We start from the raw sequence: 60,948 nt of genomic DNA, 5'->3' as shown, positions 1-60,948 counted from the left end.
TTCCAAACCCAATTTCCCACACTTAAATCATAAGCACTCTCACTAGTCTAAGCTAACTAAGGATTCAAATTAAGGATATTATTGTTTTTCGCTTAGAGTTAATGATGTGCTAAAGTAAAGAACAAAGGGATAAAATAGGCTCAAATTGGTTTACAAAGGATAATGAAAGGTAAGGCCATATGGGTATGTAAGCTCAGTGAAACAAAGGCCTCAATCATGTAAGTGCATGCATACATCAAACCATGGAAATATAGAATTAAGCAAGACAAAGATCACAATTTTAGAGAAAAAATACACACTAAAAATAAAATATTGGTTGATAAAATGCAACCAATTCAAATAGGCTCAAAATCTCACAGGTTTTGTGTGTTCAAGCTCTAAACCATGTTCCAGTATAATATTTCTTCAAACAAGTGTAACATTTTATTTAAATTAGTGAAATGCTCTAAAATGTTTCTTGAAAAAAAAAATATTACTTCAACCAAGTGGTAAAATATGCAAAAAAATCAAATAAATATGCAATTAAATATGCAAATGCAGCAATTAACAAAGAAAATATTGGTGTTGAATTAGGAAATAACTAACCCATGGAGATCGGTATCGACCTCCCCACACTTAAATATTGCACCGTCCTCGGTGCATGCTAAGATATACAAGTGGATGGGTTGCTTCAACTGGGGCTCTCTTTGTTCCTTTCCTTGCCGGTGATTTGGGAGTGGCTTTCTCTTTACCCTTCTTGGTGGCCATCCTCAAAAGGGAAAAAGAAAGTGACTGTTAAAGCTAAGGGTTACAGCAAGGAAGAGAGCGTGAAAGGTGGTAATCAATGCACAATAAAGAAGAATGACGTTAACACACGCTCATGAGTACATGTGAAAAGTCATCAATGGAAAATAGCTAGTGCATATGATAACAAGTGAATGCAAGGTATTTATTGGCTTGCTGGCAAAGGCATGAGTAGCATAGATCAAGCATTCAATGTCCAAGTTAGATTACCAAGTCTTTCAAACTAACAACATGTTCCAAATAAATTTCTAACACCAATGAAAATAATGCAATGAATGAAAGTATGCAAATAAATTAAAATAAAAAAAAAAAGAAAAAATAAGAAGAATGAGAAAAGAAAGAAGGGAAGAAGAAGTAAATAAGAAAGGAGGGAGGAAAAATTAGGATTGGGGAAAAAAAGATAAGATTTTTGGCTGATATGGATAAGCTGTGCGGCGCAAGCGACGCGGACGCGTGGGGCACGCGGTCACGTGACTTGCGCTTTAAGTTAATCGACATGGTCGCGTCGGTCACGCGGTCGCGTGACACGTTTTATGCTACTGGCGCAAGGGCAGCCTCACACTCGCACAACTTTCTGTTCAAAATATTATTTTGCCAAATATTAGGTGACGCGATCGCGTGGGTGACGCGATCGCGTGGGTGACGCGATCGCGTGGGTGACGCGATCGTGTGGATGGCCATTTTTGGAAAACGACGCAGCCGCATGGGGCACGCGTTCGCATTGGAAGGCTTGGGCTTCCAGCACGAGTCCAGCCCAATTCCAGCTCAACTTTCGGCCATACACCTTTGTTACGTCGATTTTCATGGCACGCGGCCGCGTGGGGCACGCGGTCGCGTAGGAGGCCAAAGTTCCCACATGACGCGGTCGCGTGAGCGACGCAGTCGCGTGGGGTCAAATTATGCTAAAGGCGCGCCTCCAGCCATGCTTTCGCGTGACTCTCTGTTCAATTCTTTTCTCCCCAACGCACTAGTGACGCAGACGCGTCAGCGACGCTGCCGCGTCGCGTGCGTGTTTTTTCTCTCTTTTTTTTTATGTAAGATGCAGAATGCGATGCTTAATGTGAATGCTATGCATGATTCCAGGTTCAATAAAATAAAATAAAATTCAAAAACAAACAAAACCAGATAAAATAAAATTAAAAAAAAGAACGATCATACCATGGTGGGTTGTCTCCCACCTAGCACTTTTAGTTAAAGTCCTTAAGTTGGACATTTGGTGAGCTCCCTATTATGGTGGTTTATGCTTGTACTGATCCAGGAATTCCCACCAATGTTTGTACTTCCAATATCCTCCGGGGTCCCAAACTAGGCACAGAAAGCCTTCAAGTAAGTTAAAACAAGTGACAAGACCCCAAGAGTGTTGATTTTTGGGATGAATTCTGGGGTCCCAAATCTTGCTTTTGCACCCGTCTTCTTGTTGATTATCATGATTCCATCCGGGTAGCAAGCAATCTGAATTCTCACTAAAGCGGCCAAACAACTTCCTAGACCCATTCAGTTGAGCTTTACACCAACCTTTGCATTTAAACTTTAAGCTTCCAACTATAATGAACCTTGCAGGACAATTCTTACCACTGACCATCTTCCTCTTACTCTTAATGCCACAAAGAGCTCTAAGTTGACCATCCGTCTCCAGTAGCCCATATTCAAGTGGAATTAGAAAGCTAAGGGATATGAATTTTACCCACTTGAATGTTGTGAAGGATGATGGCAACTTAGGAGAAGGTATTTTTAATGAAATTGCAAGCTCCTCTCCCTTGTGGTCTTCTCTGATAATTACCACGTCTTTGCACACTTCTTTAATACCAACCTCTTCCTCTTGGTAGCTTTCTTCCGATTTAATCTCCTCTTCATTGCTTTCCAAGGGCATGGGAGGTTGTGCTTCTTCTTCTTGAATCTCCATCTCTTGATCAACTTCTTTCAAGTCTTCAACTGTGATATGCCTTGGAGGTTGTACACTGATGAGCGGATAATTTATACGCTTTTTGGCATTATTTTTAGTATGTTTTTAGTAGGATCTAGTTACTTTTAGGGATGTTTTCATTAGTTTTTATGTTAAATTCACATTTCTGGACTTTACTATGAGTTTGTGTGTTTTTCTGTGATTTCAGGTATTTTCTGGCTGAAATTGAGGGACTTGAGCAAAAATCAGATTCAGAGGTTGAAGAAGGACTGCTGATGCTGTTGGATTCTGACCTCCCTGCACTCAAAGTGGATTTTCTGGAGCTACAGAACTTGAAATGGCGCGCTTCCAATTGCTTTGGAAAGTAGACATCCAGGGCTTTCCAGCAATATATAATAGTCCATACTTTGGCCAAGAATTGACGACGTAAACTGGCGTTCAACGCCAGCCTTCTGCCCAAATCTGGCGTCCAGCGCCAGAAAAGGATCCAAAACCAGAGTTGAACGCCCAAACTGGCACAGAAACTGGCGTTCAACTCCACAAATGGCCTCTGCACGTGCAACACTTAAAGCCCATCCCAAATACACACCAAGTGGGCCCTGGAAGTGGATTTATGCATCAATTACTTACTCATGTAAACCCTAGTGACTAGTTTATTATAAATAGGACCTCTTACTATTGTATTAGGCGTCTTTTTGACCATCTTTGGATTACCTTATGATCCTTTGATCACGTTTTAGGGGGCTGGCCATCTCGGCCATGGCTGGACCTTCACTTATGTATTTTCAACGGTAGAGTTTCTACACTCCATAGATTAAGGTGTGGAGCTCTGCTGTTCCTCAAAGATTAATGCAAAGTACTACTATTTTCTATTCAATTCTTCTTATTTCGCTTCTAAGATATCCATTCGCACCTAAGAACATGATGAAGGTGATGATTATGTGTGACACTCATCATCCTTCTCCCTTATGAACGCGTGCCTGACAAACACTTCCGTTCTACATGAAATAAGCTAGAATGAATATCTCTTAGATCTCCTAACCGGAATCTTCGTGGCGTAAGCTAGAATGATGGCGGCATTCAAGAGAATCCGGAAAGTCTAAACCTTGTCTGTGGTATTCCGAGTAGGATTCAATGACTGAATGACTGTGACGAGCTTCAAACTCGCGAGTGCTGGGCGTTAGTGACAGACGCAAAAGGAGGGTGAATCCTATTCCAGCATGATCGAGAACCGACAGATGATTGGCCGTGCTGTGACAGAGCATGTGAGCATATCTTTCACTGAGAGGAGGGGATGTAGCCACTGACAACGGTGATGCCCTTGCATAAAGCCAGCCATGGAAAGGAGTAAGACTGATTGGATGAAGATAGCAGGAAAGCAAAGGTTCAGAGGAATGAAAAGCATCTCCATTCGCTTATCTGAAATTCCTACCAATGAATTACATAAGTATCTCTATCCCTATTTTACTATATAATATTCAAAAACACCATTATCACTTTATATCTGCCTGACTGAGATTTACAAGGTGACCATAGCTTGCTTCATACCAACAATCTCCGTGGGATTCGACCCTTACTCACGTAAGGTATTACTTGGACGACCCAGTGCACTTGCTGGTTAGTTGTATCGAAGTTGTGACAATTATGAATTAAGATCAAGAGCACCAAGCTTTGGAGCCATTACCAGGATTTATTCGAGCCTGGAGATCACAATTTCGTGCACCATACACCCTCCTCAGCATCAATATCAAACGTCTTGGAAGGGGGTTCTATGACTGGACTTTCCCATGGAGGTTCTGCATCTCCTAAGTCTTCAACCACTTCTTCTTCTTCAATAATTCCGGCTTCCTCCACTTGTTCCAGTACAAATTCATGCTCTTTACTATCCACTGGAGTTTCTAATGTCTCCTTCATGCTATGTTCTTCATTAGATTGCCCACATGAAGCCATGAGGGTTCCTTGAGTGTCCGAACGTCGGGAAGCTAATTGATTTATCGCTTGTTCCAATTGACGAATGGTTGCCTGAAATCGATCCACTGTTTCCTTGAAATGATCCTTTGTCTCTTGATGCACTCAAATTTCATAAATAGGATCATAGTGCTCTTGGATTGATGGATATAGAGATGGTGAATATTGAAGTGGTGGTTCTTGTGAGTAATTGGGTTGGAATTGGGGTGGTTCTATATGTGGTTCATATGGCCCATAAGGTGGTTGGTATGGTGGTTGAGGGTTAGGGTCATATGGGGTGAATGGCGGAAAGGGACTTGTGAGTATGGTGGTCCAAAGTCATGTTGAAGAGAGGATTCATAGGCATATGGTGGTGGTTGTTGATAGTCTATTGGAGGTGGTTGTTGCCATGAGGGTTGATCAAATCCTTGTGGTTCCTCCCATCTTTGATTCTTCCAACCTTGATGCCTGTTCTCATTATAGTTTCCATTCCTAACAACAACATTGGAATCAAACTTGAAGCGAGAGGGATGAGAACTCATAGTTAGTTAATAAAAATTTAAAAACAAAAATAAAAGCAAATTTTAAATTCAAATTTTTGAATTTGAAAATTAAAATTTGAATTTTGAATTTTTAAAATTGAAATTTGAAGATTAAAATTTGAAATTTTTTTTAAATTTGAATTTTAAATTTTGAAAATTGAAATTTTTTTTAAATTGAAAATTGAAAATTGATTTTTTTTTTATATTTACAATAACCAATAATAAGGCACACGTTTGCAATTCCCCGGCAACGGCGCCATTTTGATGAGAGAACTTTTGCGTGGTCTAGAAATTTGCGGATAAATCCTCGTTGCAAGTATAGTTTCTAAACCTTCAAAAGTCCTTTCATACAAACGTTTTGGTTGTCACAAGTAACAAACCCCTTTGAAATTGATAACCGAGTATCAAACCTCGGGTCGTCTTCTCAAGGAATTGCAGGGAGTATGTTCTTATTATTGGTTATGAGTTTGTAAATTGGGGTTTTGGAAGTAAGGTGGGAATATATTATATGACAAGTAAAATAAAATAATAATAATAATAAAATCTCTTGGCAAGGTATAAGAATTGAAATTCCTATCCTAGTTATCCTTATCAGGTGTGAAGAGAATTGGGTTTTAATCCCACTTGGTCATCCTTTATTAAACAAAGGAAGGTTAAGTGGACTGATCAGCTTGATTCTCAAGTCCTAGTCAACTCCTGTGGAGAGACTAGTGTTAGAGCAATCCTAGCTCAAGCAGAATCTGCCAATTTCAATCACTTGCTAAGTTTGATAACTCAAGTACTACCAATCACTTGACTAAAGCCAAAAGGGAGAAAAATATCTAAATTAAATTAAAAGCATCAATATAAATAAAGCAAAGCAATCTTAAATCTGAAAATACCTCGAATTGCATTAACAAAAAAATTAAATCTGGCATAGATGTTCATAAATTAAATTGAGAAAATAAATAAAAAGAACATTGAACCTGGGATCGAGAGTCACTCCTAAAACTAAGAGAAATCCTAATCCTAATCCTAAGAGAGAGGAGAGAACCTCTCTCTCTAAAAACTACATCTAAATCTTAAAATTGTGAATATTGAAAGCTTGTTCATGTATGGATGCATTCTCCTACTTTATAGCCTTCAATCTGTGTTTTCTGGGCCGAGAACTGGGTTGGAGACAGCCCAGAATTCGCTGGTTACGAATTCAAACTCGCTGAATTTTCGTCACTGCGATGCGGCCGCATGGATCACGCGGTCGCATCGCCTAGCTTCAGAGAAGCTATGGCATATTATATATCAAATCGAAGCTCTGGACGTTAGCTTTCCAACGCAACTAGAACCACATCGTTTGGACCTCTGTAGCTAATGTTATTGCTGTTTGAGTGCGAAGAGGTCAGGCTGGACAGCTTAGCAATTTGTCCAACTTCTTGTATTCCTTCCACTTTTGCATGCTTCCTTTCCATCCTCTGAACCATTCTTGTCCTGTAATCTCTGAAATCACTTAACACACATATCAAGGTATCTAACGGTAATAAGAGAGGATTAATATTAGCAATTATAAGATCAAAGAAGCATGTTTCCAATCATAGCACAAATCTTGGGAAGGAATTGTAAAACATGCAAATAGTATGAATAAGTGGGTAAAGAGTTGATAAAATCCACTCAATTAAGCACAAGATAAACCATAAAATAGTGGTTTATCAATGGTACAAAGAATAATCTTCTGATGACAGTACCGGCTTTTCGTGCTTCCCATTCTCGAAGTTGGCTTTTCAAAACAAATTTTCTTGGAAAATCAGTATAAGTTAATTTGTCTGGCTTTATTTTATTTTCTATTAGCTCTAAACCATGCTATAAACATCGATTCTTTAACAGTTGCCTTTTGAAATGTCTCTGTTAGTGTGTCTCTATCTTCAAATATGACGATCTGTTCATCAAGCAAGTGAAAACTTAATCTTTCAACAGATGGCTTTCTATAGTGTATATCATATGCAAAGATTCTCCATGCAGATTCATAGGGTGAAATGTACTGACAATCATAAAATATTTTGATCTCATCAACAACACAGTTTGTATTCTCAACTTCTGAATTTGAATAAAAAGATACTATAACCCGAGCACTTCCCTTGTTGACATATTTTAAGAGATATTTGATTGATTTGGATTGATTGCACCACTCAACATTTATATGAGCACCATATTTTAACAACGAGAACTTATTGTGGGGAACAACGTATCGATTATCCAAGTGAATTCCAGATATCTCAATAGTGCGACCATCATTTTGCCGTTTGTAAACTGGATACCCATTATGATTAATGGTGGTATGTTTAACAAATTTTTTAGGGAAGTGACAAATGCATTGTCCATTTTCCATGCAAGGTGAGTTTTTTCGTGCAGTTCCGCATGGCCCATGCATAATTATATTCTTAATTACTTCATAGTATTCTACATCTGGCACTGGATCTGGAACACAAATAGAAATTGTATACTAAAATGGCATGACTTCAGTAAAAGAATACACAAAGAGTACACAAACCAACCCAAAGGGCAAAGAGATTCATAAAAGTACATACAAATTTAACCAAATAAGTTACCAAGATGATACAATAACATTAAAAGAATGAACAAAATAAATAATTAGTAACTTGATTTACCCAGCAAGTGGTTCTTGTGAACACCAACCATTGCCTCAATCTTCTTATATGAGATAAACTAAAAAGCATTAAACAGGAAACTGTCACTGAGAAACAAACTGACAGAGGTCTTGGTATAAAAGCTCAGTATATACTTGTGGCTAGTCGTTCACACAAATTTTCCTACCGCTTGAAAAATAAAATTCCTTATAATAATAAAGTTCATGCTCACGAATCAAGATCCTAAAAAATTCAGACTTCAAATTGTACAATGAAATGGCACGACTTTATCATTAACCTAGGTTCTTGTTATTTAAGAGTTGTTATCGTCCAATATCAGCTTAAATGAAACAAAGCAGCTTAAATAATCAAAATCTAAGAAATGATTATTTATATGTTTCCAAAGGTAAGTTACAAAAAAATGTAATCAACTTAATAAACTATCTATTTATAAATTTTATTTACAAAAGATGCATCAAACTATAATTGACATACATATATAGAGTTCTTACAATAAACTTTCAAATAGGTTCTCGTGCAGAAAACAACTAAAGATGACATTAAAGCAAAAAGTATATAAATAAAAGAGCATTTTCAACTAAGCTGGAAATGCCTTCCTCCGATTCCCCATTAATAGAAGTCTATGATTACTAACTACTCAAGCTTCCTTTTCCCAGCACGACCTTTCAATGGCTTGGTTGTAGAGCCCTGAACATCTAGACTATACACCCCACCAATAGTAGCACCTGCATTTGAATCAGCCACAACACCCTTGCTAGGAGTCTCAAGACCGCACTCAAAAATGCTCTCCGAACCTGAATCCTGCATGCGTAGCAACACATCTCAGAAAAGACAGATCTTAAGAGGGAGGGATTGATAAAATTTGCTCACAGCAAATGCTCTATGCATGTTTCATATGATATACAAACCTTAGATAAAGACAAAACTGCACAGAATGTACATCAGACTCAGCCTTATTAGTAAAGGATGCAGGCAATAGATTGGAAATACTTTGGTCAACTCCCTAAGAGGTAGTTATTTAGAAAAACAGTGTGATCACTACAACAACAAAGTAAATACTGAACAACATAACAATTAAAAGATAGAAAACACACCACCATATCTATAGAGCAAGACTGGGACTCATAAAGGGCTATGAGTGTGTCATCATCGCTGATCTTAACTACATTATACACTTGATCAATTGAGGTGAGATTTTTCTTCGTAATGGATAATTTAAACAGAAATTTTTTTGTCGACAATGCTATCCAAAACTTTGGGATAGCATGCCACATTTTCTCCTCTCTAGATATTAGGAAAAAAAGAATCAGTTTCGTTATTTATTGCTCTCTAATGAATTGAGTACATAAATTATTTTCCACACAAATATTGAAAACCTTACACTGAGGTACTAAATCATTTTCAACACAAATATTAAAAAACTTACACTGAGATTTTTTTTACTTCACTTGCAGACTTTCCAACAACCAGTTTGGCCTCTTGGTTCCAAATGATTAGGCCAATACAGCCAGTACCATCAGCGGCAATAACATGAAGATGGTACCTGTTGAAAACGCATTATGAAATACATTAGAAAAGTGAGCAATAACCCAAAACAACTTAAATATATTAAGCCCTTTTAAGTTGGAAGGTCTCTACCTCAGAGGAGTATTGATACCAACTTTACCACAATGCTTGCGCAGATAACAACCTTTATTCTCCTTCACTTTTCTGGGACAACTCTTGCACAAAGCATAATACCAATCACTGCCACCAATTTCAATAGAAACCACAGTGGCTAGTATCCAACATGAAGTTTCCTATACAAAAAAAAAAAAAAATACAATAACGCTAGTAGTAGACCCACATGAACAAAGCACGCCATGGTTGAAAAAACCAACAATAGAGGAGCTTACATTAGTTTTGTCCAAAACCTCCTCAATAGTAGTGATTGGTAAGGAACCGCCATGCAACTCATCACTAATTGAATTTATAGGCTGGCTCTGTATATATAATTAATACACTGAGCCTTTATATCACTTCTCTTTATTAAACTGAAGCACATGAGATAAAATAGGCAAAAAATCTTACGAGGACATTATAGTGAAATTAATGAAATAAGGGAGCCAGTTAAGTGAGGACTACAAACTTTCAACACACCTATTCTTGAATGCAAGAACATCGGGGATCTCAAGGTGAAAAAACAAGCGAGAGGCATAAAGGCTATTTTAAACATTAACCTCATTGAGATAGAAATTAGGCTTAAAGAGTTGTGCCACCAAGATAATAGGATGACCATCATCTTTATCAAATAAGCCAAGGGCTTCGTCCACCAAGTCACCAAAGAGGGTGCACTTCATGATGTTCCCTTAATTTTTTAAGTGGAACAAAATATAAGGACAAACAATGTAAACAAAGCCCACCCAAACGATAAATCAGTGGTAAATCACAAAATCGAAAAAAGAATTAAAATAAATAGGAAACAGACTTTAGATCTTCCAAGTGTAGTTTAATGCATTTACTCTCCTCTCCTCTCCTGATTTTGTAACCAATAGTGTAACGTCCTCTCTTCCTACGACATGACCCATACAGTCTACAAAAGAGTACACAAAGCAACCCAAAGAACAAAGAGATTCATAAAGATACATACAAATTTAACCAAATAAGTAGCCAACATTATAAATAACATTAAAAGAATGAACAAAATAAATAATCAGTAACTTGATTTACCCAACAAATAGTTCTTGTTCACACCAACCATTGCCTTAATCTTCTCATATGAGATAAATTGAAAAGGATTAAACAGAAAACGTCGCTGGGAAGCAAACTGACAAAGGTCTTAGTATAAAAGTTCAGTTTATACTTGTGGCTAGTTGTTCACACAGATTGTCCTACTACTTGAACAATAAAATTTTTCATTGCATAAAGTTCATGCTCATAAATCAAGGTCCTAAATACCGCCATATTTGACTTCGGGATGGAGCAGTGTATACGATCACCCTACACCAGAAAGAAGCAAATAGAATAAACCACAATGGATAAAAAAATCCAAAGTGAATCTAATTAGAAAAGTTTAGAGTTTAGTAATTGACCCTTTCATCTTGAAGTACCAACTCCATGCTATAAATCTCTCTTGGGTTCCACTTGCTAGGAAACTCGTACAGGCGCACAATTCTGACTTTCAGATTCCAAGCCAGCTTCGTTGGGTTGATATCTGCAACAACATCCATTTTTTGATTCAGAACACCAACAGGATTCATGAGAGCCATAGCAAAACACAGGAAGGCATAGCTCTATCAAGTATACAAAAGTCGTTTTTTTGAAAAAGCTATGGAATTTGAATCGGATACATATTCACAAATCCAATTTGAATAGAATATATAGACAATACGAAGAACACTGTTCGGAATCCAAACCCTAAACACCACTCTCTCAAAAAGAAAAAAAAAGAGCGCCCAATTTGAAAGTTAGAGCCAATTTAAAAGATTTAATCATGCTATACCTCGGATTTTCATCTCTGGATCTGTGGCTCACTGTCATCTGCTAATCAGAAGGTAGCATTTTTCTTATCATCCAATCAAAAAGTCACATTACGCTAATACACTTCGTCTTGAGATTGCTAAAGCCTAATACTGTAAAAAAAAATTACGTTACGCTAATGTACCTCGTCAACATCTCGTCTCCTCATTTTCTCCATTCTAACGCTTGGTGCAGTGTTGATCAAAGGGTAAAGAAAAATAACCTAAATCCTTTTATTCTCCAATTTTAGTTTTAAAATTTAAAAAATAGATGTAATAGTGAAGTTAAAAACAAATGTAATAGATGTAATAATAAAAGAGATACTATGATGGCAACTTGCAAGCCAATTAACCGCTTAGAACGTGGTTATTTCTACTAGTGTTCTAGACTTACGCATATCCTCCTGGCTCCTACTTCCTATTATGTGATATAAAATTTGTTTAAAGAATTGCATAAATATAATGTAATATAATATATATACGATTTAGGACTAGGAGTGGCAATGAATAGGGTAGGGTAGGGTTTGGATCCAACCTTAATTCTACTCGTTGGTTGAAATTTTTATATAAACTCAACCCTACCCTATCTGCGAATTGAGAATATCTTAATCCTAACTCTATCCGCTCTTAACCCGCGGATATCCGACCCTACCCGCGGGTTACAAAAAATATACAACATTATTATATAACTTGATGATAATTTAAAATAGAACTGATTTTTATGTAAAAAAAAAATATTAAATTATCAACTAATGATTTTCTTTTAGTGACTAAGAATCTTTTGCATTTAGTGAGAAATCTTTGATTCAACATCCACTTAAAACATATTTTTATATAAGTATATAATATAAATATATATAGAGTGCGGGTTGGTCGGATAGGGTTAAAACTCAACCCACACCCTATCCGATCCGCACAAAAATTCTACCCGCACTCTATCCTACCTGCTGCAGATCAGATTAACAATCCTACTCGAACGGATGGAATCAGATTGAATACCTGCGAGTGGGGTACATATTACCACCCCTATTTAGGACAATACATTTTTTAGCTTTGGCTTATACTCACGGCTCTAGAATAATTTATACGTCACGAAGAAATGGGCATTTGACAACTCTGCGGAATTGATGAAACTATGAAAGAATAATAATATTCTATAAGAGATAAGATTGTGCAGCTTTCAAATTCTTAAACCAAATGGGCATCCACATAGTGTGTGCATTTATCTTTCAATCCTTATCTTATGCAAAATGATAGGATACAATTAATTCTTCCTATTAATGTGTTCCATTTCAGAAAAGCATAGGAATTCGCAGTGCATGCCAGCTCCTAAAGTGAGCAACTACAGGAATTCTCAATTTTTTTATTTCAATTGAAAAGATAAAGTATAATTATTAATTTTTTAATCTTTTTTTTTATTTTTTTAATCTTATTTATAAAATTAACAATAAAAAATTATATTTTATTTTTTAAATAAAAAAATTGAAAAAATTTATTTCTGCAATGATAAATTCAAAAATTTTAAATCGTGAAATAAATATATAACATATAAAAATAATAAAAAAATTGAATAAATATATCAAAATATATAAAATAAATAATATAAAAATATTAAATATTAAATAATTTTTTATTTATTCATTATCAATATTAATATATTAATAAGTAATAATGTCATTGTTATTTCAACTTTTATGAATTAAATACATATAACAATTATTATTATTATTATTATTATTATTATTATTATTATTATTATTATTATTGTAAAACTCGGTTAATTAATGACTAATTAACTCATAAATGAGAATTTATTCTAGAAAGCAAAAAATGTGATTTTTATGGCTAAAAATGATAGAGGAGATTGAAACGAGAATTTCGGTACTAATTTTATAGAAATTGGACCAAGATTGCACCAAACGGACTAAACCGGGCCAACGGGACCCAAAGTGGGCCCTTGGCCCAACATAACTAAACTCTAAAACCCTCATTTCAGCACTCTCTCTCCTCACTTATCACTCAAACATGCTGAAAATGGAGGCCATGGAGGGAAGAACACTCTCTCAAGTTCTTTCTCTCATTTGATCTTCAAACCACCATAACTTTTCATCTAGAGCTCTGATTGCCGCACCATTTGCGGCCACGCATTCACCGTAGAGAGCTCTACAAAAACTATACAATCAATCTTGAGGTAAGCTATATTTTCTTCTTCGAAATTCCAGCCCTTATTTTTGAATTTCATGGGTGAAATGTTGAGATTTTGGGCTCTTTGATGTTATAGGACCCAACTCTCTTGAAGGAGAAGATTAATCTTGTCTCCTTGGACCTTGGATGTGGTAAGATTCTCAACTCTAGTGTAATTTGTTGTTCTATGATGTTTGGGTATTGAGATATTGTGTATGGGTATGATGATTGTGGCTTAGGTTGTGTATATGTGGGTATTGGAACTTGATTGAGACTTTGAAAAGCTTGAAAAGGAATTTTTGGTGGTAAAAATCTGTTCTTGGAGGTGTTGAGACCTTGAGAGCTTTGTGGACAAGTGATTTAGAAGTGCTCCGGTTGAGCTTGGGAAATCGGCTAAGGTATGGTCTCGGTCTCTCGTATCTAAAATGTAACGTGGTAGGAAATACTTAGGCTAGAGGCCCTAAGATAGACATTGAATTGTTGATATTGTTGAATGATTGAGATATATGATGTGGTCATATATGTGATTATGAATATTGATGCCTTGATGGTGTGATCTATGAGGAAATGCATGTTGTGATATATGCTTGATGAATGATTGAGGTTGAATTTTGTGGGTGGAACCATGTTGATGGTGAGTATGATATTAATTATGCATAATGATGGTTGATTGGAAATGGTATTATCAGAAGTTGGGATGAGGAAGGATGTATGACATGTTATTGTGTTTGTCCTTTAGCCATTTGGTTGAGAAGTGTTAAAATGGTTAGATGGTGGTTTTAGAAATTTTGGTAAAGTGTTAATGTGTGAGTTCAAGAGGCTTGAGTTGATTTTTGGCATACTTTCCTTGATTTCAAAAAGGGTTAAAATTGGTATGATTTGGTTGCTTTCAAAAAGGGATGAAATTGGTTTGTTTGAAAACGGCATTTTGTGTTTTGTATGAAAATGTGATTTTTGGACATACTTTGATGGGACGTAACTTGAACTCCGGATCTCCGTTTTGTGCCAAATTTATCTAGAACTGAAATTTGATCCGGGGTGGTTATCCCGTTTGAAGAACGGGCGAAAAACGTTTTAAAACGATGAAGTTATGTCCGTTGGAAGATTGGGGGTTTAATCTATGAATTATGCAGCTTTTAACTTAGAAAAATTTTTAGCAGAATATCCTCCCAGGCGTAGGCGTGCTTGATGCATGGGCGTCGTTTTTTGAAAAATGCCATCCACGCGTGCGTGTGGCCCACGCGTACGCGTCGATGTGCTAAAATGGTTGCCCAGCCAAATTTTTCGAGAGTTGCACGAACACTGCGCGAGTTCTATGCATGGGGTACAAATGCACCCACGCGTATGCGTGGTTGACGCGTAGGCGTCCCTTGACTATTTTCCTTCCACGTGTGCGCGTAGGCGACGCATACGCGTCGATGCAACTTTTTGGCCATCCACGCGTGCGCGTGGCCCTGTTTTCATCCCAAAGTTGATTTTTGAGTTTTAAAAGCCAAATTTCATACTTCTAAACCTTCGATCTCACCACTTATGTCTTAAATCATTATGATATGCCTAGCAATGAGAAGAAGAGTTAGGGGATGTGATAACTTGCGAGTGAAGCAAGGAAAAAATGAATGATCAATGAGGATCAAAGATGACTATATGAGATGCAGAAGATGGCGGTGGAACTGCTGTATGTGCCATGAGGCTAAGGGCTGCAATTGTTATGAATTGGCTGGTTATGGATTTAACTGTGAGCTGGATGGCTAGATTATGGCCGTGTTACGGCGGTGCCATTATTGATTATGACCGTGTATAAATACATATATGCTATTGAATGAAATGTGAATGTTGCACTTTCACTATCTGAGACACGAGTTTCCCTGAAAGAAAGCAGTGGCTAGCCACCACGTGCTCCAGGTGGAGACTCGAGACTCTGTTGACCCTATGTCATAAGGGTGGCCGGGCACTGTGAAAGCTCCGGATGAGCTCACCCCCGTGAATATATACCATTGAGGGTGTTGGATATGGATCATGATTATGATCATGATTATGTTGAGTATAACTCGAGTTGGGGATGCATGACAGAGGGACAGTCCAATGGTTAACTACCAGGACTTGTCGGGTTGGCTATGTAACCGACAGATGATATCATCAGCCATTAGGGACAGGCATTTATCACATTGCATACTACGTGATTTGTTTGAGATTGTCTAATTGACTGCATATTACTTGCTAATTGTCTAAATGCCTTATCTGTTCTTATTTGTATATCTCTTGTCTGATATAACTGTGTTTGCCATACTATACTCCTACTGGTGGTTGGGAGGTTTGAAGGATTTGGAAAGGGAAGTATTAGTTAGACTGAAGAATCTTTAGTCAGTTGCCAATTATGGTTTAGCTTGTTTATAAGCTTTAAATTTATCTGGTGGAAGTTTTAGGATTGCCTTCTGCTTTCCTCTGATATTACATGTTAAATATGTGAAAACTGTTACCATGTTGGGAACCTCCGGTTCTCACCCATGCGGATTTTGTAGCTTTCAGATGCAGGATGCGAGACTTCTCGCTGAGACATGCTGGAGACTTCTGGATTAGCGAAGATCCTTGTTCTTAGGACTCTATTTTGGTTTATATGTTTTGCTTAGATACTTTTATCTCCACTGAATAATACAAAATATGATGACTCCTTCTAGAGGGGATTTTGGAGAATAGGTTTTCTTGTATTCATGTCCCTTTGGGTTTCCTTGGGGTTTCCTACTTTATTTACTTGTATATATTGTTATGCTCGGACCGGTTATCTTCGCAACCGGATTATGAGTTTTGATATTCTTGTTTTAGACACTCCTTTGTATATATATAATCTCGCGTTGGTTTATCCTTGATCGTCACGTTTTCGATCGGAGTGTTGCGTTTTCGAGTTGTGATTTTTGTTTTACCCCTTTTTCTCCAAAGGCTCCTAGTTATAATCTTTATTCACACTACTATATGTACTAAATTTTAACAGTTAGAAATCGTAATATATTGCCATCTCTGAATTATGACTTAAGCATAAGACTCTGTATGGTAGAGTGTTACAATTATTATTATTATTATTATTATTATTATTATTATTATTATTATTATTATTATTATTATTATTATTATTATTATTATAAAGTTGAGTAAAAAAATATTAAGGATATAAATTTTAATTAACTACATTTATTAATTTTTAATGCTACAATAATATTTTATTTTTTATTAAATTAATTTAATATATATTTTATCTTATACTTTTAGATATAAATTAAAATTTAATTTTGATGTACTAACGGTATAAAAGATTTTATACGGTTGTTTAATTACATTTATTTTTTAAATGATCATTCACACGATCAATATAAAAGGTATTTATTTTTTATGACATGACATTACGTAATTGGATACATATGTAAATTTATTTTACACTGACAATATATCAAAATTTAATTCTAAAAATAAAAAATATAAATAAAATAAAAGAATTAGCTAAGTTATATCCTAAAAAATATGTTAAGAATATAATAATAAAAAATTTTAAATTTTTAATATATATAACACGTTGAAAATATAAAAAAAATAAAATTTTAATAATTTTTGTCAAATATTTTTTTTGAATTTCATCTGAACTCTGACCATTATTGGCTCAAAATCATTGAAGGAAGGAGCAAGGCTTCTTTGCGAAACCCATTGACACAATGTAAAATTCGGTCAAACCGAAATTAATTAAATAATAAATTAAATAGGAGCGAACATGGTGAAAAAATTTAGCAATCAGAATTCGATAATTTAAATATGATATTTGGACTTAGTGGATTTTTCTGAGTCGGAAAACATAATTTTCTGCGTAAAAATGCGCACTGGAAATTTGACCGGCAATACCGGCTGAGATCTATCCGGTACTGTAGTTGAATAAATTAATTATAAGTGAATAAGGTTAGAAAATGAGAAATTATAATTTGGGAAGCTAGAAATATTTAAAATACGATTTAAAACTCTAATCTTAAAGGTTTTAGTCCAAAATTGGGCCAACGGACTAAAACAAATGAACCGGGCCCAAGTGGGCCTAAGACTCAACATATATAAATATTAGTTATGAGCATTTCAGCTTATTTACCCTAGGGAATGAGAGAGGGGGCGGATAGAGAGAAGAGAGAAAGAAGAGCTAGCTTTCCAAACTTCAAATCACCATAACTTTCTCTCCGGAACTCCGATTGACGAGTAGTTTGTGGCCACGTGTCACTCTTCTCATCCTCTACAATTCTATCTAAGTTTTATGAGATACTCTAGTATGAGTCATTGATGATATTCATCATAAAAAATAGTGGGTTAAGAGTATTATTGGTTAATTTTGGTGCACAATTAGGAGGTTGGTTTTACTTGTGGACCTTTGGTGAGGTTTGGAGCTAAGGCTTATGGAGACTTCTAAAGAAGAGGCTCAATTGATTTGGCTTTAAGAGGTACGGTTTAAGTTTCATTTAAGTACTGTATGGTGTGATGAGAATTCCTAGGCTAGATGCCCCTAGGATTAGGTTTGGATTGTGTAAATGATTGGTACTAATATGTATAATTGATATGTAATGTAAATTAATAATTGGGTTGAGAATTGTGTGAATTTGTATGTTTGGTGTGTTGAGAATTTGATGAATTGGATAATGAATATTAGTTTGTGGAATATGCATTTAAATTGTGAATTTGGGCCGGAGACCATAAATCTTGGGCCGGAGGCCAGAAAGAAGTAAGAAAGGTAAGTGATGTGTGTATTGTGTGATGTCATATGAGATTGAATGGAATTGTGATTGTTGTTATTTGGTTACAATAGATTGTAAGGATTATGTGGTTATTGGTTTTGAGGGAGTAATTGATGTCTTTGTTGATATTGCATGTGGGTTGTATATGATGATATGGATTTATGTGTTGGGGGTTGATGGAATTGGTATTGTTGGAACTTGAGATGTGGAGTGAAATATATGATATGGTATTTTGTTTGAAATTGAATTATTTGATTGAGATTGGTCAAAATGGTGGATCGGTGGATTGTGAATTTAATGAGAATGTTGAAAATATGAGTTGAGGAGGCTTGGGGTTGATTTTTGGTAAGTTTTGGTTGGTTTTGAAAAGGTTTGAAATTAGTTTGTGTTGAAAATGTAGTTTTTGTTGGTTTTTATGAAAGTTGTGATTTTGGTCTACTTTGACGGAGCATAACTTGATCTCCAAATCCCCGATTTGTATCAAACTTGTTTAGAAATAAAATTGGATTTGAGATGTTTATGCCATTTAAAGAACGGGTGGAAAATTATTTGAAACGAAAAAGTTATGCCTGTCGGAAGTTTTGGGTTTGAAAATGTAATCCTGCAGCTTTTAAACTTCGTAAAATTTTAGGTAAAACGTACTCCAACGCTCACACATGGCCGACCGGCACGCGTCACTCACGATTTTTACTCTCTCACGCGTGTGCTTGGCTGACGCGTATGCGTCTCTGTATTGATGTAGGTGCGTGGTATAAATCCCAGAGAGTTGTGATGGTAGCATGCCAGTTTTGTGCGAGGAGCACAAAATGCATCCACGCGTACGCGTGGCTGACGTGCACGCATCACCCTACCTCTCTACCTTCCACGCGTGCGCATGGGCGACGCTTACACGTCACCCACTTTTCTTCGCTTCCCATGTGTGCGCGTAGGCGACGCGCACGCGTGACCTTGTTTCCAGCAAGAATTGATTTTTGAGTTTTTGGGTGGGTATCTATTCCAGACCATCGGAGCACAGGGCAACACCCACAGCCATACCGCTCTGGCACTCGCGAGATGTAACACTCCGAAATTTTGAAAATTAAATAACGAGTTATTCATGATTTATTATTTTATTTAAAAGAGTAAAGTATCGTTTTTGTCCTCAACGTTTGGGGTAAGTCCCAAAGTTGTCCCTAACATTTCAATCGTCCTATTTAAGTCCCTAATGTTTCAAAATTGACTCAATGTTGTCCTACCATTAGGGATCCGTTAACAGAATTGACAGTGGGACAAAATTGAGACGATTTTGAAACGTTAGTGACTTAAATAGGACGAAAACGTTGGGGATAAAAACGATACATAGAAATAAATTTTAGTTTTATGCTTCAATAATATCAATTTTTTACTGTACATAGTATTCAATTATTTTTTAATCACATCTAAGTAAATTACACTTAATCACATTACTTTCGTTCCAAATATTTTTTTTTTTAATTTTACACTTAAAGTTATAAGTTAATATAAAAATATAAAAAAAATTATTTAGAATGAAAGTAGTGTTATTAAGTGTAATTTACTTAGATGTGATTAAAAGTAATTGAATATTATATACAGTAAAAAATTGATATTATTAAAGGATAAAATTAAAATTTATTTCTATATATCATTTTTGTCCCCAACGTTTTCGTTCTATTTAAGTCCCTAACGTTTCAAAATTGTCTCAATTTTGTTTTGCAGTCAATTCTGTTAACGGATCCCTAACGGCAGGACAATATTGAGTCAATTTTGAAATGTTAGGGACTTAAATAGAACGATTAAAACGTTAGGAACAACTTTGGGACTTACCTCAAACGTTGGAGGAAAAAAATACTTTATTCTATTTAAAAAAATTATTTTTTTAAAAGTAATTAAATCAAATTTTATGATACTTTGAATTTAAAATTTATTAAAATTTTAAATAATTTTTATTATAATAAGATAATTCGAAAAAAAAAATATTATTATTATTATTATTATTATTATTATTATTATTATTATTATTATTATTATTATTTGTGATTATATATATACCTATTGGCCGAAGTCATTAAGGAAGCAACAAAAAAAAAAAGAAAACTTGGCTTATAAGCATATATATAAATATGACCGTGGATCACATGGAACCATGACACCTCAATTATCAAGCCTAATTGGCTAATTCTCCTCCTTTGATCATAATCATTCATTAGGGGTGGCAAAGCGGGCTGGCCCGCCCCAACCCGCCCGCTCCGCCTAGGCCCGCCACATAAATGGGGCGGACCGGCCTGCCCCGCCAACTAAAATGGGTTTAAAATGCTAGTCCGCCCCGTTTTATAGCGGATTGGCGGGTTGGCGGACTAGCCCGCTTGACTCTTTTTTTTTTTTGAAAAATAAAATTCATTAAAATTAATCAAAAAATAATAATTAAGAAATCAAATACAAATAAAAAATAGTCAAATTATAATATAATTTTTTTACTATTTCTTTTTTATTTTTAACTTCAATAAAATTGTTCAAAATAATATTTGTCAATAGAATCATCTTTATTTTAAAAAATAAGTCACATAATTTGAGCATATATACAAAATTGTAAAATAAAATAAATAAAGTTAATAACTCAAAAAAGAATAAAAACAAAAAATGAAAAAAAAAGTGTTTAAAAATTCTATAATTATTAATTTTATAATAGTAATCACTTTTTTATTTAATTAAAAAAAAAGAAAATAAAAACCTTTGGCCCGGCGGACCGGCCCGCCCGCCCCGCCAAAACCCGCCAATTTGGCGGTGTGAGTTTGGCGGATTTTTTTAATTTGATGGGCTCCAATTCCTAACTCGACCCGCCTTTTTTAGCGGGTTTAGCTGATCGGCCCGACGGGCTCGACCCGTTTTGCCACCCCTATCATTCATTAAGGCCGAATCATTAGGAAAGGAAAAGAAAGAAGTGAGTAACGTGGCTAATGGATACATATATATAACGTGACACATATTTACAATTTTTGTTAACCACCATCATCATCTTTCATTCTTCCTAATAAATCACCGAACCAAAAATCAAGGAAATAAGAAAAAGAGAAGTGACCGAATGAGGAGGGAGAGAAGCCGTGACTCCTTTGATTTTTCAGTTTCGATTTCAATAAGAAAATCTAATTCAATAAAGCGTTCGTATTCTTCTTCTTTATACGTTAGCATTACTTTTGTCCGGTAGAAGTTGATGGTGACGTAACTTTTCTTCTCTTTGAATTCGGCCAATTAAAATTTTAGGAGGTACAAATGATTTCTGACGTTTTTCTCTTCAATAGTTCGGTCAAAAAAATTCTCCAAAATTTCTGTTGTTTTAATTTCGTACGGAGATAGGATTTGGTAACTTTATAATAATTAAATGTGAATTTGATAAGTAAATGTTAATTTGGTTGATTATTGTTTGAATTTGAATTAGTTTATGTTGAATTATTGTTGTTGCTTATGATTTGTTAGTTTGGCTATGAGGAACAGCTCAGATGTAGTGGTTTTAATGGTTTTAGAATGGTTGTGATGTGGTATTTTGAGAAAATTAATGAGATTTGGTGGTTGAAAGATTAAATTAAAAGTTGAGAAAAATTGGTAACCGAAATACTCGAAAACGGATTAAAATACAAGTGATATTTTGAAAGGGAATGGCTAAGGGTTTCGGTTTCGGTATAAGAGGAAGATTAATATTTAAACTTTATTTTAGAAGGGTAACATTGTATTTGTATATAAAAATCGAGGTACAATTTGTAATTATATAAGTTTTTGTGTATTTTGGGTAATAAATAAACTATGGAGAATAAAATAAATGGGTATTTTATAAAAGTTCAGGGTTACTTTTATAAATATGAAAATAAGTAAGGGTTTCAAATATAATTTTATAAAATATTAAGGTTAAAAATAGAATATTAAAAAATTCGTGATTAGAAAGTAATTAATAAAAATTTAAAAATAAGATTTTATAAATTAAATTTTAAGAATATATATATATATATATATATATATATTATTTACTATTTAATTTATTCTATTTATATTATTGTTAATATTTTATTACGAATATTAATTAGTAGAGATATTATTAATATTATTATAAGTTAGAAAAGAGAAAACCGAATAATCTTAAAAGTTTTAGAGAACACAGACTTAATTAAAGTACTTTATAATTCTTTTCCATAAGACATTTAGGGAAAGGCGAGGGAATAATGCGGAGATAAATTATATTATGAAATGGCAGGAAAGAAAAGAAGAAGAAAAGAAAGAAAATGAAAGAAAAATATTAAAGAACTTCTGCCACAGGAGAGCAGAGAGCAAGTATTAAAAGAATCTAAAGAACCTCTGCCACAAGAGAGTAGACAGTAGGAATAAAAGAAATGAAAGAAAGAATGAAACAAAAAGAAGATAAGCAGAGATATTGTTTGGCACTAAGAACGAGCTGAGATGATTGCTTTCCTGCTGAAAGTGAGCAGAGATATGGTGGTGAGTCCACTGAGATTTTCTTCTAGAGATACATCGGCCAATCCAGAGGATGGTCACACCTGTAAGACAAAGGTTTCTTACAGAGGTTATCGATACATACATTGGCTAGAGAGAGCTTCACCTGTAAGGCCAATGTTGCTTACAAAAGTTATGTTTGCATACATCGGCTCAAGAGAGTCGCACATGTAAGATAGAGGTTGCTTACAGAGATTATGACACTGGAAGCCAAACTCAGACAAAGGTTGTTGAGTTATGTCGGGAGCGGGTTGAAACCAACAGATGAGCTCATTACTTGCACTAGAGATAAACATGCATCATACTTGTTTATGCATATTTGTTTGTGAGTGTGTTTTCTGTGATTGTTGGTGTGCTAAATGATTGTTTGAATTCTGCATTCTATAATTGTTGAATTGGATTGTCCCTTGTTGATTGTTATTGCTGACCAAGTATATATAAAACAAACTTAACTTCTAACCCCGACCCTACTAAAAACTCCACAGTTCTTACCCCTATTTTCACCCCCTTTCAGCTACATATGAGAAGGTTTAGTGCGGAGTTAAAGGAGCATAGAAGATTATATTCACGACTTGAGTTGTTAGAATTTATTTTTCTCTCGCCTTGTTAGTTAGAGTTTTATTCAGAGGGGTAGGTTCTGTAATTACTTTTGTATGTAATACTACAATGTATTATTAATATTAAGTATGTGAATATGTGTTGTTTATTCTTGTTGAAAAAGTTATAAATTTTAGTAAAACCATCGATAGATTTATGCGTAAAGGCTCAATATTAAATAGATAATAAAAAGAATTAGGTTAGTAATGCCTTACTTTTGGTACAATCATGAGGTTCTAAAAGTTGGGGTGTTACACGAGACGTTTGCTCTGACTTGGCATCTTTGTTGTTGATCGAATAGAACTCCTATCATCTTCATTTGCGCGTCCAACCATGGTTCCAAATAGCACAACAACAATAAAGAAAATGAACACATAGGGAAGAAGAAGAAGAAGTGGTGAGATACTACTACAGTTAGAATTAAAAAGGGGATAAGGGACCAAATTGAATTATACAATTTCAATTGCCACCATTATTAGACACTTCAGGGTGTTAGGTCACTCCCGGCAGAAGCAAGTTGACTGAAAAGTAAGAAAGCAACTAATTAAGTGCATTTTATTCAATTTCAAAGATATAAATAATTCAACTGAGAAATTATAGACTAAATCGATGTATTTGGTGAATCTCATGACCAATCGGGGTTTAACTCATGTTTTGAGATGAGATGAGAAGAGATGAGTAATAGCACAGCCTTTACCGTTCGCTTCGTGTTCACCATTCACAGTCGTAGTTCACGTTCACCATTTACCAATGCAGTTCGCGTTTACCTTCACAGTTCATCATTGCGGTTGGCATTCGCGTTCACCATTCACTGTCCCTCGCATCATCCTTTATCTTCCTCTCTTTTACGAGTGCGAACCCTAATTCCCTGGCTGGCGACTTTTTCTTCTCTTCCAACCCCAATACTAAACACCAGTAGTAAGTATTTAATTGTTCTTCTATATTTTTTCCTGCAATTTCTTTGTTGAGTGTTTGTTGTGTTGAACTTATTACAATTGGTTGTTCTTAGGGTTCTATTTTACTACAATTTGTCATAATGATTGTATTCTCATGTTTATATTTGCTATATTTTTCGTGAATTTCATAGTCTACATCAGATAATGAAAGAGTCTAAAGTGAAAATTCAACCACACATAATTTTATTTTACACCTTATTGTTGATGCATGAAGTATTTGGTTATAGTTTCTTGTGAAGATTAATACATCGAAAAATTCTACTATGCTAAAAGAAGATTCCTTCCTCAGCTGCTGAAGCGTGCGTGTCAAATTGGGAGTGTGTATGCGTGTATTTTGCAATGTAAAAGTGACTTGAACCTTGGTCAGTGACAACTAATAGTTGTAAAAGTTGGACCTACAATGGATATGCTTTGTCTAATAATTAACAATAAAAAAATATAATCATCTAATTAAGACATTTAAAAAAGTTCAGCTATAAAATAATTTTATAATATTGACATGACTTTTTTGTTGTATGTGACCCATAGTTTAGGATACACAATTGTTGATTGTGTAGTTAATTTAGGCTACATACAGTGTAAAAGAAAGTGTAGAATGAGTTAAAAAATAAAATTTTTGGTAAAGTATGTAAAAAGGTCTAGAATAAAAAGATAAATGTTGAAACCAAAAAAAAAAAAAAGAAAAGGTTCTCGGCCAAAAAAAAGAGAGACAAAAGGTTTACATTGATTTAGATCCATTATGGTAGATATCTACAATACAAATAAGGTAAATTCTATCCAATATGCATAGCACCCATTAATTATTTTCAGCGTGCTATAATGTTGGTGAAGTTCACCTGTTTATTTATTAAGATTTTTATTTTGTATTGAAGAGTATACATAAAATATTTGTTATGATGTGATAAATTTAATTTGTTATGACAGTAGAATTAAATTTATAAAACAAACTTAAGTAAAAGATTAAAACTTTATATGACTTAGAATAGTATAAAGTTAAATTTAGATCATATGATAACTTAATATTTTGTTGAATGGTTTAGGATGTCTGTTTTAGTTATCTCGGATAATTTTTTAAGTTTAATTTTATGATAAAGGATGTAATGAGTAGTTATTTGGATTTAGGATTTTGTTTTTATGATTGAGAATTTAAAATTTTGGTAGTTTAATTTAGTTCATGGTTTATGAGTTATTGTGTAGAATTTAAAGTGATAGCATTTATTGTTTTGATAGATATGTAGGATTTAGAGTTTGTAGGGTATATGGTTTATCTTTAGGGTTGATGATTTAGAAATTATAGTTGTGTATTTATAGTTTGTTGTTTTTTAGGATTTAGAGTTTACATGTTTGTTTGTGGGGTTAACATATATACATTCCAAATAAGAAAACTATATATGTGAGAAAATAGTTTAGCAAACTCTGGAGAGGATAAAAGTGTGTTTAAATTTTTTGAACGCATTTTTTTTTGTGTTTGGTAACCTTTCTGCTTAAATGAAGACGTGATTTTTCATCATAAACGTGCATTTATTGAAGTAAGAAGTTGTAGGTTCTACGTTCACTCAACGTGTGTTTACATTTGATTTTTCTGGTCGTTGTTGGTTCCAATAATTTTCTCCATAAGAATTTTCAGATTTGTTTCAAGTTATTTCAAATATTTCAATTTTTTTTATGTTGTTAGTGCTGTATTTCATATTATGATTTTTTATTGAATGTCTTATTATAATTTTGTTATAATATGAATTGTTAATCCTGATAAAAAGACAAAGGAAATAAAAAAGTTATCAAACATAACAATAGAGTTATAAATAATAAAATTTGTAGTTCAAAATAAAATTAAGGAAAAGAATAACTGAGAATACCAAAAAAATCATAGAATATTTTTTGGTTTGACATTGTAAAATTTATTATTGTAAATCTTGTGCATGGTTTACTATTCTAATTTTTTATAATATGTATTATTGTTCGTATTAGAAATGATAAATTAAATAAAAAATTAAGCATAAATAATAATAAAAGCATAACTAGTAAAAAGTTAGAATTCATAAATAAGATTATTGAGAATACTTAAAAAGAGTACTAAAATATGTCATTTTATATGTTATTTTTAATTTAATAAATAAAGATTATTTTATTATAAAAAATACTTAAAAAATTATCAATTTTTATATGTTATTTTAAATTAATCAATAAATATTAATTTTTATTATAATAATAAAAAATTATTGCATGCTAAAATAGAGAGTAATAAAAGAAATACTATATAAAAAACATACTAAACAATTAAATACATTTAAAAAGATAACATTATAATTTAATATTATGATTTTTTAATAATTATCTATCTATAATGATTTTAAGTAATCTTATCCAAACAATATTCATTTTATCAACATCAATTTTAGTATAGAATTGCCAAACATAAATCATGTTGACACGACCTCATTTCTATCGAAAATGAATTTTACAAAATCACTATTTTTTTCGAATTTCAATTTGACAAACACTAATCTAAACACACACCGTTATAATTTTTTTATTAACCCTAATCGCACTTAACCTTTAACACTCACCTTTAATCGATAATCCTAATCAGCCTAAACTTTTAACACTTATCTCCTATAAGCTGAAACCCTTAACCCTTTTTCCATTGGCTTTGAAAACCTAAACTCTTATGGTGTAACTGTTAGCCCATAACCCTTAACCCGTATCTCTAAAGCATTTTCTTTTAAAAGGTAAACTACACTAGTTAACTCCCAAAGCTATTGTTTCAAAATTTATGTATATGTATTTATTGTATATTGTTATGTATAATATTTAGTAATTATTGTGTTGGATGTAATAATTAAGTGTTGTAAATTAGTTGTAGAGAGAATACAATTTTTCTCTATGTATAAGATATGTTAATGACAATTTCTGTTTTCTATTTTTTTTTTAATGTACACTCTTTTACCGAATAATAATTAAATAAGATTATGCTATGTGTACACTAAAATCAGCTACCAAAGTCAGTCACGAGTATAAAATACATGTTGAAATATAAATACACGTTGAAAATAAATTAAACCACACATGTTTATACACAAATACCTTGGTGACTGATTTTAATGACTGATTTTGATATACGAATAATATTTTTGAATTAAATAAGATGCACTTCAGTTTATTCGAATAAAATAGTCTTTAAAAATTATTATTATTATTATTATTATTATTATTATTATTAATTTATAATATTAGTATAAAAAATATATTTATTATTATAATAAATTTAATTATTCTTAATATTTGAAGAATTGAAGTTGTTACAAAAATATGTAATGTAAATTTTTTTATAAATTTCACGATTAATGATTAGATATTAAGAATAATTGAAGCTTAGTACGTTAAAAGTAAATATGTTATTATTATTACTATCACATAATGTAAAATATTTTAACTTTTTACAAAAATATCTAATATAAATTTTTTATATATTTTATGATTAATGAAAAAAGGAAAAAAAACAAATAAAATATATAATAATAATAATAATAATAATAATAATAATAATAATAATAATAATAATAATAATAATAATATTTTATACAACTATCGATACTACTATAACAATATTAATAATAATATAAAGTTTATATTACTATTAATACTACTATAATAATATTAATAAGATTAATAATAATATAAAGTTTATATTGGTTGATGGTGCACGAAATTGTGTTCCACGTTCTTTGTACTTGTGTGTGATTAACAATATATAATTGTATTGAATCCTCATTGTGGCTCTATGTGTGGACACAACTCCGTCAACTAACCAGCAAGTGCACTGGGTCGTCCAAGTAATACCTTACGTGAGTAAGGGTCGAATCCCACGGAGATTGTTGGTATGAAGCAAGCTATGGTCACCTTGTAAATCTCAGTCAGGCAGATATAAAGTGATGAAGATGTTTTCGGAATTAATATTAAAATAGAATAGGGATAGAGATACTCATGTAAATCATTGGTAGGAATTTCAGATAAGCGAATGGAGATGCTTTTCGTTCCTCTGAACCTCTGCTTTCCTGCTATCTTCATCCAATCAGTCTTACTCCTTTCCATGGCTAGCTTTATGTGATACATCACCACTGTCAATGGCTACTTTCGGTCATCTCACGGGAAAATGATCCAATGCCTTGTCACGGCACGGCTAATCGTCTGGAGGCATCACCCTTGTCAATGGCTTCATCTTATCCTCTCAGTGAATAATATGCTCACGCACCCTGTCACGGCATGGCTATTCATCTGTCGGTTCTCGATCATGCCGGAATAGGATTTACTATCCTTTTGCGTCTGTCACTAACGCCCTGCAATCGCGAGTTAGGAGCTCGTCACAGTCATTCAATCATTGAATCCTACTCGGAATACCACAGACAAGGTTTAGACTTTCCGGATTCTCTTGAATGCCGCCATCATTCTAGCTTACGCCACGAAGATTCTGGTTAGGAGATCTAAGAGATACTCATTCTAGCTTAATTCATGTAGAACAGAAGTGTTTGTCAGGCACGCGTTCATGAGGGAGAAGGATGATGAGCGTCACACATAATCATCACCTTCATCACGTTCTTGGGTGCGAATGGATATCTTAGAAGCAAAATAAGAAGAATTGAATAGAAAACAGTAGTACTTTGCATTAATCTTTGAAGAACAGCAGAGCTCCACACCTTAATCTATGGAGTGTAGAAACTCTACCGTTGAAAATACATAAGTGAAGGTCCAGGCATGGCCGAGATGGCCAGCCCCCATGGTCTAAGAACAATGCGTTCAAAGATGATCCTAAGATCCTAAGCTGATCAAAAGATGCCTAATACAATAGTAAAAGGTCCTATTTATAATAAACTAGTCACTAGGGTTTACATGAGTAAGTAATTGATGCATAAATCCACTTCCGGGGCCCACTTGGTGTGTGTTTGGGCTGAGCTTAAGTGTAGCACGTGCAGAGGCCATTTGTGGAGTTGAACGCCACTTTCTGTGCCAGTTTGGGCGTTCAACTCTGGTTTTGGATCTTTTTCTGGCGCTGGACGCCAGATTTGGGCAGAAGGCTGGCGTTGAATGCCAGTTTACGTCGTCAATTCTTGGCCAAAGTATGGACTATTATATATTGCTGGAAAGCCCTGGATGTCTACTTTCCAACTCAATTGAAAGCGCGCCATTTCGAGTTCTGTAGCTCCAGAAAATCCACTTTGAGTGCAGGGAGGTCAGAATCCAACAGCATCAGCAGTCCTTCTTCAACCTCTGAATCTGGTTTTTGCTCAAGTCCCTCAATTTCAGCCAGAAAATACCTGAAATCACAGAAAAACACACAAACTCATAGTAAAGTCCAGAAATGTGAATTTAACATAAAAACTAATGAAAACATCCCTAAAAGTAACTAGATCCTACTAAAAACATACTAAAAACAATGCCAAAAAGCGTATAAATTATCCGCTCATCACAACACCAAACTTAAATTGTTGCTTGTTCCCAAGCAACTGAAAATCAAAATAGGATAAAAAGAAGAGAATATACTATAAATTCCAAACCATCAATGAAACAGAGCTTCAGTCATATGAGCGGGACTTATAGCTTTTTGCCTCTTGAATAGTTTTGGCATCTCACTTTATCCATTGAAGTTCAGAATGATTGGCATCTATAGGAACTTCAGATTTCGAATAGTGTTATTGACTCTCCTAGTTCAGTATGATGATTCTTGAACACAGCTTCTTTATGAGTCTTGGTCGTGGCCCTAAGCACTTTGTTTTCCAGTATTACCACCGGATACATAAATGCCACAGACACATAATTGGGTGAACCTTTTCAGATTGTGACTCAGCTTTGCTAAAGTCCCCAATTAGAGGTGTCCAGGGTTCTTAAGCACACTCTTTTTTTTTTTTTTTGCTTTGGACCTTGACTTTAACCGCTCAGTCTCAAGTTTTCACTTGACACCTACACGCCACAAGCACATGGTTAGGGACAGCTTGGTTTAGCCGCTTAGACCAGGATTTTATTCCTTTAGGCCCTCCTATCCACTGATGCTCAAAGCCTTGGGATCCTTTTTTATTTGCCCTTGCCTTTTGGTTTTAAGGGTTATTGGCTTTTTCTGCTTGCTTTTTCTTTTTTTCTTTCTATTTTTTTTTTCGCCTATTTTTTTCTTCTATTTTTTTATGCAAGCTTTGTTCTTTGCTGCTTTTTCTTGCTTCAAGAATCATTTTTATGATTTTTCAGATTATCAAATAACATGTCTCCTAGTCATCATTCTTTCAAGAGCCAACATATTTAACATTCTTAAACAACAACTTCAAAAGACATATGCACTGTTCAAGCATACATTCAGAAAACAAGAAGCATTGTCACCACATCAATATAATTAAACTAAGTTCAAGGATAAATTCAAAACTCATGTACTTCTTGTTTTTTTGAATTAAAACATTTTTCATTTAAGAGAGGTGATGGATTCATAGGACATTTATAACTTTAAGACATAGTTACTAACTACTAATGATCATGTAATGAAGACACAAACACAGATAAGCACATAACATATAAAACGAAAAAACAGAGAAAGTAAGAACAAGGAATGAGTCCACCTTAGTGATGTCCTTGAGCTCTTCTATGTCTCTTCCTTGTCTTTGCTGCTCCTCCTTCATTGCTTTTAGATCTTCTCTGATTTCATGAAGGATGAAGGAGTGCTCTTGATGTTCCACCCTAAGTTGCTTCCAATAATTGTGTGGAAGAAAATGTATCCCCTGAGGTATCTCAGGGATCTCTTGATTTGCAGTCAAATGTTCTACCAATGAGCTATAGATCCTTGATGGAAGCTTTTGTCTTCCCTTTCCTCTTTCTAGAGGTTTCTCTGGCCTTAGGTGCCATCAATGGTTATGGAAAAAAACAAAAAAGCTATGCTTTTACCACACCAAACTTAGAATGTTGCTCGCCCTCGAGCAAAAGAAGAAAGAATAGAAGAATAAGAAGAAGATATGGAGGAGATGGAGGGAGATGTGTATTCGGCCATATGGGTGGGATTGGGTGGGGAAGAGATGTTGAATTTTGAAGGAAAGTGGGTGTTTGGATGTGAGTGGTAAAGGGTTAATAGGGAAGAGTGTTTATTGGGAATAGAGGATGATTGAGAAGAGAGAAGAGAGTGAGTGGAGGTAGGTGGGGATCCTGTGGGGTCCACAGATCCTGAGGTGATCCTGTGAGGTCCACAGATCTTGAGGTGTCAAGGCATTTACATCCCTGCACCAATTTAGGCATGCAAAATGCCCTTGCACACAACTCTGGGCGTTCAGCGCTAGGTTGGTGCCCATTTTGGGCGTTCAACGCCCATTTGCTGCCATTTCTGGCGTTGAACGCCAGAACTATGCTCTGTTCTGGCGTTTGAACGCCAGACAGATGCTCCTCCAGGGTGTGATTTTTCTTCTGCTGTTTTTGATTCCGTTTTTGAATTTTTTTTTTGTTTATTTTGTGACTCCACATGATCATGAACCTAAGAAAACATGAAAAACAATAAAAATAAGAATTAGATAAACATTGGGTTGCCTCCCAACAAGCGCTTCTTTAATGTCAATAGCTTGACAGTGGGCTCTCATGGAGCCTCACAGATGTGCAGAGCTTTGTTGAGACTCTCCAACACCAAACTTAGAGTTTGGATATGGGAGTTCAACACCAAACTTAGAGTTTGGTTGTGGCCTCCCAACACCAAACTTAGAGTTTGACTGTGGGGGCTCTGGTTGACTCTGCTTGGAGAGAAGCTTTTCCTGCTTCCTCTCCATGGTTGCAGAGGGAGATCCTTGAGTTTTGAATACAAGGGAGTTCTCATTCCATTGAAGGAATATTTCACCTCTGTCAACATCAATCACAGCTCTTGCTGTGGCTAGGAAAGGTCTTCCTAGGATGATGGATTCATCCTCTTCCTTTCCAGTATCCAGGACTATGAAATCAGCAGGGATGTAAAGGCCTTCAACCTTTAGTAACACGTCCTCTATTTGTCCATAAGCCTGTTTTCTAGAGCTGTCTGCCATCTCTAATGAGATTTTAGCAGCTTGCACCTCATAGATTCCCAGTTTCTCCATTACAGAGAGGGGCATGAGGTTTATTCCTGAACCAAGGTCACACAGAGCTTTAAAGATCATGGTGCCTATGGTGCAGGGTATTATGAACTTTCCAGGATCTTGTCTCTTCTGAGGCAATGTCAGTTGATCCAGATCACTTAGTTCATTGATGAACAAGGGAGGTTCAACTTCCCAAGCATCAATGCCAAATAGTTTGGCATTCAGCTTCATGATTGCACCAAGAAACTTGGCAGTTTGCTCTTCAGTAACATCCTCATTCTCTTCAGAAGAGGAATACTCATTAGAGCTCATGAAGGGCATAAGGAGGTTCAATGGAATCTCTATGGTCTCTAGATGAGCCTCAGAGTCCTTTGGTTCCTCAGAGGGAAGCTCCTTATTGATCACTGGACGTCCCAGGAGGTCTTCCTCCTTGGGATTCACGTCCTCTCCTCTCCTCACAGGTTCGGCCATGGCGCTTATGTCAATGGCCTTGCACTCTCCTTTTGGGTTCTCTTCTGTATTGCTTGGGAGAGTACTAGGAGGGATTTCAGTGATCCTTTTACTCAGCTGGCCCACTTGTGCTTCCAGATTTCTAATGGAAGACCTTGTTTCATTCATGAAACTTACAGTGGCCTTAGATAGATCAGAGACTAGATTTGCTAAATTAGAAGCATTTTGTTCAGAGTTCTCTGTCTGTTGCTGAGTGGATGATGGAAAAGGCTTGTTATTGCTAAACCTGTTTCTTCCACCATTATTAAAGCCTTGTTGGGGCTTTTGATCCTTCCATGAGAAATTTGGATGATTTCTCCATGTTGAGTTATAGGTGTTTCCATAAGGTTCACCTAAGTAATTTACCTCTGCTATTGCAGGGTTCTCAGGATCGTAGGCTTCTTCTTCAGAAGATGCCTCTTGAGTACTGTTGGATGCAGCTTGCATTCCATGCAGACTCTGAGAAATCATATTGACTTGCTGAGTCAATATTTTGTTCTGAGCCAATATGGCATTCAGAGTATCAACTTCAAGAACTCCCTTCTTCATAGGCGTCCCATTATTCACAGCATTCCTTTCAGAAGTGTACATGAACTGGTTATTAGCAACCATGTCAATGAGTTCTTGAGCTTCTGCAGGCGTTTTCTTTAGGTGAATGGATCCACCTGCAGAAGTGTCCAGTGACATCTTTGATAGCTCAGATAAACCATCATAGAATATATCCAGGATGGTCCATTCTGAAAGCATGTCAGAAGGACACTTTTTGGTCAACTGTTTGTATCTTTCCCAAGCTTCATAGAGGGATTCACCTTCTTTCTGTCTGAAGGTTTGAACATCAGCTCTCAGCTTGCTCAGCTTTTGAGGAGGAAAGTACTTGGCTAAGAAAGCCGTGACCAGCTTATCCCAAGAGTTCAGGCTGTCTTTAGGTTGAGAATCCAACCATAATCTAGCTCTGTCTCTTATAGCAAAAGGGAAAAGCATGAGCCTGTAGACTTCAGGATCTATTCCATTAGTCTTAACAGTATCACATATCTGCAAGAATTCAGTTAAGAACTGAAAAGGATCTTCAGATGGAAGTCCATAAAACTTGCAGTTCTGCTGCATTAGAGAAACTAATTGAGGTTTCAGCTCAAAGTTGTTTGCTCCAATGGCAGGAATGGAGATGCTTCTTCCATGTAAATTGGAATTAGGTGCAGTAAAGTCACCAAGCATCCTCCTTTCATTATTATTATTTTCGGCTGCCATCTCCTCTGCCTGTTCGAAATTTTCTGAAAGGTTATCTCTGGATTGTTGTATTTTAGCTTCTCTTAATTTTCTCTTCAGAGTCCTTTCAGGTTCTGGATCTGCTTCCACAAGAATGTTCTTATCCTTGCTCCTGCTCATATGACAAGGAAGAATGGCCAGAAAAATGATAATAATAATAGAGATCCTTTATACCACAGTATAGGGATCCCTTTGTGAGTGGAAGAAAAGGGGGGGAGACAAAGAATGTAATATAATGGAAGAAACACAACTGTAAGGATGGAAGAGAGGTGAAATGAGATGTTAGGATATGAATGAATAAATAGAATGAGATGGGGGAGGGATAATTTTCGAAAATTATTTTGAAAAAGAGTTAGTGATTTTTGAAAAATGGTTTTTGAAAAATGTTTAGTATTTATTTATTTTTTTTTTCGAAATATTTTGAAATCAAAAATAAAAATAAAAATAATTAGTTAATTAAAAAGAAATTTTTGAAAAAGGGGGAGATATTTTCGAAAATTAGAGAGAGAGAGTTAGTTAGTTAGTTGAAACAAATTTTGAAAAGATAAGACGTTAGGAAGTTAGAAAAGATATTTTGAAAAGATATTTTTGAAAAAGATAAGATAAGAAGATATTTTTGAAAAGATATGATAGGAATTAGTTTTGAAAAAGATTTGATTTTTAAAATCACAATTAATGACTTGATTCATAAGAAATCATAAGATATGATTCTAGAACTTAAAGTTTGAATCTTTCTTAACAAGCAAGTAACAAACTTCAAATTTTTGAATCAAAACATTAATTGATTATGTTATTTTCGAAAATTTGGTATAAAAATAAGAAAAAGATTTTTGAAAAATATTTTTGGAATTTTCGAAAATAACTAAGAATTTTGAAAAAGATTTGATTTTTGAAAAAGATTTTGAAAAAGATAAGATTTTCAAATTGAAAATTTGATTTGACTCATGAGAAACAATTTGATTTTAAAAATTTTTGAAAAAGTCAATCCAAATTTTCGAATTTGATGAGAGAAAAAGGCAAAGATATTTTTTGATTTTTGAAATTTTTATGAAAAACATGAAAAATATGCAATGCATGAAATTTTTAGATCAAAACAATGAATGCAGGCAAGAATGCTATGAATGTCAAGATGAACACCAAGAACACTTTGAATGTCATGATGAACATCAAGAACATATTTTTGAAAAATTTTTAATGCAAAGAAAACATGCAAGACACCAAACTTAGAATTCTTTAATGCTTACGCACTAAGAATTCAAGAATGCATATGAAAAACAACACACAACACAAAACAAAAAAAATCATCAAGATCAAACAAGAAGACTTACCAAGAACAACTTGAAGATCATGAAGAACACTATGAATGCATGATATTTTCGAAAAATGCAAGATGCATATGCAATTGACACCAAACTTATGATATGACTCAAGACTCAAACAAGAAACACAAAATATTTTTGATTTTTATGATTTTCTAATTTTTTTGGATTTTTATTTTATATTTTTCGAAAATAGTTTTGAAAAAATAAGGATTCCAAAATTTTTAATATGAATTCCAGGAATCTTGCCATGTTAGTTAAAGCTTCAGTCCAGGAATTAGACATGGCTCACTAGCCAGCCAAGCTTTCAAAGAAAGCTCTAGTCCAAAACACTAGACATGGCCAATGGCCAGCCAAGCTGTGATATATGGAATTACATGCATTGAAGTGATTAGTTGAAGCCTCAGTCCAAAAGAATTTAGACATGGCTTTACAGCCAGCCAGGCTTCAACATGCTTCATGAAACACTAGAATTCATTCTTAAAAATTTTGAATAAAATTTTTGAAAACAATTTTTATTATTTTTTTTTTCGAAAACAGATGAGAGATTTTTTAAAATATTTTTGAAAAATTTTTGAAAATAAAATAAAAAGAAAATTACCTAATCTGAGCAACAAGATGAACCGTCAGTTGTCCAAACTCAAACAATCCCCGGCAACGGCGCCAAAAACTTGGTGCACGAAATTGTGTTCCACGTTCTTTGTACTTGTGTGTGATTAACAATATATAATTGTATTGAATCCTCATTGTGGCTCTATGTGTGGACACAACTCCGTCAACTAACCAGCAAGTGCACTGGGTCGTCCAAGTAATACCTTACGTGAGTAAGGGTCGAATCCCACGGAGATTGTTGGTATGAAGCAAGCTATGGTCACCTTGTAAATCTCAGTCAGGCAGATATAAAGTGATGAAGATGTTTTCGGAATTAATATTAAAATAGAATAGGGATAGAGATACTCATGTAAATCATTGGTAGGAATTTCAGATAAGCGAATGGAGATGCTTTTCGTTCCTCTGAACCTCTGCTTTCCTGCTATCTTCATCCAATCAGTCTTACTCCTTTCCATGGCTAGCTTTATGTGATACATCACCACTGTCAATGGCTACTTTCGGTCATCTCACGGGAAAATGATCCAATGCCTTGTCACGGCACGGCTAATCGTCTGGAGGCATCACCCTTGTCAATGGCTTCATCTTATCCTCTCAGTGAATAATATGCTCACGCACCCTGTCACGGCATGGCTATTCATCTGTCGGTTCTCGATCATGCCGGAATAGGATTTACTATCCTTTTGCGTCTGTCACTAACGCCCTGCAATCGCGAGTTAGGAGCTCGTCACAGTCATTCAATCATTGAATCCTACTCGGAATACCACAGACAAGGTTTAGACTTTCCGAATTCTCTTGAATGCCGCCATCATTCTAGCTTACGCCACGAAGATTCTGGTTAGGAGATCTAAGAGATACTCATTCTAGCTTAATTCATGTAGAACAGAAGTGTTTGTCAGGCACGCGTTCATGAGGGAGAAGGATGATGAGCGTCACACATAATCATCACCTTCATCACGTTCTTGGGTGCGAATGGATATCTTAGAAGCAAAATAAGAAGAATTGAATAGAAAACAGTAGTACTTTGCATTAATCTTTGAGGAACAGCAGAGCTCCACACCTTAATCTATGGAGTGTAGAAACTCTACCGTTGAAAATACATAAGTGAAGGTCCAGGCATGGCCGAGATGGCCAGCCCCCATGGTCTAAGAACAATGCGTTCAAAGATGATCCTAAGATCCTAAGCTGATCAAAAGATGCCTAATACAATAGTAAAAGGTCCTATTTATAATAAACTAGTCACTAGGGTTTACATGAGTAAGTAATTGATGCATAAATCCACTTCCGGGGCCCACTTGGTGTGTGTTTGGGCTGAGCTTAAGTGTAGCACGTGCAGAGGCCATTTGTGGAGTTGAACGCCACTTTCTGTGCCAGTTTGGGCGTTCAACTCTGGTTTTGGATCCTTTTCTGGCGCTGGACGCCAGATTTGGGCAGAAGGCTGGCGTTGAACGCCAGTTTACGTCATCAATTCTTGGCTAAAGTATGGACTATTATATATTGCTGGAAAGCCCTGGATGTCTACTTTCCAACGCAATTGAAAGCGCGCCATTTCGAGTTCTGTAGCTCCAGAAAATCCACTTTGAGTGCAGGGAGGTCAGAATCCAACAGCATCAGCAGTCCTTCTTCAACCTCTGAATCTGATTTTTGCTCAAGTCCCTCAATTTCAGCCAGAAAATACCTGAAATCACAGAAAAACACACAAACTCATAGTAAAGTCCAAAAATGTGAATTTAACATAAAAACTAATGAAAACATCCCTAAAAGTAACTAGATCCTACTAAAAACATACTAAAAACAATGCCAAAAAAGTGTATAAATTATCTGCTCATCAGTTGACGACCGCTAAACCCTCTATCGATGAACTCCAATGTCCATTCCTCATACCTATCACAAAGTTGCGGGAACTGAACTTATCATGTAACCTTTCAAGTGACTGTTCAATGGTTTAATGGTCCATTTGAGATCGAATTATGGTTGAACCAATTTAATTAAATATAATACAAAATTCTTAAAAGTGCAATATATAAGTTCAAATATTTAAATTTTATGCTTTCTAGATTAATAAAATTTAAAATTTCACGATTTTCTTTAATAACTTGTCTAAAATTTACAAATAAGATCAAATATAATGATAGACATACTAATTTAGCTCATGAATCATGATGCATATATTCCTTTTATGTTTGCAAAAATTTAAAAAATAATCCTAATCTTCATTGTGCTTGAAAATTCTATTCCTATAACTTCGCATAAAGTTAAATCGAATGTTAATTTTACAAAATAAATAAATCTAAAGATATATATAATATACACGAAGACTTCTTGCTGCGTCAGTTCCATGAATCATGATGAGTATAATTCTAAGCCATTTCTAAGAACAATTTCAAGAAAGGATTTAATTACTCAGAAAACACACTAAACTCAGAAAAATTTACAATAATGAACAACAATTAACTCATAAGTAACAATAACTCAGAACAAAATTAACAGTCAACATTAAACCAAAAAGAGTGTGAGTTTTTCAGGAAGCAGAAATGACAACCGTGAGAGTGTGTTAGCTTGGAGAGAAAGAGTGTGCTTGAAGGGAGAGAGTTTTTCAGGAGAGAACAGACCACTGCTTTGCTGAGAAGAAGACCGCGATGGAGAAACGACGAGTGCCGACGAGAAACTGGACGACGACAACAACGACACAAAACAAATGGCCTCCATCTCTTCTATGGACGTCAGCAAGGCCGAAGGAGAAGTGGCAGCCTTAGTTCAAGCTAGGCCGATGACGATGAAGAAGGTGGGGCATGGGGTTGAGTGGCTGTGAGGGTTTAATCATGTCTCTCTTCTCTGATGTGATGTTGGAGAGGGATGGGAGGCTCATGCATAAAAGTGGGATAGAGACTCAGAGGAAAGGAATTTTTTTTTGGTCAGGGACGAATGTATAACACCTCGTTACCCTAAGCCTTACCTCTAGCCGTAAAGCAAAGGATAATAAAGTACCATGACAGTCCTAAAGCTTATAATATATAATATATATCCAAGAATTTATATAACTAGAAGCCCGATGAAGGAATAAAGCTCAAAGTCGCATAAAGCGGAATTACGAAACGCTAAGCGTTCGCACACGATAACTAAACGCGTAGGCACAGACATAACAAGACATAATATATAACGTTGTAGATAGCTCCAGGATACACAAGGTAATAATTAAATTAACAAGATATATATATATATATATATATATATATATATATATATATATATATATATATATAACATTGGCTATTGCTTCCTTAGAGGTTTCATGAGCAGCTTGATAGGTTGTACCTACCATGGTCATATTGTGAAGCATACTCATGATGTTGCATTCGGTTTTGCCATCTATGTTCCATTCATAGACATTATTAGCATTAAAGCTGACAAAATCTAGTTCCCTTTCTTCGAGAGTTAGATCAGGGGCAGATATGCGATTATAACTATACGTAGAGGGTTTGGTTAAACCTTTCCACTTAGTCATAGAATTGGTCATAATTGGGCTAACTTTGAGAATTAAATATATATATATATATATATATATATATATATATAAGTATGATATATCAAAAAAAGGACTAGTCACAGCCTGCGGAGTTTAGGCCGACTAGTCATATACAGACATACAGAGTTTTGAAGTTTAAAACAACTTATACAACTTATCTCTTAAATCAAGCCTCTAAGGCCATAAAGTCTAAAACAAAAAGAGTGAGAGAAAGTACTACAACAAAATAAACAAAATACCAAAAAAGAGCATAAGATCCTCCGCTCCGTCACCATTTCGCAATTCACCGAGGTGGGTTACGACCTGCATCTGAAAAGTAACAACAACATATGGTATGAGAACTGGAGGTTCTTAGTATGGTAACAGTACCCAATATGTAAAATGTAAAGTTCCGGGGCACCAAAGGCTATCCTAGAACTTTACATCAATACCGATATTCAGGCTTAAAACAAAAGAAATAACTTAAACCATAAACCATAAACATGGTTGTCTAAACTTAGGGGATTTCTAACTAATGCTAATCACGCCGGGCATATAAGCCCGACACACTCATGCAGCAGGGAATCTGCTACGCCAGAGATATAGGCTCTGCACCAAGGTTCTGAAAACCGAACCGGTCATCGAACCGCTCTAGCTACTAGTTCACTGGTTCATAGGTTCAACCGGTTCGACCGTGGTTGAACCGAAAAAATCGTTTTGTAAAAAAATAATAAATAAAATATAAATAAACACACAAAAATATAATTATGGACTACTATAATCTTTTAAATATTATCTAAATTAAAAGTATTACATCAACCACTATTATAATCTTATCCAAATACAAACACAAAAGTCAAATAAAAAAAAATAAATAATCAATCACAAACCAATCAATTATTCACCATCTTCATATTACATGTCAAATTGCTCATCTTCCATTCAATTCTTAATCTCAGGTATTGCATTAGAAACCCAAAAAAGCATTTAATGAAGTAACAAAGGAGCTCTGCCAAGTGAGTGTCCTCTTTTTAATTTATAGCTACCTGTAAATTGATATACCTCAATTCCATTCTCTTTCTAACAACCAGAAGTCAAGAACAATTAATTAAGATCAACATCATGAATAATTTAGCAAATTAAGATCAACAACATGAATAATTTATCAAATCAACATTAATAACATGAACAATTTATCAAATCAAGAACAGCAAACCATAACAAGAACAATTTATAAAATTAACAAATTATCAAAAGGTCAAGAACAACATAACAACTTAACAATCTAAAATTTAAAAGTTAAGAACAGCACTAAAACATTAATTTATCAAATTAACAAGTTAATAAGATCAATTAGAACTGAAAATCAAAATAACAAGAACAACTAAAGCTTTAAAATATAGCAAACTAACAAGAAAACAAGAACTGGAACAACATACTAATCATTAAAAACAAAGCTGGAGCGCGGGGGAACAGAGCTTCTCGTTATGGGTTTTCTTAACATTCCACAAACTTATCTAAGAAAAACATAACATCTAAGGAAGCATATCTAAGATAGCTTCTCGTTCCTTCCTTGTGGACACCTGCATCAAGCTTAGAACTAAGGAATTGATGTGAAGAACATTGAATTACCTTTGTTCGTATTACTAATAGTGTTCAATATTACATTGAATAACCTTTTGTCTAGTTCCTTCCCTGTGCACCTATATCAAAATCAAAAATAACAAACCACAAATACAATTTATCAAATTAATAAGTTATTAAAATGTCAAAACCAGCACAATCTAACAATTACAGTTTACAAAATCAAGAACAGCCCCCTAGAACAACAATTTATGAAAGTAACAAATTAGAAAGATCAAGAGCATAACAAAATAAGTTAATATAGCAATCCAACAACCAAATAAGAACTAAAACTGCAACCTACTAATTAAAAGAACCACTAACTAAAACAAGATTTGTAATGTTCATCCAGTCATTGTTCTGCACAATTATCCCCAATTTAACCAAATGCCCAACTAAGTGATTAAGCATAAAAGAAAACCTAAGCAAGATCTTGATGAATAAACTAAATCATACTAATCTTACCAAGCAAAGGAGGAAAGGGACATCTCTGAATCTGAACAACAAATGAACAAAAAAAAGGCAAGAAACTAACCATTACTTTCAGTATGAGACTCTGAGAAGTGAGCAATGAGCAGAGTATGAAGGAGAAGGAGCAAGAACGCCGGTGATGAGAAGGTGAGGGCGACGGTTGACTAGGCAATGAGCACGACGACCCATGATGTGTGACGGACGACGGGCTACCAGGAGAATATACAGGCGGAGGCACCAATTGTTTAGCGCTGAGTCGAGCCTTGCGGTGGTGGGGGAGACTGTAACCTAGGGTTGAGAGTTGATAGAGGAAGGACTGAGGATTGGGGGAATGGCTTGGGGGAGAGTGGTTGGAGATGACAGTTGCGACTTGCAACGGCGGGGTGGCACGGCAGTGGCTGGACGGAGCAAGTGACAGAGTGATGGAGGAGCTCGAAGGCCAAATGTTGCTGCGGGTAGTGTGTGTGTGAGTGAAGTGAGTGCTCAAGGACGGGAGAAGAGGATTAGGTTTTGGTAGAAAATCTGAAAACCGGCTGGGTCCCGGTTCGGTTCGATTGACCGGTTCCCGGCCGGTTATGTGGTTCGATAACGGTTTTGAAAAAAGACGGTTATGACTTCTATCTGAACCGAAAACCTCACTGGTTCACGGTTCAACCGGTTTGATCGGCCGGTTCGAATCGGTTTTCAGAACCTTGCTCTGCACACTCATACAGCAGAGAAAGAAACAAGAACAACTGTCTCACCATAAATCATTCCAAGGATATAGTGCCTGACACACTCTTGTAGCAAAAAAACTGCCATGCCAGGGATATAGGTCCTGCACACTCTTTCAACAACCAACATGCTCATCATTCCTTTTCAAGATTCAACCTCATCATAAACATTCACTTTCAAGTTCCAATCTAATCATAACCATCTCCAACTTTCCATTTCATCATAATCATTCTTCTTTAGCAAAATCTTTTTAAAGACATACTTCACAACTCAACATATGCTAATTTCATCCGTAACCTTCCAGAACCTAAGTCATCGGCTCTAAACTCATACGGAAATTCACTAAATTAAGTCACTAACTCATCTTTAATAGTATTAAAACCTAATTACTAGATAGTACTCTTAAATAGCATTTAAAGGAAGTTTAGAAAGTTAGAGAACCCTTGAAAATGAAGGAAAATTATTTTTCAGCAAAACAGGGTCTATGCGTACGCATACATAAAATTTTGCCCATTTCGCATACAAATACAAGAGTTCGTGTATGCATAGGTGCCAAATAGAATGGCATGCTTGCGTATGGGTGGTTCGCGTACGCATACATCTCCAGATTTTACCCATCTTACATACGCATACGAAAGTTTGCATAGCATAAGGCCAAACAGAATGGCACGCTCGCGTATGGGTGGTTCGCGTACGCATAACCCCTCCAGAATTGCAAAATTTTGTAAAGTTGTAGAAATCAATTTTAAACACTAAACTTTAAACGTTCATAACTTCCTCTATAGAAATCTATTTTCATCAAACTTTACATCAATTTAAAGATCTTTGAATGAACTTTAATTTAAGATAAATTTCAACTAATCTAAAAAACTGAGGCTCAAGTTATGATTCGTCAAAGTTCACCAAAAACTGGTTTTTACAAAAAATTAACTAGGTTCTCAAACTTCTAAAATTCACAATCAAAACCAAATATCCTACAACCAAACAGTTCCAAAAGACCTGATGATGTTCCTACATCTTTCAATTCATTCCACAACCTATTCATACACATTTTCACCACTTCCACTCAAAATTCCTACTTACACACCTTCACACTTTCAATAAATAACAATTCAATCTTAATTCAAATCCTCAACATTCATCAACATCAACAAGCATCCAAACCCACTACTCAATATTATTATTATTCAACTTCACTCTCAATAATCAACAAATATCACAATTCATTAAAACCATCACAAGCATCAATAGTCATAATCCACAATCAACAATTCAAACCTATCCTATGGTCCACTAGCCTAAGCGTCCAAAAATATTACATATTACATAGAGGAAACCAAAATCATACCTTGGCCGATTCTCACGCAACTCAAACCACCAAGCTTGAACTCAAAGCTCCAAAACCATCAAGCTCACTTCAACAAACACCATACCTCAATCTAACATCATATAACATACAAAAACATCACTAGGGCTAACCCAAAACATCAAACCACAAGATTTTAAAGAGACTTACCTTACCCAACGATATTAGGGACAAAATCCAACAATATTCCAATGCTAGATCACCCTTAAACAAACAAAATCATAAAATCTACTAAAAAACCAAACCCAAAATTGCGGAAATGTTAGGGCAAGAAACTTGAGTGCAAGTTTCGAGTTCTTACCTACAAAACTTAGTTAGAAATCACGGGCTCGACAAGAACTTTGCGTGGTCGCAAACGACTTGTCAATCGGAGCATCGTAGCTCAAGTTATGGCTCCCTGAAGGTGACAATGAATAGTGATATCCCTTTTCTTCTCCCTTCTCTCTCAATCCGTGTCTCTCTCTCTCTCTCTCTCTCTCTCTCTTTCTCTCTCTCTCTCTTTTTGGTGGTGAAAATGAGTTGAAAGCTCATATAATGAGCATATATATATTGAGCCTTGGGCCCGGTCCAACCCGTTAGCGTTTTAGGTCTGTTTAGCCCACTTTGGGCCAAAACCTTTAAAATTAGCGCCGGTTTTTAATTCTAAATTATTTTTGTCCTTTCAAAATAATAAATTTAATTTTTAAAATATTATTTTCCAAAATACGCACTACTGGACAGACTAGAGTCACTGCCAGCTTAAGTGCCGATACGCATTTTTACAAAAACTTTTCATAAAAGATACATTTTCCCACTTAGAAAATTTTATTGAATTCAAACTTTACCATTATATTTTAAAAATAACACTTCTATATTTTCAAAACTATTTCGTACAATTAAATTATTATTTTATTAAAGCGTTTATTCCGGTACTTACAGAATGCCTCTTCTTCCTTCACGCCATTCACATCATATGGGCTATTGTGAAAAGTTTATTTTCATTCTATCAATGCAAAATATTTTGGTCACTTCATACGTACCATACCCACTTATATAATTACTTCAACATAAGGTTAAGTCCACACAATAAAAAAATCCACAAATACTCTAAACATATTAAATAGTATTTATGATTATAACGTTTTAACATCAAGATTATATTTTTTCTACTGTTAATTATTAGAAAAAGTCTATCCATTGTGGGTCCAACTTTTGCAACCATTGGTTATCACTGACCAAAGTTGAAGTCACTTTTACACTGCAAAATACACTTGTACACACTCCCAATTTGGCACGCATGCTTCAGCAGCTGAGGAAGCAATCTTACATCAATAAGGTTATGTTTGTTTGAAAGAAAAACGGAAGGAAAAAAATCGAAGAAAGAAAATGGGAAGGAAAATGATTATTTTCTATTGTTTGGTTGAAGAGAGAAATTAGAGAGAAAAAAAGGGATGAAAAAAACTGATGGAACCCACCAATTTTTTTCTCTCCAATGTTGGAAAGAAAAGGGAGAGAAAACTTATTTTCTCTCTATACTTCCAATATTTTCCTTTCACTTTTTTCAATATATTTTATAATATAAGGGTAAGATTATCTTTTTATAACATTTATTTCCCTCTTATTTTCCTTCCATCCAAATACATTTAAGGAAATAAAAATCCAATCAATTTCTTTTCTTTCATTTCTATTTCCTTTTTCTCTATTTATTTTTTTCCCACCAAACATAGCCTAAATTCTGACAACAGGGAAGCTATGGTCTTGTTTATTTACTGAGCCTCTAAAAATGCACATATGTTGAGACAAAGGTATGAATACATATTCTTCTGTTTGTTTTAAATGGATATTGTATTTTTGTATTTTTGTGTTATTTCTTTCAACTCTTCATCAGGGGAAAATATTGAGTAAACATTTGTGTGTATAGTTGGTTTTGATGACCTAAACTTAGGCTACATAGCTACAATATAGATCAAATTTGTCTAAATTTAGAATCCTCTGTATTATGATTCCTATTGCTCTTTCTTACAGGTTACAAATGGAAAGAATAGATACATCAAACATGAGAAACAGTCAAGAATTGTTCCTCTGTATCAATTCAAGTGCTATTCAGATAGTTCCATCTATTCAGATTGGCATAAAACTCAGTTTGAACATTACAGTAAAACTATAAAGTTTCACTAAAATGTTAGCCATATAGCATACATTTTCAACATGTTTAGCAAATTTTTCACTTAGTGTTTCTTAAGAAATCAAATTCTCAGAGACTTTTCTTATTAATTTTACATTATCATCCCCAGAGCAGAACTCATCATGTAACTATGTCTCTGCCATGTCTTTCAATTGTATATTTATATATGTCTCCGGTGTTTGGCTATGGAAGATTGCCAAAGCCCTTGTTCTTTCACATGACTCTAGCTATCACCAACTTATTAGTCATTAGTATGTTCCTACTAACATCACTTTGTTATGTTGATTATTAATTAGTCTTTGTGGAATTGTGGCTAATGTTATTTACAATTAACTAACTGTTATTATCTCTTTTCTTTTCTTTTCTTTTTTTAGGTTAAGAACTCACTGTGTGATTGAGCCTTATATCGATTGTCACACCCTCATTGTTTAATCTTCTTTTCATTGATGCAAATTTTAGATGAGAGTTTGCACTTCTCTTCCTTTTTTTTCTTTTGACTTTATGTTTTTATGTTTTTTCAAGATGAAGACAGACTTAAATGGATTGAAGGGTAAATAAATTACTCTTTTTACTCTTAAATCAGTTTGGATTTGTATAAAGCCACGGGTACTATTTCTTTCTTTGTTTTTCTTTCGGACAATATATCATTATAGTTAGCATAGCAATTTAGCAAGCTTTGTCTTGCAAAAGCTAAGTGCCAAGATCAAAGATCTTTTGACGATTCGGATTATTATTATTGTTGTTGTTGTTGTTGTTGTTGTTGTTGTTGTTGTTGTTGTTATTATTGTTGTTGTTGTTATTGAATGCTACAAAACTATGGAGAAGAACAGGGTTGAAAATGAAGAACTTTGATTCTAGTGCCAATATTGGTATTATCTCTTTTATGTATTGAATAAAAATGAACACTTAAAAGCTGTGATATAGGATTTAAAAGTATAGTTCCTTTTTATGTTGCTATGATATTATGATTTTTAATACTTAGTCTTCTCATTGATACATCCATTCCGTATGCTTTACTAGTCCTCACATTTATTTATGCATTTAACTGTCTTTTCATGTGATTCTCTAATACACAAATTAAATTGTCTAATTTGCTGTGAGATACTCTATCTCATGTCTTATTGTGCTTCTCATATGCCTGATCTCTCTAAAGTTTTTACATATTTTTGTTTGTTTCTTTTATTCTTGTAAATTGTAAGTATAAAAGTGCTTTTCACCACTCAGTTATAGTTGCATAAAACATTCGCCGGAGATAATTGGTAAAAAGCCACTCAAATTTTTCTACATGTGTTATTTGTTATATCATTATCGGATCTGATGAAGTATGTTGTTTTAATCTTTTGGATACCCGTGGTTCTCTCTCTTTTTTTTGGCTTTTGAGATGGAGCATTTGCGAGAGGAATACCATCAGGAGGTTGGAACTCTTGAGAGAAAGGTAACCAGGTCATAATTTGTATGTCTATGAGTAATCAAAGGTGTATGCTCTCACGAAGAAAAGGCATACCCTTTGACGGGAGTAGAATAAAAGAAGTGACGTTGCTGCTCTCTGGAAGGAAAAAGATGAAATAATTATTCAAGTTATGGCAGAAAGTGGGGCAGTTGGACATTTTCAACTTGAATTTAATATGTGGAATTCTTCCCTGCTTTGAGTTCATTTTTGAAATAAGTAGCACTCCCTTGTTTGATGGCGTTGTAAGTTCTTGATACTTTCATTCATCAAGATCAAATTAAGTCCAATTAGAGAAAAGGACAAATAGGTCTCTGACCTTTTGTCTCGCGGATATTTTCGTCTCTGACCATTTGAAAATACTTTTAAGTCCTTCACCTCTTTAAAAGTTGAATGGATTACTCCCTCCATGCAAATGGCTCCTCCGTCAGACCCAACGAAAAAATCTGACGTTGCTCCCATTCTGATGACCTGGCTTTACGGGTGCACACTTGGCATATAAGTGGAATGGTAGTTTTAAAAATTGGACAAATAAGTCCTTCCCCCTCAAAACTACATGGTTTCGTTTGGTGTGGCAGCCCTTTACATAAATGTTCATCCCTTCTTACTAGCTGATATATGAAACGTTATTACTCTCTTCCTTTCCCTTTCTGCCAATACCCTCCATCCTTTGGTGTGGATTGCCAGTTAAATGGTGATTGATTTCTAATGCTACTATGGCTACTAGTTATGTTTGACAGTTGAGTCCATTCAAATGTGAATGCTTGTCAAACATATTTATTCATATTTCTAGTTTTTAATTGGATTGAGGAGTTGAACTATTTTTAGTTCTCTTCCATCAACTTGATATTCTTTATTTGAATAAGCTCCATAATCATACTCTAGTTTTGAATAGTGAACAATCTTGATGCTTTTCTGAGACAATTTGATTGAGTTCCTCTGTCCCTTGGTTGTTATGTATGTAGGATTAAGGAACAATTTTAAGCAGTCTTAATTAAATCTTGATTATGTTGAAAGCTCTCGTTCAATCATGGTGGAGTTATTTAAACACAATGCTACAAGTATTGAATTCGTAGGCCATCATCTTGTTTGATTGTTATCTCTAAGATCAAACATAAAAAAAATTGAACCATTCTATCTTGTATTTAGGGAAAAATAAATGCGGATTATAGTATTTAGCTCTTTTTTTAATGATAATGTTTAGAGAAGTTATTAATCAAATGAATGAGTGAGCCTATGATGAACTGTGTGTTGACCTATCACTCCTAAAGGAAAAGTTGGGAGGGGTGTGTGTTGATGTGTTGGCAACTAACAAAGTGGCACATGATGATACCTACTGTGGTGTACTAAATAACGCATGTACTAAGATCTTTCACTATGGAAGAACATGCCCCTTGCTTGAAAATGAATTAGAAAGGACTTTTTTTACATGTTTGTTTTGTTATTTATAGTAAAATCGAGAGGAAGACATGTATTATGAGCATCTTCTATAGCTAATAGAATGTGTATCAGATGCATGAATTAGATTAATATTATTGGTGTATTGCATATGATCATTGCTTAGCAAGATGCGTATATAATATTTACTTCTAATGTATGTTTGGTTTTCTATTCCTCCAACATTGATTTAGTTTTGAGGGAAGATGTTATTGTGGTTAATGTTCTTTCTTTGTGTTTTTTTCCTCCCTAAAAATAACTTTTCTAGGTTTTACCTGGCTACACTTATGTAACTCTGTCCTATTTGGCTTTTTCAGATTGGATGCCTAGAGTTGACCACTAATGATCCCATTGAAGTTCAAATGTTCCGTTATGCTTGGTCATTTTATCTATTGTGATTGAGAATGTGGAACTTTTCTTCATACTGTATTGCTGGAAGTGTGCGGCAAAAAAATGATTCCACAAAGCCAACTTATTCTGCATCGGAATGTTTTGATGATGAGAATTTGGTTGTTGGGAGAGGAGAAGGCTAGAATGCCCAATATGCTGCGAATCTTTCAACATTGTTGAAAATGTGTCCTATGTATTCTGGTGTGGCCACACCCTTTACAAAAATTGTATAATGGGACTGTAATGGGCCGTTGTGAAGTTCCCAACACTACCAATTCAATTTCTGCTCTTTATCTCCTGCCCGTGGTGCAACCTATCTTTTCATCTGGTTTATCAAGGGAATATTAAATTCCCTCGCAAGAACTACTTTCTTCTTTGGATGTTTGAGAGAATGAATGGTGATAGAGGAAAATCGCACTCAAATTATGGTGGTGATAATCAATAACATTGGCCAATTAAAGACAATTTAGCCATGGGAAGCTATGTAAGCCATGGAAACGCCCGGAGGAGTCAAATTCACTACCCATGTATGTAAAAGGTTGCCATACGAAACGACATAGTTTTGAGAGGAGGGACTTATTTGTCCAGTGACGAGCGAGGATTTTTGCCAGTAAAGAATATCATAAAAACAGTCGCATTGTAGATATAGTTTCTAGACCAACAAAAATCCCCTTCGTACAAACGTTTTGGTTGTCACAAGTAACAAACCCCTTAAAATTGATAACCGAGTATTTAACCTCGGGTCGTCTTCTCAAGGAACTGCAGGGAAGTATGTTCTTATTATTGGTTATGGAGATTGTAAAATTGGGGTTTCAAGAATGAGGAACGAGTAATTTGATGACAAGTAAATCAAATGGCAATTGCAAATAGATAAATACTGTAAAGCAAACTTTTGGCAAGGTATGAGAAATTAGAGGTCCTATCCTAGCTATCCTTAGCAATGATGATGATGGTTGAATCCTAATTCCACTTTGTTAACCTTTACTAAGATAAAGGAAGGTCAAGGAATTAATTGGTTTGATCTTCGAATCCTATTTATTTTCTAAGAAAAGATTGGGATTATAGAAGTTCAATTCAATTAACAAAGATAACAATTATCAATTATGCTATTGAATTGGATAACTCCTGAGTTATTGATTTCTTAACCAAGACCAAAAGGAGAAAAATAAATCTACTTGGAATAAAAATGTCTTCAGAGTAAAAGTAACAATAGCATGAATAAGCGAAATCAATATTAAACTGAAATACCTCAAATAACATTAATAAAAGAGTAATCTGTAACATGAAAAGATTCATAAAGTAGCTTGCAAAAGTAAATAAAAGGAATATTGAACCTAATCAAAAGAGATAATCCTGAAAGTGAATAAAAATCCTAAATCTAAACCCTAATCCTAAAGAGAGAGAAAATCTCTCTCTAAACTAAATCTAATTCATGGAAAGCAAAAATTGGTGAGCTCTCTCTCTGAATGGATGCATTTCCTCACTTCATAACCTCTGGTCTATGCCTTCTGGACTTGGATTTGGGCCAAAAAGGGCTTCAGAAATCGCTGGGAGCGTTTTCTGTAATTTCTGGTGCGTGGCCTCTGTCACGCGTCCGCATGGGTCACGCGGTCGCGTCATTCGGAGCTTTTCTTGCCACGCGGTCACATCAGTCATGCGGCCGCGTCACTGCTTCTTCGCGCTTGGCACGCGATCGCGTCGTCCATGCGATCGCGTGGATGCGAGTTTCTTCAAGGACTCCGTTTTGTGCTTTCCTTCCATTTTTGTATGTTTCCTTTCCATCCTTTGAGTCATTCCTGCCTTAGAAGATCTGAAACTACTCAACACACTGATCACGGCATCGAATGGAAATAAAGGTAATTAAAATAATTAATTTTAAAGCATAGGAAACATGTTTTTTCACATACATCACATAATAAGGAAGGAGAAGTAAAACCAAGAAATTAATATGAATAAGTGGGTGAAGGATTGAATAAATCACTCAAATTAAGCACAAAATATATCATAAAATATGGGTTTATCAACCTCCTCACACTTAAACAATAGCATGTCCTCATGCTAAATCCAAGGTAATAAGTAAGGTTAAAGTGATGGAATGTCATGCAATGCAATCTAATCTAAATGCAACTACCTAAATGAATAATGCATCATGCAATTCTACTTTTTTATTCGCTCACTTGTATATAAAGCTTGCATGTAGTTGAATTAGTTCACATTCTCAAGGAGTCATATATGTAAATATATAGCCAAGCCTTAGATAATCATAAAGCACTTTTACAATTGAGATGGGAGAAAAAAGCATTTTATAAACTTGCAAGACAATTAGATAATTCAAACAGAGATAAATGTTAATGAGCTATTGAACCCTCACTGGATTTGTGTTTATTCTCTAGTCACTCAGTGTTTATTGGGTTAATCACTCTATTCCTCTTTTTATTCTTCTTTTCTATAACTTTGTTCTTCATCTAACCAATCAACAATTATAGAATACAGTCATACAAAAAATCATGAGGTCTTTAATTAAGGTTGTAATGGGGCCAAGGTAAAGGTAAGGATATATGTATAAGGCTAAGTGAGCTAATAAGTGAATCCTTAATTAGACTAAGATCTCACCTAACATACATACTTAGTAACACAAAACTTCTTTACCTATTTTCCCATATTTTTCCCACTTTTGGATGTTACATGCTCATGTTTCAACTTTTGTTCTTATTCCATGTGCCTTGCTTTTATTTTTGCATTTGGGAAATTCTTTTGTATCCCCCCCCCTTTTTTTTAATGCACATGGTAATTTAATCACTTTGATTTCTCATGAGCATGCTTCCCAAAAATTTCTTAAGTTGAGTTATTTTATTCTTTTCAACTCTTCTACCTTTTGTTTTTATCATCCATGTTCCCAATAGGTTTCCCATATTTTAAACTATTCATAATTTTCTATCTTAAGCTAACCAAGGATTCAACTTGGGATTTTTTTTTTCTGCTTAAGGCTAGTAGTGTGGCTAATAGAATAAAAAGGGGATTTAAAGGCTCAAGGGGGCTAACAAGGGTGATGTGAAAGGTAGGTTATTTTTGGGATAAGTGAGCTAAAATCAAATAATGGCCTCAATCATTCTTTTGGTATGTATCTATATTCTATATTCTATATTCTATAATTGGACATATAGATTAAAACAAAGTAAAGAACATCAGAATATAAAAGGAGAGCGGAACACACAGGAATAAAAATTATGGTTTGAATGTAACCATACAATTAAGCTCAAAACTCACAGGCTATGTGTTCTCTAGCTCAAAAATCATTTATCACTTATGTATGTCATGCAGGTTTAGTTAAAAATTTCCATTATTCTCAATGTAAAACTTATATTGAATGGCTTTAAAGTTCTAGTGTTTCTCCTTGATGAAGTGTTGTTAACTAACATGTAATGCTATATATACAAGGTGTGGATTGTTTTGATTCTGTTAAAGTCTCTAGTTTACTTCCTTTTTCTTTTCAATGTTCTGAGTTATCTTATACTTAAAAAAAAGGGTAAACTATAATAATCAATCCACAATTTCTATAACTAATAAGTTAGAATTGCAACTAAGTGGCTAAAATATGAACTAAAAATGCAAAATACAGAAATAGAGTAAAAATACATAAACAGTAGCAATGTATAAATACTCAGAAGATAAAAATGAAAATAAAGAGAAAAATACAGAAAAATATCCAAAATAAAAGAAAAAGAGTCTGTAGTGGTTCACCAAGATAATACGCCAGAGATGGCGACCTCCCCACACTTAAAATGAAGCATATTCCCTGATGCTCACTCAAGCAGGGTGTGAAGGGGTGTCATCACTGGAAGGGATGGTAGCTGGTGTCTCTGTGGTGGCTGGCTGAATGTCCGGCTGCTGGAGAGGAGGGGCTGTCTGCTGGGTGTCTGCCTGCTCTGCTTCTCCCTGGGGATGGGTCTCTGCCTTGGGCGCATCTGCCTCCTCCTCAGATGCCTCGGATGGTGTGTCAGGCTCGGAGGGGATGTCGTCGGATCGTATCATCAGCTTTAGGTGCTCATAGCGTCGCTTGTTGCGACGCTCTATTTGGTCAAGTCGTCAAAACAAGCGGTGCACCAGATGATAGATAGGCTCTGTGGCAGGTGGAGGTGCAGTGGTGGTGGCAGGGGTAGGTGGTGCAGCAGTGGAGGAAGAGGGACCGACAGATGGTGTAGCTGTATCATCAGCAGTGACAGTCAGGAATGGAGGTCTATAGCCCAAGGCCAGGAAGTTCCTGCTGTGCGGGATAAGCTTCTTGCACTCGGCAGCAGGTGGCCTCTCATCAGCATCCTCCTATGGCACGTCAGCTCGATGGCCCAGTTGTGTAACCAGATAGGGAAAGGGAAGAGTGCCGCGGATGTGGACCCTGGCCATGTAGTGCCGGATAAAGTGTGACAGGTATAGGTCCTTACCCTCCATCACACACCATAGGAGGGTGATCATAGCAGCTGGTATCTCAGTCTCGTGAGTAGTCGGCATAATGTAGTTGCTGAATATCTGATGCCATAGCCGAGCCTCATCGTTCAGGTAAATCCGCTTGATCCCTTTGGGCATGGTGGTGTTCTGACCCATGATCCAAGGAACAGTCGGGTCAAGGGCGATCCTCGCCTTTACTGCATCCCAGTCAAATCGCATATAGTGCATATCCTCCTCAGCTTTCTGATAGCCATCTGTCTGATCAGTCTTAGGCAGAAGTTTCAGAACCTCTTCTATTGCCTCTTCGGTAACCAGAATCTGCTTTCCTCTGAGGTTCACTACATCTAGGGAAGTTTTAAAGTAGTTGCAGTAGAATTCCCTAACCCAAGATGCATTAACCTCAGTCAGAGGTCTCTCCAGAAAGAACCAGCCTCTTTGTTTGATCTGATCAGAGGTATATTGCTGGAGTTCTTCTGGGATCTTCAAAGTCCGCTCCAGGTATAGGTTCCTGGAGTTTGCAAACACCGCATACTTCAGCTCACAGTATCGGTTTGCAAACTTTACTGAGTCAATGGCGGGAAGTAGCTGGTCGGCCTTCTCCTGCGGGGTAAAGGCTTTTTCCCGCGAGGAGGCATCATGCATGAGGTCGATGATAGACACGGAGGCTTCTCCTCTTTTCCTTTTGCCAGAAGTGGCCTTGCCTTTTCCCTTTCTCTGGGAATCTGACATCCTGAAAAACAGAAAACCAGGATATAATAAAAATAGGAAAGCAAATAGGAAAATAATCAAAGAAAACACAAAGTGGCAAAGGAGTAATAGGATAATGAATATGAGTTAAGTAAAATGTGCATTTAGGATTGTATAGGAGTGAAAAGTCTGAAAAGAGGAAATCACAATCCAAAATGTAATTGAATACAAGTTAAATAGAAAAATTAACATCATGCCTTGGTTAGAATGTTAAAAGAAAGTGAAAGAAAAGCAAAAAAAAGAAGTTTTGAAAAGGTTAGGTTGATTAGAGTTAAAATTAGTGGGTTAGTGAAAAATGGGTTAAAGTAAGAGGCATAATGAAAATAGTCCAAGTAACAAGTAATCACAGGTAGAAGCTATAGGTAACTCATATACAAACAAGTAAAACAGTTTGATGATGATTCAAATAGAGATAAAGAAAGCAAAAATAGGAATCAAACATCAAAATGGCAGTTTATGAACCAGGAGATCAAAGAAAATAAGAATGCGTGCCTAAGCATTCATGAATTGGTTTGGTGAAATTATAGGAAAGCACAGTTGAAAATGCCAAAACCAAGACATGAACAGAAATATTTTATAGAAATTTGGGCAGCATTCTGGCTAAAATAGGACTTTCCCGGAAAATAAACAACAAGCAAGCAGTTCATATGAATCCAAATTAAAGCTTGCAATTACATATACGGAATATAAACATGAAAGTTCAATGTAAAGAGCAGCAAATGCAGGAAAGTACAACATATGAACATGAACACAGCAACAGCAGAGTTGCAGATTTGATAAAACAGAAACAAGAACAGTGCAAATAAATAGACCTACATCCACTAACCACTTCCTAGGCTACCTAACAACCTAAAATCCACTACAACATGCATATCTAACTATCCTAACATGAACATAAACGGAAAGATAAGAATAAACTACGAACGGATAAAAGGGATTGCGTGTTGCGAAACCTGGTAGGCGTAAGAAAGGGGTTGGGGATGGGGGGTGGTGGAAGTGGCGTTCGGCGCGGCAGCTGGTGGTGGTGCTGCGGTGGGTTGCGGTTCAGAGGTAGGGAGGGGAGAAGAGGGGGTGGTTGATGGGGTAAGAGGGGAAGGGAGGGGGGAGAGAGGTGGTGTTGCTGGTGGAAGGGGATTGCGGTTGGGACGGTTGGCGGCGGTGGGTGGTGGGCAGTGGCGGAGGAGGAGGGAGAAAGAAGAAAGAGGAAGAAAGAAGGGGGAAGGAGGGAGGGTGGTAGGTGGCGGCGGCGTCCGGGTGGTCGGCGGCGTCTGGGTGGTGGCGCGGTGGTGGCTGGTTGGTGGTGGTTGAGGGTTGGGGGAGAAGAGAGGGAGAAGAAGAGTAGGGGGGTGTCGCGACTGATGGGGTTTTGCGTGACTGGGGGGGTTATATTTTTGAATCCACACGGCCACGTGGGGCACGCGGTCGCGTGGCTGGAGCGAAAAAGGTGGTTGACGCGATCGCGTGGATGACGCGATCGCGCGGAGGGCAAAAAGAGTAAATGACGCGATCGCATTGGGCAGGCGATCGCGTCGCTGGAATTTGTGCTAAACGCATGAATCCAGCGTCGTTTCAGCGCAACTCTCTGTCTCCTTGGGGGTGTTCGTGCAATCCAAGCAACGCGGTAGCGTCTCTCACACGGTCGCGTGGGATTGATTGTGTGCAAGTGACGCGATCGCATGGGGCATGCGATCGCGTGGGCCATTTTGTGCTAGGCGCACAATGGCCGCATGATTCCAGCCCAACCCTCTGGACGTTGGATCCTTACGCCGATTTCCAGGTCACGCGGCCGCGTGGATGACGCGGTCGCGTGGGGAGTGTAGTTCGCCATTTGACGCGATCGCATGGATGATGCGGTCGCGTCGTGCACCCCTTTTTTTTATGCAGAATGCAGGATGCAATGCTTAATGTGAATGCTATGCATGATTCCAGGTTTAATAAAATAAAAATAAAATTCAAAAACAAACAAAACAAAATAAAATTAAAATTGCAAAAGGAATGATCATACCATGGTGGGTTGTCTCCCACCTAGCACTTTTAGTTAAAGTCCTTAAGTTGGACATTGGAAGGGCTTCCTGTTATGGTGGCTTGTGTTTAAATTCATCCAAAAATCTCCACCAATGCTTGGAATGCTAATAGCCTCCGGGGTCCCAAACTAGGCATGTAAAGCTTCTGAGCAGCTTCAAACAGATTTTCAGGCTCCTGGGGTGACGAATGTCAGAATAGATTCCAGGATCCCAAGCCTTGTTTTTAAATCCGCCTCCGTCTTGATCTCCATGTTTCCATCCGGGCGGTTTAAAAAGTAAATTCTTACCATGGTAACCAAACATTTTCCGAGATCCATTCGATTGATTTTGATGCCAATCTGTGCACTTTGAGTTGAAGCGTGGAACCTTATTGAACCTTGTGCACCAGCTCTGAGCACGAGTCATTTCCCTCTTACTCTTAAAGCCGCAGAGAGCTCTAAGCTGGCCATCTGTTTTAAGTAAACCATATTCAAGTGAATAAGTAAAGTTAAAAGTTAAGGATTGTACCCACTTGAAGCTTGTATTAGGTGGTAATGGCCTTGGGGAAGGTGTTTCTAGTAGTTCTGTAAGTTCTACTCCCTTGTTCTCTTCTGTGAATTCCTCCACTTCTTTGCAAGGATCTTCAAATGCATCATCACCCTGGTCAAAGTCTTCTATGTCTTCCTCATCACTTGAGTCATAGATTGGAGGTTGAGAGAAATCTACCTCTGCATCATCCTCGTATTCATTTGGGGAAGATTCGTCAATCTCAGAGAACTCACTTGCAGATGCAAGTTCATTACTAAGAGAGCTAGACTTGTGACTATCATCATCAAGGGAATTTGCTTCTTGGATTATTCCGTCTGATTCTTCATAAACGACTTGCCTTGGGGATTGTGCGCTATCCTCCTTAGCATTAACTATAATGTCCTTGACGGATTTCTCCTCAGCTCTGGATTCCCATGGAGGTTCTGCGTCTCCTAGATCTTCAACCAACTCTTCTTCTTGTACAATGACAGCATCTTCTACTTGTTCTAGTATGAATTCATGCTCTGTCTTATCCACTGGAGTTTCTAGTGTCTCTTTCATGCTACGCTCTTCATTAGATTGTCCACATGGGGCTGTGGTTGGTCCTTGAATATTCGCGCGTTTAGAAGCTAATTGAATTACTGCTTGCTCCAGTTGTCGAATGGTTGTTTGAAGTTTATTTACTGTTGCCTTGAGGCGAACCTCTGATTCTCCGGGTGATGGATTTGGACATGTTACATAGGAAAGTGGTGGTGCTTGGGAGTGACTGGATTGGAACTGGGGTAGGAAAGGATCATACGGTGGCGAATGGTGAAGAGAAGCTTGTGAGTGTGGTGGTTCGAGGTTATGTTGAGAGGTTGGTCTATAGGCACGGGGTGGGGCTTGTTGGTAGTTACAAGGTTGTCCACCATATCTATCAGCTGGGTATGCATTGTAGAATGGTCGTTGTCCGTGATATCTTGGAGGGTGTTGTTGCCTAAAGGGTTGATTAGATCCTCTTGGCTCCATCCATCCTTGATTGGTCTGACCTTGATGCATATTCCTGCTGTAACTTCTATTTCCTTCAACAAAGTTAGAGCCAAACTCAAAGCGAGAGGGGTGAGAGTCCATAGTAGCAAATAAAATTAAAAAGAAAAAAACAAAAATAAATAAACAAGTAAAAGAAAAATATTTACAATAACCAATAATAAGGCACACGTTAGCAGTTCCCCGGCAACGACGCCATTTTTGACGAGCGAGGATTTTTGCCAGTAAAGAATATCATAAAAACAGTCGCGTTGTAGATATAGTTTCTAGACCAACAAAAATCCCCTTCGTACAAACGTTTTGGTTGTCACAAGTAACAAACCCCTTAAAATTGATAACCGAGTATTTAACCTCGGGTCGTCTTCTCAAGGAACTGCAGGGAAGTATGTTCTTATTATTGTTTATAGAGATTGTAAAATTGGGGTTTCAAGAATGAGGAACGAGTAATTTGATGACAAGTAAATCAAATGGCAATTGCAAATAGATAAATACTGTAAAGCAAACTTTAGGCAAGGTATGAGAAATTAGAGGTCCTATCCAAGCTATCCTTAGCAATGATGATGATGGTTGAATCCTAATTCCACTTTGTTAACCTTTACTAAGATAAAGAAAGGTCAAGGGATTAATTGGTTTGATCTTCGAATCCTATTTATTTCCTAAGAAAAGATTGGGATTATAGAAGTTCAATTCAATTAACAAAGATAACAATTATCAATTATGCTGTTGAATTGGATAACTCCTGAGTTACTGATTTCTTAACCAAGACCAAAAGGAGAAAATAAATCTACTTGGAATAAAAATGTCTTCAGAGTAAAAGTAACAATAGCATGAATAAGAGAAAACAATATTAAACTGAAATACCTCAAATAACATTAATAAAAGAGTAATCTGTAACATGAAAGGATTCATAAAGTAGCTTGCAAAAGTAAATAAAAGGAATATTGAACCTGATCAAAAGAGATAATCCTGAAAGTGAATAAAAATCCTAAATCTAAACCCTAATCCTAAAGAGAGAGAGAATCTCTCTCTAAACTAAATCTAATTCATGGAAAGCAAAAATTGGCGAGCTCTCTCTCTGAATGGATGCATTCCCTCACTTCATAACCTCTGGTCTAGGCCTTCTGGACTTGGATTTGGGCCAAAAAGGGCTTCAGAAATCGCTGGGAGCATTTTCTGCAATTTTTGGTGCGTGGCCTCTGTCACGCGTCCGCGTGGGTCACGTGGTCGCGTCATTCGGAGCTTTTCTTGCCACGCGGTCGCGTCAGTCATGCGACCACGTCATGTGCGTTCTGCTTAAGGCACGCGGTTGCGTCAGTCATGCGGCCGCGTCGCTGCTTCTTCGCGCTTGGCACGCGATCGCGTCGTCCATGCGATCGCGTGGATGCGAGTTTCTTCAAGGACTCCGTTTTGTGCTTTCCTTCCATTTTTGTATGTTTTCTTTCCATCCTTTGAGTCATTCCTGCCTTAGAAGATCTGAAACTACTCAACACACTGATCATGGCATCGAATGAAAATAAAGGTAATTAAAATAATTAATTTTAAAGCATAGGAAACATGTTTTTTCACATACATCACATAATAAGGAAGGAGAAGTAAAACCATGAAATTAATATGAATAAGTGGGTGAAGGATTGAATAAATCACTCAAATTAAGCACAAAATATATCATAAAATATGGGTTTATCATCCAGTTTTTAAGACTATCATTCCACTTATATGCTATGTGTGCACCCGTTAGGACAGGTCATCAGAACGGGAGCCACATCAGACTTTTCCATTGAGTCTGACGGAGGCATTTGCACGGAGGGACTAATCTCTCCAACTTTTGAGGAGGTGAGGGACTTAAAAGTATTTTCAAATGGTCAGTGACAAAAATGTTCGTGGGACAAAAGGTCAGGGACCTATTTGTCATTTTCTCATCCAATTAAAATTTGATTTGTTGAGCCTTCTTTTCCTTTTGGGCCTAGTGCCTTCCATTGTAATAAATAAATAAATAAATAAATAAATAAATAAATAAATAAATAAATAAATAAATAAATCCAATTATAATTTTCATATGCAATGTATTAATTTTTCTTATCTTGTGTTGACAAATGAATAATATATTTGAGGGAAATTGCTATTGTAGTTACAATTGGATATCATAGAGGTCCCTTTTTATGTTAGAATGTATCTCATCTCAGGTGAAGAGCTTTCCAGAAAGCAGGCTATTCAAGAATCGACAATTAGAAAATTAAGGGCTCAGGTATGTAGCCTACTTGCTGCATTTGTTTTTTTTTAATTCATATTTTGTTGCTCTTACATCTACTAATCAATGCTTCATTTATTTATTTAAAAAAAAATAGATTAGAGAACTTTAGGAAAAGAAGAAAGGTTTGGCTACTAAATTTTAGGTAATTGAACAATGAACTATTTTCTTGAAATTTTTATTACCTTTGTAATGATTCTGAATAAGTTTATGTATCTTCAATAAGCAAGCAATTCTAGAGATACAAAATGAAGTGGCATGAGATGAGGGAGAGTGATTTGAGATCGAGAGGATCACTAACGTGTTCAAAGACTGATTCCCAACATTCTTCTGGTAAGTCCGGTGAATTTCTTGTTGATGGAGCCATTGTTGTGTAGAAGGGTTTTGGAGAATGATGATGGGAGTTTGAGGTTTTAAGGTGTGTTTTGTTGTTGTCATTGTCTTATAAAGAAAAATAAATGTGGGGACTACCACAGGCTATAATAATTATGGATAGGCCCGGCCGTGTTAAATGAGCCAGGTATAGAATTTTTTTCGTCAATAAATAAAAAAAAAATATTTTCAAAAATAAAATATGATAATTTTGGGTATAACTAGATACTCATCAAAATTCATCCTTTGCACCATTAATTAGTTATTATCTATAAAAATTTAACAAAATAATTATAATAATTATTTTTAGAAATTATGTCTCAAATCTTCTCTATGATATATTTAATTTTAATAATACTCCACATCCATCCAATAACTCTAACTAAGTCAACCAAGTTATTTTTCATTCACGCGCCTCCCCCATCTAT

At 35.6% G+C, this 60,948-nt stretch overlaps 1 protein-coding gene, 1 non-coding gene and 1 pseudogene across 3 annotated transcripts; 2 read left to right on the top strand and 1 right to left on the bottom strand.

The window, feature by feature from the left end:
- Window positions 1-8,509: 8,509 nt before the first annotated feature.
- On the bottom strand, window positions 8,510-12,351 carry LOC148544238 (uncharacterized). 2 transcript variants are annotated; one of them, XM_088498150.1, is made up of 7 exons: window positions 11,296-11,308; window positions 10,886-11,007; window positions 10,752-10,793; window positions 9,710-9,796; window positions 9,453-9,613; window positions 9,241-9,357; window positions 8,510-8,615 (listed from the first exon to the last, which is right to left on the bottom strand). In XM_088498150.1, the coding sequence occupies exons 1-7, from the start codon at window positions 11,306-11,308 to the stop codon at window positions 8,510-8,512; spliced, it is 648 nt and encodes a 215-aa protein (XP_088354276.1). The 2 variants fall into 2 exon arrangements, 1 of the variants encoding a protein (XP_088354276.1); XR_015899274.1 differs by lacking the exons at window positions 8,510-8,615; window positions 9,241-9,357; window positions 9,453-9,613; window positions 9,710-9,796; window positions 11,296-11,308 and adding an exon at window positions 12,311-12,351 and having other exon boundaries at window positions 10,518-10,793.
- A 21,235-nt stretch (window positions 12,352-33,586) lies between these two features.
- Window positions 33,587-33,694, top strand: LOC148544237 (small nucleolar RNA R71). The gene has a single exon (XR_015901500.1). It is a non-coding gene; the product is annotated as a small nucleolar RNA R71 (small nucleolar RNA).
- A 15,473-nt stretch (window positions 33,695-49,167) lies between these two features.
- Window positions 49,168-49,688, top strand: LOC107615339 (uncharacterized; annotated as a pseudogene).
- The last annotated feature ends 11,260 nt before the right edge of the window (window positions 49,689-60,948 follow it).

Source organism: Arachis ipaensis, chromosome B9, assembly GCF_059453495.1.
Source record: "Arachis ipaensis isolate K30076 ecotype BB chromosome B9, ASM5945349v1, whole genome shotgun sequence".
NCBI classification, from domain to species: domain Eukaryota; kingdom Viridiplantae; phylum Streptophyta; class Magnoliopsida; order Fabales; family Fabaceae; genus Arachis; species Arachis ipaensis.
The sequence above is the reverse complement of the archived record's forward strand: the minus strand, read 5'-3'. Positions and strand labels throughout refer to the sequence as shown.

Bases quoted from the DNA above. Each gene is read 5' to 3' on its own strand.
- LOC148544238 (XM_088498150.1), bottom strand. The intron at 10,794-10,885 runs GTCAATTACTAA...TTTCTGGTGTAG, and splicing joins TGGTACTTCAAGATGAAAGG to GGTGATCGTATACACTGCTC. The intron at 9,614-9,709 runs GTAAGCTCCTCT...TTTTTTGTATAG, and splicing joins AGGTTTTGGACAAAACTAAT to GAAACTTCATGTTGGATACT.